Source organism: Grus americana, chromosome 5 (genome assembly GCF_028858705.1).
Source record: "Grus americana isolate bGruAme1 chromosome 5, bGruAme1.mat, whole genome shotgun sequence".
In the NCBI taxonomy this organism is placed as follows: domain Eukaryota; kingdom Metazoa; phylum Chordata; class Aves; order Gruiformes; family Gruidae; genus Grus; species Grus americana.
In genome coordinates this window covers 70,630,050-70,702,138 of record NC_072856.1, presented here as the reverse complement: position 1 = coordinate 70,702,138, position 72,089 = coordinate 70,630,050, and positions in this window count along the sequence as shown.

The following is a 72,089-nucleotide window of genomic DNA, read 5'->3' as shown; positions in this document are numbered from 1 at the left end:
GAAGATCCTCTTTTAGCATTTTGGCAGGCGGGGAAGAGGCTCTTCATGAGCGGCGGCTGAACCGGGCTCTGTGCAGGGCTCGTTGCCTCGTTAGGATAACCGTGCTCGACGATGAGCAGCCCTGCACGGGGGGCTGATGGCTCCCCATCCTCCGGGCAGGGCTCTGCACAATTAATTAGGGCTCTGCACAATTAAGCTTCTGCAGTGGTCTTCACCCAAAACCGCTGCTCGGCTCATGGCACCACGTTTGCACAGGCTGAGCCACGCTGGATCTTTGCTTGTTGCCTCTGGCCTGCGTGTTTATTCTATAAATAATCTGAACCGAGCTAAATAACTCACTAGAGGAAACGTATAAAATCCCTTTTCAGTTCAAGATACCATCATCACTTTCTAAAAAAAAATCTTTTATTGTAAGTCACAGTCCATTAAATATTATCAATTTTCTGATTAAATATTGTTTGGATAAACAGAATTATCAAACACCAAAGTATTTCTCAAGCGAGTTAAGTGAAAACACTGCTAACACTTCTGGGTTTTAGCTGCTGTAAGGATAATCAGGAGGACAGCTATTTTTAGCCTTAGACATTTTAGTAATTTGAAGGGATTGTCCCCGGGTAGCAGCTGTAAGAACATGCCGTGAGGGTCTCCCGTGATGCGACGCTGTTCCCCGCGGCCGTACGTCCGCCCCTGCCTAGTCTGGCCCCGGGCTCCAGGGCCGAGAGCCCCACGGCCCAGGGCTTTTCTCTGCTGGCTGCATTGCTGGCCGGGGGCAGGACCCGTTTCTGGCTACTTCTGCCACATCCACAGAGCGGCTTGGGGATCGCCCGCTGCCCTGCCCCAGGCGCTGCCGTGGGGGGCTCCTCACGGGCACCCGTGGGATCCGGGCGGGCTGGAGGCAGGGACGGCCCCGGAAGGTGCTTGCCCTGGTGCTGCAGGCCAGCAGCCCAGCAGCATGCCGTGAGGGTTTCGTGTTCCCATTTCTGTTAGTTTGCATTGAAAAAAGGTGATATTTTTGCATTGGCCTGGACAAGCACCTCTGGAGCTGATGTGTGGAGATGGGTGGGCAACAGGAGGCTGGGATGAAAAGAAGATAATATCAGGAAACAGCCAGGGGAGATTTTTGTCCAGGCTTTTTATTTTATGAGGCTTTAGTTTAGGCTACTAATGCTCCTTCCGGCCTCATAAATTCATGGGAATAAACCAGAAATATTGGTTCAGCATGGTGCTTAGGGCCAAACACTCTCCCCTGGGTATGGCATCCATCCATCCATCCATCCCTCCCTCCCTCCCTCTCTCTCTCCCTCCCTTCAGGCTGGGCTGGACCCCTCCAAGCATTTCTCCCTGACATGGTCTGTGAAGGAAACCCCCTCCCTGAGCGCAGCACCCTGAGCGGCTGGGACGCAGGGGTGCAGGGAGAGCAGTGCGTGTCCCACATGCCAACACGGGCGGGCACCTCTCCTCGACACACGTCCCTCGGAGGCACGTCGATGAAGCCAGGGGAGGAGATGTAGCTGCTGGTGTGAAGTCTGGAGCCAGGCTGGGAGGAGGATGCCCCGGGGCACCAAAGCACCGTGATAAGACAGAGGTCTCCTGGGCTGCCCTTTTGGGGTTGCTGGAGCTAGACATGGCGGTAGAGAGGACAGGGATGTGTTTGGGGACTAAGAGCATCCTCTCTCACTGGTGTACGCAGGCGGGGCACTGATTGCTGCCATCCCTCCGGCCCTTCCCCAGCCCCTGCACCCTGCGCGTGCTGGCAGGAGCAGAGGAGGCTGGAGGCTCTGTCCCCTTCATCTTGGCATTCTCCCTTCCCCACGACCCACCTCTGCCAGGCCTGACGGAGGTTTTGTCCTTGTGGCAAACACATTTTTGCAGCATCAGTAAAGCAGGTAAACAGCCAGGATCCCTTTTTGGCCTCTCTGGCCTCACGTGCTCTGCAGAGCCCCCCGCCGAGGGCTGTCTGGGTCCCACCAGCCGGTTGGGGTGAGCACACGATGCTGCACGAGCTGGGCACGGGCAGAGCCCCTGGGCACGTCCCAGGACAGAGCCTCTGCCTGAGCTGCCACTGAGCGGCTTGGGAGGACACGTCGTCTGCTACTATCCCTCTACTCCACCGGATTGTAGCACTTTCCTGTGCACGCCCTACGCCCAGCGCAGCTCGTTCCCCAGGTGTTGCTTCTGTGGGTCCTTTGCCCAGGAAGGGGGTCGCACCCGGCAGCTCGAGCACGATGAGGGTCCTTCCAGCCCCTCTCGGGAAGCTGTGGCAGCGCTCCTGGCCGAGCGCTCTGATTTTGGGGGGATTTTCCAAGGGGGAACCAAACTCACCTGAAGAGTGAACCCGAGGCAGGGACACCATCTGCAAAATTCTGTCTCGAGCTGAAATTCAGCAGGATTTTTCAATTGCTTTTTCAACAGCTCCTACACTCCCTTGAGATTAAGCAATTATGCCAGGAACCAAGTGTATTTTTTGTACTTTAGAGACTCCGCAGTCCTGATATTCCAAAAGTAAGTGCTGTATTCACTGAACTAGAGCAAATTTTATTCTCAAGTGTATACATCTCTGTAATTTTCCTTTGTAAGATACAATATAAACTACAATATAAATGCACATATATTTTAAAAAACTGCCTGAAAACAGGGCGTGAATAGTTGGCATGCATATATTCCTATGTGCCCTACTAAATTCCCTCCAAATGCAGAGTAAATGGTAATTCTGTAAGTCAAACACTGAGAAGTTCAGGATATAGGTTTTGATAGGATGGATTTAAAGATCCAGTATAATTTTTACCAACACACTTAAGTCTAACCTCCTCATGCGTGATTGCCCTGGTTCTGGCTAGGATAGGGTTACTTTCCCAAGGCGCCAGGACAGGTGAGCCAGGCTGGCCGGGGGCTATTCCATACGTGTGACCTCATGCTCACCACAAAAGGGGGCAGTCGGGGAGGGGTGGGCTCTGTACAGGCTGAGCATCTGGTCCCTTGCTTGTGGGATCAGTAAATTGCTGCCTGTAATCACCCACTGTGAATATCTGTTATCAGCACTGTTGTTGTTGTTCCAATCTCCCTTGTCGTACCAGTAACCTGTCCTTACCCCACCCCACATCCCAGTAACCTGTCCTTACCCCAACCCGCATCCCAGTAACGTGTCCTTATCCCACCCCACATCCCAGTAACCTGTCCTTATCCCAAACCGCATCCCAGTAACCTGTCTTTATCCCACGCCACATCCCAGTAACCTGTCCTTACCCCATCCCACATCCCAGTAGCCTGTACTTATCAAAACCCGCATCCCAGTAACCTGTCCTTACACCACCCCACGTCCCAGTAACCTGTCTTTATCCCACCTCACATCCCAGTAACCTGTCCTTATCCCACCTCACTTCCCAGTAACCTGTCCTTACCCCACCCCACATCCCAGTAACCTGTCCTTATCCCAACCCACATCCCAGTACCCTGTCCTTATCCCAAACCCCACATCCCAGTAACCTGTCCTTACCCCAACCCTCATCCCAGTAACCTGTCCTTATCCCAACCCACGTCCCAGTAAACTGTCCTTATCCCAATCCACATCCCAGTAACCTGTCCTTATCCCACCCCACATCCCAATAACCTGTCCTTATCCCAACCCGCATCCCAGTAAACTGTCCTTATCCCAACCCGCATCCCAGTACCCTGTCCTTATCCCAATCCACATCCCAGTAACCTGTCCTTATCCCAACCCACGTCCCAGTAACCTGTCCTTACACCACCCACATCCCAGTACCCTGTCCTTATCCCAATCCACATCCCAGTAACCTGTCCTTACCCCAACCCACATCCCAGTAACCTGTCCTTATCCCACCCCACATCCCAGTACCCTGTCCTTACCCCAACCCACATCCCAGTAACCTGTCCTTATCCCACCCCACATCCCAGTAACCTGTCCTTATCCCAACCCGCATCCCAGTAACCTGTCCTTACCCCAACCCACGTCCCAGTAACCTGTCCTTACCCCAACCCGCATCCCAGTAACCTGTCCTTATCCCAGCCCACATCCCAGTAACCTGTCCTTATCCCAGCCCACATCCCAGTAACCTTTCCTTATCCCAACCCGCATCCCAGTACCCTGTCCTTATCCCAACCCGCATCCCAGTAACCTGTCCTTACCCCAACCCGCATCCCAGGAACCTGTCCTTACCCCAACCACATCCCAGTAACCTGTCCTTATCCCACCCCACATCCCAGTAACCTGTCCTTATCCCAACCCGCATCCCAGTAACCTGTCCTTACCACACCCACGTCCCAGTAACCTGTCCTTACCCCACCCCATGTCCCAGTAACCTGTCCTTATCCCAACCCGCATCCCAGTACCCTGTCCGTATCCCAACCCGCATCCCAGTAACCTCTCCTTACCCCAACCCTCATCCCAGTAACCTGTCCTTATCCCACCCCACGTCCCAGTAACCTGTCCTTACCCCACCCACATCCCAGTAACCTGTCCTTATCCCACCCCACGTCCCAGTACCCTGTCCTTATCCCACCCCACGTACCAGTAACCTGTCCTTATCCCAACTTGGATCCCAGTACCCTGTCCTTACCCCACCCCACATCCCAGTAACCTGTCCTTATCCCAACCCTCATCCCAGTGACCTGTCCTTATCCCACCCCACGTCCCAGTAACCTGTCCTTACCCCACCCCACATCCCAGTAACCTGTCCTTATCGCAACCCACATCCCAGTACCCTGTCCTTACCCCAACCCACATCCCAGTAACCTGTCCTTATCCCACCCCACATCCCAGTAACCTGTCCTTACCCCAACCCACGTCCCAGTAACCTGTCCTTATCCCAACCCACGTCCCAGTAAACTGTCCTTATCCCAATCCACATCCCAGTAACCTGTCCTTATCCCACCCCACATCCCAATAACCTGTCCTTATCCCAACCCGCATCCCAGTAAACTGTCCTTATCCCAACCCGCATCCCAGTACCCTGTCCTTATCCCAATCCACATCCCAGTAACCTGTCCTTATCCCAACCCACGTCCCAGTAACCTGTCCTTACACCACCCACATCCCAGTACCCTGTCCTTATCCCAATCCACATCCCAGTAACCTGTCCTTACCCCAACCCGCATCCCAGTAACCTGTCCTTATCCCACCCCACATCCCAGTAACCTGTCCTTATCCCAACCCGCATCCCAGTACCCTGTCCTTATCCCACCTCACTTCCCAGTAACCTGTCCTTATCCCAATCCACATCTCAGTAACCTGTCCTTATCCCACCCCACATCCCAGTAACCTGTCCTTACCCCAACCCACATCCCAGTACCCTGTCCTTATCCCACTGCACATCCCAATAACCTGTCCTTACCCCAACCCGCATCCCAGTAACCTGTCCTTACCCCAACCCACATCCCAGTAACCTGTCCTTATCCCACCCCACATCCCAGTACCCTGTCCTTACCCCACCCCACATCCCAGTAACCTGTCCTTACCCCAACCCACGTCCCAGTAACCTGTCCTTATCCCAACCCGCATCCCAGTAACCTGTCCTTACCCCAACCCACGTCCCAGTAACCTGTCCTTACCCCAACCCGCATCCCAGTAACCTGTCCTTATCCCAGCCCACATCCCAGTAACCTGTCCTTATCCCACCCCACATCCCAGTAACCTTTCCTTATCCCAACCCGCATCCCAGTACCCTGTCCTTATCCCAACCCGCATCCCAGTAACCTGTCCTTACCCCAACCCGCATCCCAGGAACCTGTCCTTACCCCAACCACATCCCAGTAACCTGTCCTTACCCCACCCCACATCCCAGTAACCTGTCCTTATCCCACCCCACATCCCAGTAACCTGTCCTTATCCCAACCCGCATCCCAGTAACCTGTCCTTACCCCACCCACGTCCCAGTAACCTGTCCTTACCCCACCCCATGTCCCAGTAACCTGTCCTTATCCCAACCCGCATCCCAGTACCCTGTCCGTATCCCAACCCGCATCCCAGTAACCTCTCCTTACCCCAACCCTCATCCCAGTAACCTGTCCTTATCCCACCCCACGTCCCAGTAACCTGTCCTTACCCCACCCACATCCCAGTAACCTGTCCTTATCCCACCCCACGTCCCAGTACCCTGTCCTTATCCCACCCCACGTACCAGTAACCTGTCCTTATCCCAACTTGGATCCCAGTACCCTGTCCTTACCCCACCCCACATCCCAGTAACCTGTCCTTATCCCAACCCTCATCCCAGTGACCTGTCCTTATCCCACCCCACGTCCCAGTAACCTGTCCTTACCCCACCCCACATCCCAGTAACCTGTCCTTATCGCAACCCACATCCCAGTACCCTGTCCTTACCCCAACCCACATCCCAGTAACCTGTCCTTATCCCACCCCACATCCCAGTAACCTGTCCTTACCCCAACCCACGTCCCAGTAACCTGTCCTTATCCCAACCTGCATCCCAGTAACCTGTCCTTATCCCACCCCACGTCCCAGTAACCTGTCCTTATCCCAACCCGCATCCCAGTAACCTGTCCTTACCCCACCCCACATCCCAGTACCCTGTTTTAACCCCACCCCACATCCCAGTAACCTCTCCTTATCCCACCCCACATCCCAGTGATCTCTACTTATCGCACACCATGTCCCAGTAACCTGTCCTTACCCCACCCCACATCCCAGTAACCTGTCCGTATCCCACCCCTCATCCCAGTAACCTGTCCTTATCCCACCCCATGTCCCAGTAACCTGTCCTTACCCCAACCCGCATCCCAGTAACCTGTCCTTACCCCACCCCCCGTCCCAGTACCCTGTCCTTATCCCAATCCACATCCCAGTAACCTGTCCTTATCCCACCCCACGTCCCAGTAACCTGTCCTTATCCCAGCCCACATCCCAGCAACCTGTCCTTACCCCAACCCACATCCCAGTACCCTGTCCTTATCCCACCCCACATCCCAGTAACCTGTCCTTACCCCAACCCAAATCCCAGTACCCTGTCCTTACCCCAACCTGCATCCCAGTAACCTGTCCTTACCCCACCCCACATCCCAGTAACCTGTCCTTACCCCACCCCACATCCCAGTAACCTGTCCTTATCCCAATCCACATCCCAGTAATCTGTCCTTATCCCACCCCACATCCCAGTAACCTGTCCTTATCCCAACCTGCATCCCAGTAACCTGTCCTTATCCCAACCCGCATCCCAGTAACCTGTCCTTATCCCAACTCACATCCCAGTAACCTGTCCTTACCCCAACCAACATCCAAGTAACCTGTCCTTATCCCAACCCGCATCCCAGTAAACTGTCCTTACCCCAACCCACATCCCAGTACCCTGTCCTTATCCCACCCCACGTCCCAGTAACCTGTCCTTACCCCAACCCACATCCCAGTAACCTGTCATTATCCCACCCCACGTCCCAGTAACCTGTCTTTACCCCAGCCCGCATCCCAGTAACCTGTCCTTATCCCAACCTGCATCCCAGTAACCTGTCCTTATCCCAACCCGCATCCCAATAACCTGTCCTTATCCCAATCCACAACCCAGTAACCTGTCCTTATTGCAACCCGCATCCCAGTAACCTGTCCTTATCCCAACCCTCATCCCAGTAACCTGTCCTTACCCCAACCTGCATCCCAGTAACCTGTCCTTACCCCACCCTATGTCCCAGTAACCTGTCCTTATCCCAACCCACATCCCAGTACCCTGTACTTACCCCAACCCACATCCCAGTAACCTGTCCTTATCCCACCCCACGTCCCAGTAACCTGTCCTTATCCCAACCCACATCCCAGTACCCTGTACTTACCCCAACCCACATCCCAGTACCCTGTCCTTACCCCACCCCACATCCCAGTAACCTGTCCTTATCCCAACCCTCATCCCAGTGACCTGTCCTTATCCCACCCCACGTCCCAGTAACCTGTCCTTACCCCACCCCACATCCCAGTAACCTGTCCTTATCCTAATGCACATCCCAGTAACCTGTCCTTGTCCCACCCCACGTCCCAGTAACCTGTCCTTATCCCACCCCACATCCCAGTGATCTCTACTTATCGCACACCATGTCCCAGTATCCTGTCCTTACCCCAACCCGCATCCCAGTAACCTGTCGGTATCCCACCCCTCATCCCAGTACCCTGGCCTTATCCCACCCCACATCCCAGTAACCTGTCCTTACCCCAACCCACATCCCAGTAACCTCTCCTTATCCCACCCCACATCCCAGTAACCTGTCCTTATCCCAACCCGCATCCCAGTAACCTGTCCTTACACCACCCCACATCCCAGTAACCTGTCGTTATCCAAACCCGCATCCCAGTAACCTGTCTTTACCCCAGCCCGCATCCCAGTAACCTGTCCTTATCCCAACCCGCATCCCAGTAACCTGTCCTTATCCCAACACACATCCCAGTAACCTGTCCTTATCCCAACCCGCATCCCAGTAACCTGTTCTTACCCCACCCCACATCCCAGTAACCTGTCCTTACCCCAACCCGCATCCCAGTAACCTGTCCTTACCCCACCCCACATCCCAGTAACCTGTCCTTACCCCACCCCACATCCCAGTACCCTGTCCTTATCCCACCACACATCCCAGTAACCTGTCCTTACCCCAGCCCGCATCCCAGTAACCTGTCCTTACCCCACCCCACATCCCAGTACCCTGTCCTTATCCCAACCCGCATCCCAGTAACCTGTCCTTATCCCACCCCACGTCCCAGTAACCTGTCTTTACCCCAGCCCGCATCCCATTAACCTGTCCTTATCCCAACCCGCATCCCAATAACCTGTCCTTACCCCACCCCACATCCCAGTACCCTGTCCTTATACCAACCCGCAACCCAGTAACCTGTGCTTACCCCACCCCACATCCCAGTAATATGTCCTTATCCCAACCCACATCCCAGTAACCTGTCCTTACACCACCCCCGCGTCCCACTACCCTGTCCTTATCCCACCCCACATCCCAGTAACCTGTCCTTATGCCAACCCGCATCCCAGTAACCTGTCCTTACACCAACACACATCCCAGTAACCTGTCCTTACCCCAACCCACATCCCAGTAACCTCTCCTTATCCCAACCCGCATCCCAGTAACCTGTCCTTACCCCAACCCATGTCCCAGTAACCTGTCCTTACGCCAACCCACATCCCAGTACACTGTCCTTACCCCAACCTGCATCCCAGTACCCTGTCCTTACCCCACCCCACATCCCAGTAACCTGTCCTTATCCCACCCCACATCCCAGTAACCTGTCCTTATCCAACCCCACGTCCCAGTAACCTGTCCTTATCCCAACCCGCATCCCAGTAACCTGTCCTTACACCAACCCGCATCCCAGTAACCTGTCCATATCCCAACCTGCATCCTAGTAACCTGTCCTTACCCCACCCCACATCCCAGTACCCTGTTTTAACCCCACCCCACATCCCAGTAACCTCTCCTTATCCCACCCCACATCCCAGTGATCTCTGCTTATCCCACCCCATGTCCCAATAACCTGTCCTTACCCCAACCCGCATCCCAGTACCCTGTCGTTATCGCAACCCGCATCCCAGTAACCTGTCCTTACCCCACCCCACATTCCCAGTAACTTGTCCTTATCCCACCCCACATCCCAATAACCTGTCCTTATCCCAACCCGCATCCCAGTAACCTGTCCTTATCCCACCCCACATCCCAGTAGCCTGTCCTTATCCCAGCCCACGTCCCAGCAACCTGTCCTTATCCCACCCCACGTCCCAGTAACCTGTCCTTATCCCAGCCCACATCCCAGTAACCTGTCCTTACCCCAACCTGCATCCCAGTAACCTGTCCTTATCCCAACCCACATCCCAGTAACCTGTCCTTATCCCACTCCACATCCCAGTAACCTGTCCTTACCCCAACCCGCATCCCAGTAACCTGTCCTTACCCCACCCCACATGCCAGTACCCTGTCCTTAACCCAATCCACATCCCAGTAACCTGTCCTTATCCCACCACACATCCCAGTAACCTCTCCTTACCCCAACCCGCATCCCAGTAACCTGTCCTTACCCCACCCCACATCCCAGTAACCTGTCCTTACCCCAACCCGCATCCCAGTAGCCTCTCCTTATGCCACCTCACATCCCAGTACCCTGTTTTAACCCCACCCCACATCCCAGTAACCTGTCCAGATCCCACCCCACATCCCAGTACCCTCTCCTTACCCCACCCCACATCCCAGTAACCTGTCCTTATCCTAACCCGCATCCCAGTAACCTGTCCTTATCCCATCCCACATCCCAGTAACCTGTCCTTATCCCAACCCGCATCCCAGTAACCTGTCCTTATCCCACCTCACTTCCCAGTAACCTGTCCTTACCCCAACCCACATCCCAATAACCTGTCCTTACCCCACCCCACGTCCCAGTAACCAGTCTTTACCCCAGCCCGCATCCCAGTAACCTGTCCTTATCCCAACCCGCATCCCAGTAACCTGTCCTTATCCCAACCCACATCCCAGTACCCTGTCCTTATCCCAACCCGCATCCCAGTAATCTGTCCTTACCCCACCCCCCGTCCCAGTACCCTGTCCTTATCCCATCCCACATCCCAGTAACCTGTCCTTACCCCAACCCGCGTCCCAGTACCCTGTCCTTATCCCAACCCACATCCCAGGAACCTGTTCTTATTCCAACCTGCATCCCAGTAACCTGTCCTTACCCGAACCCTCATCCCAGGACCTGTCCTTACCCCACCCCACGTCCCAGTAACCTGTCCTTACCCCACCCCACATCCCAGTACCCTGTCCTTATCCCAACCTGCATCCCAGTAACCTGTCCTTACCCCAACCCGCATCCCAGTAACTTGTCCATATCCCAATCTGCATCCCAGTACCCTCTCCTTACCCCACCCCACATCCCAGTAATCTGTCCTTATCCCACCCCACATCCCAGTAACCTGTCCTTACCCCACCCCACATCCCAATAACCTGTCCTTACCCCACCCCACGTCCCAGTAACCAGTCTTTACCCCAGCCCGCATCCCAGTAACCTGTCTTTATCCCAACCCGCATCCCAGTAACCTGTCCTTATCCCAACCCACATCCCAGTACCCTGTCCTTATCCCAACCCGCATCCCAGTAATCTGTCCTTACCCCACCCCCCGTCCCAGTACCCTGTCCTTATCCCAATCCACATCCCAGTAACCTGTCCTTATCCCACCCCACGTCCCAGTAACCTGTCCTTATCCCAGCCTGCATCCCAGTAACCTGTCCTTATCCCAACCCGCATCCCAGTAATCTGTCCTTACCCCAACCCGCATCCCAGTAACCTCTCCTTATCCCACTCCACATCCCAGTAACCTGTCCTTACCCCACCCCAGGTCCCAGTAACCTGTCCTTACCCCACCCCACATCCCAGTACCCTGTCCTTATACCAACCCGCATCCCAGCAACCTGTCCTTATCCCAATCCACGTTCCAGTAACCTGTTTTTAGCCCAGCCCGCATCCCAGTACACTGTCCTTACCCCAACCTGCATCCCAGTAACCTGTCCTTATCCCACCCCACATCCCAGTAACCTGTCCTTATCCCACCCCACATCCCAGTAACCTGTCCTTATCCAACCCCACGTCCCAGTAACCTGTCCTTATCCCAACCCGCATCCCAGGAACCTGTCCTTACACCAACCCGCATCCCAGTAACCTGTCCTTACCCCACCCCACATCCCAGTACCCTGTCGTTATCCCAACCCGCATCCCACTAACCTGTCTTTACACCAGCCCGCATCCCAGTAACCTGTCCTTATCCCAACCCGCATCCCAGTAACCTGTCCTTACACCAGCCCACATCCCAGTAACCTGTCCTTACCCCACCCCACATCCCAGTAACCTGTCCTTACACCACCCCGCATCCCAGTAACCTGTCCTTATCCCACCCCACATCCCAGTAACCTGTCCTTAACCCAATCCGCATCCCAGTAACCTGTCCTTACCCCACCCCACATCCCAGTAACCTGTACTTACCCCAACCCGCATCCCAGTAACCTGTCCTTATCCCACCCCACATCCCAGTAACCTGTCCTTATCCCAACCTGCATCCCAGTAACCTGTCCTTACCCCACCCCACGTCCCAGTAACCTGTCCTTATCCCAACCCGCATCCCAGTACCCTGTCCTTACCCCACCCCACATCCCAGTAACCTGTCCTTATCCCAATCCACATCCCAGTACCCTGTCCTTATCCCACCCCACATCCCAATAACCTGTCCTTATCCCAACCTGCATCCCAGTACCCTGTCCTTACCCCAACCCACGTCCCAGTAACCTGTCCTTACCCCAACCCGCATCCCAGTAACCTGTCCTTATCCCAACCCAAGTCCCAGTAAACTGTCCTTATCCCACCTCACTTCCCAGTAACCTGTCCTTATCCCACCCCACGTCCCAGTAACCTGTCCTTATCCCACCCCACATCCCAATAACCTGTCCTTATCCCAACCCGCATCCCAGTACCCTGTCCTTATCCCACCCCACATCCCAGTAACCTGTCCTTACCCCAACCCGCATCCCAGTAACCTGTCCTTACCCCACCCCACATCCCAGTACCCTGTCCTTATCCCACCCCACATCCCAGTAACCTGTCCTTATCCCACCCCACGTCCCAGTAACCTGTCCTTATCCCAACCCGCATCCCAGTAACCTGTCCTTACACCAACCCGCATCCCAGTAACCTGTCCAAATCCCAACCTGCATCCCAGTAACCTGTCCTTACCCCACCCCACATCCCAGTAACCTGTCCTTATCCCACCCCACGTCCCAGTAACCTGTCCTTACCCCACCCCACATCCCAGTACCCTGTCCTTATCCCAATCCACATCCCAGTAACCACTCCTTATTGCAACCCGCATCCCATTAACGTGTCCTTACCCCAACCCTCATCCCAGTAACCTGTCCTTATCCCACCCCATGTCCCAGTAACCTGTCCTTATCCCAATCCACATCCCAGTAACCTGTCCTTACCCCACCCCACATCCCAGTAACCTGTCCTTATCCCAACCCGCATCCCAGTAACCCGTCCTTATCCCACCCCACATCCCAGTAACCTGTCCTTACCCCAACCCGCGTCCCAGGAACCTGTCCTTACCCCACCCCACATCCCAGTAACCTGTCCTTATCCCAATCCACATCCCAGTAACCTGTCCTTATCCCACCCCACGTCCCAGTAACCTGTCCTTATCCCAGCCCGAATCCCAGTAACCTGTCCTTACCCCAACCTGCATCCCAGTAACCTGTCCTTACCCCAACCCGCATCCCAGTAACCTGTCCTTATCCCAGCCCACATCCCAGTAACCTGTCCTTACCCCACCCCACATTCCATTAACCTGTCCTTATCCCAGCCCACATCCCAGTAACCTGTCCTTACCCCAACCCGCATCCCAGTAACCTGTCCTTACCCCACCCCACATGCCAGTACCCTGTCCTTAACCCAATCCACATCCCAGTAACCTGTCCTTATCCCACCCCACATCCCAGTAACCTGTCCTTACCCCACCCCGCATCCCAGTAGCCTCTCCTTATGCCACCTCACTTCCCAGTACCCTGTTTTAACCCCACCCCACATCCCAGTAACCTGTCCAGATCCCACCCCACATCCCAGTACCCTCTCCTTACCCCACCCCACATCCCAGTAACCTGTCCTTACCCCACCCCACATCCCAGTAACCTGTCCTTATCCCAACCTGCATCCCAGTACCCTGTCCTTATCCCAACCCGCATCCCAGTAACCTGTCCTTACCCCACCCCACATCCCACTAACCTGTCCTTATCCCACCCCACATCCCAGTAACCTGTCCTTATCCCAACCCACATCCCAGGAACCTGTCCTTATCCCAACCTGCATCCCAGTAACCTGTCCTTACCCGAACCCACATCCCAGGACCTGTTCTTTCCCCACCCCACGTCCCAGTAACCTGTCCTTACCCCACCCCACATCCCAGTAACCTGTCCTTATCCCAACCTGCATCCCAGTAACCTGTCCTTATCCCAACCCGCATCCCAGTAACCTGTCCTTACCCCAACCCGCATCCCAGTAACCTGTCCATATCCCAATCTGCATCCCAGTACCCTCTCCTTATCCCACCCCACATCCCAGTAACCTGTCCTTACCCTAACCCGCATCCCAATAACCTGTCCTTACCCCACCCCACGTCCCAGTACCCTGTCCTTATCCCAATCCACATCCCAGTAACCTGTCCTTATCCCAACCCGCATCCCAGTACCCTGTCCTTATCCCAACCTGCATCCCAGTAACCTGTCCTTATCCCAACCCGCATCCCAGTAACCTGTCCTTACCCCAACCCACATCCCAGTAACCTGTCCATATCCCAATCTGCATCCCAGTACCCTCTCCTTACCCCACCCCACATCCCAGTAACCTGTCCTTATCCCACCCCACATCCCAGTAACCTGTCCTTACCCTAACCCGCATCCCAATAACCTGTCCTTACCCCACCCCACGTCCCAGTAACCTGTCCTTATCCCAATCCACATCCCAGTAACCTGTCCTTATCCCACCCCACATCCCAGTAACCTGTCCTTATCCCAACCCACATCCCAGTACCCTGTCCTTATCCCAACCCGCATCCCAGTAACCTGTCCTTACCCCACCCCACGTCCCAGTAACCTGTCCTTACCCCAACCCACATCCCAGTAACCTGTCCTTATCCCAACCCATGTCCCAGTAACCTGTCCTTATCCTAACCCGCATCCCAGTAACCTGTCCTTACCCCAACCCACATCCCAGTACCCTCTCCTTATCCCACCCCACGTCCCAGTAACCTGTCCTTATCCCAGCCCGCATCCCAGTAATCTGTCCTTACCCCAACCCGCATCCCAGTAACCTGTCCTTACCCCACCCCACATCCCTGTAACCTCTCCTTACCCCAACCCGCATCCCAGTAACCTGTCCTTACCCCACCCCACATCCCAGTAACCTGTCCTTACCCCAACCCACATCCCAGTAACCTGTCCTTATCCCAACCCGCATCCCAGTAACCTGTCCTTATCCCAACCCACATCCCAATAACCTGTCCTTACCCCACCCCACGTCCCAGTAACCTGTCCTTACCCCACACCACATCCCAGTACCCTGTCCTTATCCCAACCTGCATCCCAGTAACCTGTCCTTATCCCAACCCGCATCCCAGTAACCTGTCCTTACCCCACCCCACATCCCAGTAGCCTGTCCTTATCCCAATCCACATCCCAGGAACCTGTCCTTATCCCACCCCACGTCCCAGTAACCTGTCCTTATCCCAGCCCGCATCCCAGTACCCTGTCCTTACCCCAACCCACATCCCAGTAACCTGTCGTTATCCCACCCCACATCCCAGTAACCTGTCCTTACCCGAACCCACATCCCAGTAACCTGTCCTTACCCCAACCTTCATCCCAGTAACCTGTCCTTACCCCAACCCACATCCCAGTAACCTGTCCTTATCCCAATCCACATCCCAGTAACCTGTCCTTATCCCAACCCGCATCCCAGTAACCTGTCCTTACCCCACCCCACGTCCCAGTAACCTGTCCTTACCCCAACCCACATCGCAGTAACCTGTCCTTACCCCACCCCACATCCCAGTACCCTGTCCTTATCCCACCACACATCCCAGTAACCTGTCCTTATCCCAATCCACATCCCAGTAAACTGTCCTTATCCCAGCCCACATCCCAGCAACCTGTCCTTACCCCACCCCACATCCCAATAACCTGTCCTTATCCCAACCCACATCCCAGTACCCTGTCCTTACCCCAACCCGCATCCCAGTAACCTGTCCTTATCCCAACCCACATCCCAGTAACCTGTCCTTACCCCAACCCAAATCCCAGTACCCTGTCCTTACCCCAACCTGCATCTCAGTAACCTGTCCTTACCCCACCCCACATCCCAGTAACCTGTCCTTATCCCAGCCCACATCCCAGTAACCTGTCCTTATCCCAACCCGCATCCCAGTAACCTGTCCTTATCCCAACCCACATCCCAGTACCCTGTCCTTACCCCAACCCGCATCCCAGGAACCTGTCCTTACCCCAACCCACATCCCAGTACCCTGTCCTTACCCCAACCTGCATCCCAGTAACCTGTCCTTACCCCAACCCACATCCCAGTACCCTGTCCTTATCCCAACCTGCATCCCAGTAACCTGTCTTTACCCCAGCCTGCATCCCAGTACACTGTCCTTATCCCAACCTGCATCCCAGTAACCTGTCCTTATCCCAACCCGCATCCCAGTAACCTGTCCTTATCCCAACCTGCATCCCAGTAACCTGTCCTTATCCCACCCCACGTCCCAGTAACCTGTCCTTATCCCACCCCACATCACAGTAACCTGTCCTTATCCCACCCCACATCCCAGTAACCTGTCCTTACCCCAACCCGCATCCCAGTACCCTGTCCTTATCCCAACCCACATCCCAGTAACCTGTCCTTATCCCAACCCACATCCCAGTAACCTGTCCTTATCCCTACCCACATCCCAGTAACCTGTCCTTACCCCACCCCACATCCCAGTACCCTCTCCTTATCCCACCCCACATCCCAGTAACCTGTCCTTTTCCCAACTCGCATCCCAGTAACCTGTCCTTATCCCACCCCACATCCCATTACCCTCTCTTTATCCCACCCCACGTCGCAGTGCCCTGTCCTTATCCCAACCCGCATCCCAGTAACCTGTCCTTATCCCACCCCACATCCCAGTAACCTCTCCTTATCCCACCCCGTGTCCCAGTAACCTGTCCTTACCCCAACCCGCATCCCAGTAACCTGTCCTTATCCCACCCCTCATCCCAGTACCCTGGCCTTATCCCACCTCACTTCCCAGTAACCTGTCCTTACCCCATCCCGCATCCCAGTAACCTGTCTATATCCCACCCCACATCCCAGTAACCTGTCCTTACCCCAACCCGCATCCCAGTAACGTGTCCTTACCCTACCCCATGTCCCAGTATCCTGTCCTTATCCCAACCCGCATCCCAGTAACCTGTCCTTATCCCACCCCACATCCCAGTAACCTGTCCTTATCCCAACCCGCATCCCAGTAACCTGTCCTTATCCCAACCCGCATCCCAGTAACCTGTCCTTACCCCAAGTTACGAGGCTTTGCCGTTGTTTTCCCGTTCTCCTCCCCATCCCACGGGGAGGGTTGAGCGGGCGGTGCGTGGTGCTCAGCTGGGGCTGGGGCTGAACCACCTCAATGATGCTCTTCGTTTACTTGCCTTTCTTGACTGGTATCTTGTACTACTTGTAATTTACTCTTTCCAGGGGTTTCTTACTCGGGAGCTGTGCCTCTCAGTTCATGCCATTTCCCCATCAGCTGGTGTCATCATGTCTCCTCTGCATCCCACTGGATCCGTGGCTGTAGCTGTTAGGTAAGTCCCAGATGTCACCCATTAGCCTCCCTGAGCCCTTTCTGAGAGATGCTGATGAGATACCTGCTCTATTGCAGGTCCCCAGATGGTACTCAGCACGCCTGAGAGAAAATCGAAGTACCAGACCAGCTTTGCTTGAATGGGAGGGAGAAAATATGGGAAAGGCTTAAAGACCAGCTGGAGACCTTTTTCTTTTTTTAAAAAAAAAAAGAAAAATAAACCTGGTTGTTGATCCTAGAACTATCCAGGGATTACATTGGTTCTTGCATACCGTTAAATAGCTTTTGGCTGCTCTGGCTCATGCCTGTTTTTTAGGGACGCCTCTGTGATAGCTCTGCCCCAGGTGACCTCTAGCTGCCGATGGCCTGGGGCTGCCCCTGGCTCCCTGGCAGTGTTCAAGGCCAGGTTGGATGGGGCTTTGGGCAAGCTGGGCTAGTGGAGGGTGTCCCTGCCCATGGCAGGGGTGGCACTGGGTGGGCTGGGAGGTCTTTTCCCACCCAAACCAGGCTGGGGTTCTATGGGGCAGGCCCTTGTCCCTGTGCCCAGCAAATGTCTTGCAGCTGCCATCTCCACCCAGGCTGCACCAGTGCTGTACAGGTGCCCCAAAGCCTCCTCAAGGGAGAGCAACTCTGGATTTCCTGAGAGCCAGCCTTGCTGGAGCAGCTCCCTTCCGTGCAGCGCTCGCTGTGCCCAGCAACCCGTGCGTGCATCACCTGGTGTACACGGATTGGTTATGGACTGGAAGAAGAAAAGGGTGGTTTGGGAAAGGCGAACCATTTTGAAAGATCAAGCCTTTCATGACTAAATCAGCCATTTGATCCTCCGTGAAGAATAAAGGCTTATTTTCTGGTCACTGGCTGCTTTGCCATGAGGGAAAAGCAAACAAACAAAACATGAGCTCGTTATTTTCTGATGTGCTTTCAGTGTTAAACAATAGATGGCTTTCAAAGGGGAATAAAACACACGCAGTGATGCATTGCTTATTCCAGTGAGGTCTCTTCTCTCTTAATTTTTTTTTTATTGGGTCCCAAAGTATTGGTTATAAACATTGTTGCCTGAGAAGTGCAACAAAAGAGAGAGAATATGGGACTATGCGAATACGGGGTGTGGGGGGAGGGAAGAAAAAGAGAAATTCTCTTATGTTCTTTTTAGGCTGTGCACTTGTTATCCGTTAATAAGCACAGAAAAATGTGATCATGTTACTTTTCTTGCACTATAGTTAGAAAGGCAATAAGCCAGGTCTGAGTAAAGGATGTGGTTCCCTAAGTGGAATGTGATGAAAAAAGGCTGAATATGAGTGATGCTTAAAGAAGGATTTTCTGGACTCACAAAGTTTCTCTCATTAAGAAACATATTTATGTTTATATGCTTTCATTAATTAATACCAAACATATAACATACAAATAGACATCAGAAAGTAAAAAACCTGTTTGTCCCATTTTATTAACTTAAACTTATGTTTTCAGTATTGCATACTAGGTGTTAAATTTGAGCCTTATTAAAATAAATTGGATGTTAACACAGGCTTCAGTTGAGACAAAATTTCACCTTCTACATACAACACAATTAGTTTGTGGATCTTTTTGTCCTGAATACGTGTAATTATTTTTGAGTATATTTATATTTTTAATTTCCAAACTCTCCCATGGCTTTCAGTTCCATGTTTAATTATGCATTATGTGGAAGAAAAGTTCTACTAATTAAACTGTATTTTTATTTTAAACCTACCATTGACTATTTGTTCAGTGACCCCTAGTTCTTATCACGGGAGAAACAGCGAACAAGTGTTCCCCAGTTATTATTTTTTCATGCCATTCACCTCGGCTGTTTTGCATCAGAAGGCTATGTCAGATTTGGAAATATAGATCTAGTTTATCTGGTTACTGGTGATACCCAACAACAGCAGCGCGACTGACCACAAACACCGATAGATCAAACATGATCCTGCAAATATGCAACAAGCAGTAAAGTTGCTTGAATGTGTGCACCATGATTTTTTTTTAATTTAAAATTTACTATGAAGTGAGCACAAGTCGAGGTTTGGCTCGAGAATCCTTGGTGCGCTATCTGTGTAATATGCACATTTGCACACAATATTGCCACTTTTTGAGTACGTGAATGACGCAAAGAAAAACCTGAGCGGCCAAGGCGCGTGGAGAAAGTGTGAACCAGGGATTCTGCCTGGGACGGTGGGATCACAGCTTTCATCCTTCCCATGCCGCAGCAGCTTTCGGATGGACTTTCTGTGCCCGTTACCAGTTGCTGGGAGAACCAGGTCACCGGTTCTATCGCTCTAAAAGCGTTGTAACTCCTCTGCGTGCCTGGGATAGGGCTCACCGCCACAAACCAGGGATGTTTTAGGGGATCTGGGCGGTGGGATCGCCACTGTGGGACACTTTGTGAGAGGAATCTCCTCCCGTGGTGCAGATCCCACACGGTACCATCCTGCGGGGAGGGCACGGGGCTGCACGCACGGCCATCACTGTCTCCGCGAGGCCAGGGCAATCCCTCCGAAAGCAGCTTTTGGGCAGTACCCGTGTGTTCAACACGCCTCTGCCAGGGCGCCGGGTGAACACGGGCAAAGATGTACGGAGCCACCACCACGGCAATGCCGAAGTGTCCTGTCTCCCAGAATTACATCCTGACTTGCTCGTGTTTTCTTTTCTCAAGGGACAGGCAGGTGCACACTTACTCTATTTCTTGCACCCTCCCGCAGCGACAGCCGGAAGATAAAAGTAAGGTGTGAGCAGAGCCGCGTGCAGGGGGGTGGCAGCCGCTGCGAAGCCCCGGGGGGCAGAGCTCCTCAGCGGGTGGGAGAGGATGCTCCACGTGGGAATGACCGAACCGCTGCCGTAGTGAGCTCGGGGGGTGCCGGTCGTTGTGTTGTCACCCATGGCTGGCTCCTCCCGTCCACCCGCTCACAGCGCCCATGAACATCCCCCGAGCTGCTGAGCGCTCGGAGACACTGCTAAGAGAAACGACCTGCTTAGTTTCATTTGTTGTTTAGCACACAAAGGCACTGTCTGTGGGATATTGCCACCAATAAAATGCTTTTGTCAGAATACCTGAGTGTACATTTCCTGAAATAAGCCATTAATTTATTCTTTTCAGACAAATTTATTTTACTTGCCTTTGGTTTATATATCATGAATTGCAAAAGGAAATGAGATTTAAACCATTTATTTTATTGCAAGTTAGCATTGCAATGATGGCAACTGTAAATGTCGGGAGAAATAGTTGGAGGTGGGGAGGAACCTCACAGTCTTAAACTCCTTCTGCACTGCACCTTGACGGAGACATATGGTGGCACCGACACGCCACTGATGGCTCCGGTAGGGCCCCAGACGTGTTGCACACCTGTCACAGGGAGAACCAGGTGGCTTTGGGGGATTTTGGAAGGCCCTTTGCATGATTTTCTCTCTGCAAGCCAAGCCTGCAGGCAGGTTTTCATCCTGCGATTTGTTGGTTCACGCACTTCTGCAGGTGAGTGTTCCCTGAGCTTACCCCTGCAGCGTCCTACCAGCCCGAGCATCTGACCAGGGGTTTGCAATGGGCACAGGCATAAACCAGGCCATCCACCATTAAACATCCACCAGTTCCTCCTCATTGCGCCTGTTTGTTCTGTTTGCCTTCGAGAAAGATAAAAGTGATAAAATGCAGCTCATCTCCGATACCAAGAGAAACGTCCAGGGTTCTCGGCCCTCCCTCCGTGTTTCTCAGCCGCACCGGTTTATGACCAGCTCTTGACCCCACACCAGCGGATGGCTCATCCCCTTCAAGATGTGGTCACTCACGGGCCAGACCCACACCCAGGCATGGCCAGCACCTCTGGGTGCTACCTTCTCTCTTCTGAGCTTTTTAAAGAGGAGAAGATGCTCTGATGATAGCAACGAGGGAGCCTAAGCGATGTCTCCTCTGGAAGGAAATGCAGACCTTGGGTCGCACTCAGCCCAGGCCAGGTACCGGCTCTGGTCTGCGGCAGCATCTCTGGAGGCCAGGAGGTCACCCCGTCCCCTGGACAGCCCGCGTGGGACATGTGCCACGTGCTGCAGTGCGGATTTCGACTGGCGCTGTTCTACCGTCACGAACCGTATTAATGTTATAGCTGAACAGCTTTGCTTCTTCCAGCGTAGTTCCCAACACAAAGTAGCTGTTCTTCAGTAACAGGACATGTTTTGATTTAGTTTATGTTGCTAGGGCATAGATTTAAGGTATATTGAAAAAGCTGCTTTATTCAATAGCAGTCACTACAGGAAGAGATATAGTGAAATAATTACTGTAGTATAGTTATATGGTAATTATGTTGGTATAATTGATGAACCTTTCCGGTGCAGAAAAACCCTTACTGCTAATAGCAAAAAGAAATTGTAGTTTTCCTGTCTTCAGAAAATGGTTTATGGCCTAGTCAAAATACATAGGCAAGCAGTGTGATGATAGAGAAATTTAGGCCAGAGGGGGAAAGATCTCCACAGCATAATTAATCTTGATCTAGCTAGAGCCCCATGTGAAGGGCAGAGTAAATTCTGGGATATAATTAAGCTTTAGTTCAAAAGCCTAAACTTAAATTGCATTCCCTGCCCTGTTGTACCCCTCTGCACATTTCACTGACAACATAATAAAAGCGTGCGATGCCGATAGCCATCGGATACCAAGTCCATTTACTGCAGAGAGAAACTTTTGTTCCTACAGGGATGCCTGCCTTCTAAAATTCCTATCCCACTTTTCCCTTTCCATCGCAAAGGCAGGGCTGGCTCATACTGTGAGCGCGAAGTGATCCAGGAGTTTTGTGTCCAGGGTTGCATCGAGCAGTTTAGTCTCAGAGCAAGGAGGAGAAGGCGTGTAAGATCAGCAAACCCACAAATACCTGGTCACCGTGCTGGTGGGGAGCAGGGAGGCGGGGGCAGAAGCAAGGGAGACCTTTGAGCCAATTTTTGAAGGGGTAACACGTCTACATATGATTGCCCCCCCGTACCATGCATAGTCACACCACTGCTGTTTATCTACCTGCTCACACACGCTTTAACATCTTGCAGAGATTTGCTGCTGTTCAAGTGAGACAAGGGCTCTGGGAGTGAAATCTCGTTTCCGGCGCTCCAGGAGCACGTCCCTCTTCTGACCTGAAAGGGAGGCAGCAAACTGCTAGCCCAGGGTGCGGCTTCAGGACGTGCTGGCTGACGTGGCCGTGGACAGTCCAAACCTTGGAAGACAATAAAGAAGAAATAAAAATCCTTCCCAAAGGAAGGATCTTGGGTCCTGGATGATGAAGCATTTTTGTCTGGGTTTAAGGCTTCCAAGAGTATCGACAGGGGCTCACAAGTGCTTCATATGCAATGGAGATGCGTCCATGGTTGCTCACCCATGGGAAAGAGCATCTCTGGGCAGGGGACTGAAAACGACTGCTGCCATGTCTCCATTTCACACTCCGCTCACAGTCACAGTCTCTCTTGCTCTCCGCAGGGATACGTTGCCAAGTGCAGTCCAGGGTCTGCCCCCGATGTCCCCCTGCACCAGCACACCCATGTGCCGTTGGGCTGGGACGGCAGGACACGGTGCGACCGGGACAGCAGCTGTCCCATGCTGGTAGGACCACTAAGGACCTATCTTGTGTGCAGGTCTGGTAGCAATTCTGGAACATGATCCAAAATTGAAATTACATTACCCTGCTGCTTTAAACTTGATTTATCTCAAATGACTCAGGCATCCTTGAATATTACCTCCTAATAAATAAAGGCACAATTCTGTTAATACTGCTTGAAGTCAGATTGCATGGCAGCCCAAGGGCATCAAGGTCTTCTGTCTTTTGACTGCCTTCCTGTTGTACATTTTTATACCCAAACCTCACAATTTTGTAATTCCTGTTAAAAGACACCATCAAATCAGATCAGATTCTGCTAATATTGGAATGCAATGTAAAAGAAAAAAAACATTGAGTGTCAAGGTCTGAAGAATCAAAAGGAAGGAAGATTAACCAATTTGTCTTGTTCTTTAAAGCCGTAGTAATTGGGAGGATTATAATCTTATTTTCTTCCATATGTTTGGAAGGATCAATTACACTGACGAATGTGGCCTCATCTCAGCTTGTACCAAAATACGTTGTGGTTACTGGTGACTCGATGAAGCCAGCGAACCTGAGCTGTTGACCATGCCGAGTAGAAAATCCCACATAACGAGACGCTGTACTTTCTGCACATTTACTCACCTTCCATGGGTTGTACGAATTAAAAAAATGTCTGTTTTTCACAAAGCTTCACACCCTGCTCCTAGTGCAGACAGGATGAGATGCTGCTCACCTGGGGACAGGAGCAATTTCAGGGACTTGGAGCAGGGCGATGTGCTCAGCCCGTCCCTCCGAGGCAGGGGTCCTGCGCTAGCTCTGTGTGTCTGGCACGGCTGGAAGGAAAACCAGACGCTTTCAGCAGGAGCCAGTGTCACCGCCCGAGCCCCAAGCGATGCAGCAGCCCTCACGCCTTGTTTCTGAGGGTGCCCACAAGCTGAAGGAGCCACCTCCAGGAAACCAAAGGAGACACATGCAGGTCACATCATCTGATGGTGATTTTTCTGGCATTGAAGTCATATTCTCGGGTGAGGATGATGATGGCAGGATGCTTCACTGAAAAATAAAATATAATTTTTTGTAATCTCAGAAACTATATGGTCCATGTTTGAAATGTGGACTTCCCACTGGCTTCAAAGTTCTAAAATCAATGGAAAGTTCAGGAACATTCTTCTCAGTAATTCCAATTTGCTGTGGTTTTAATAATATAAATGTTTCTGGAGGTTTGCATCATCATTTATTCAAGTTCCATGGAGTGTGCATCACTAATGTGGGGATAAGGAAGAGAATTTCCATTTTCAAAGTAACTTTTCAAAATTAGTTTAAATATTGATGCAATTTCCTAGAAAGCTTTCAAATTAAATCTATTTGTCATGATAGGAAAAGCACTAAGCCAGGAAAAAGGTCAGTGTCATTTTATTACAGATGCAACTTTTCTTTTCCGTATTGCTCCCATACTGAACCAAACCGGCATGTGCAAGGGTGCTAATACTGCCAGGAAAATTAAGCAAATACAATATTAGAAATACCTTTTGCACCATCAATAATATTGTATACATACTGTATATACCTGAATTATTACCATCATTTTAAATACAATTAAAACCATTTATTGTTGAGTTTCTAGAAGCACAATACAAAGCTACAATAATAGATGATCATATATCACGCTGGAGAAATTTTGATAGGAGTTGGTGATTAGAGAAGAATAAATTGTCATTTCTACCTGTAAATGGACAGATAATTTTTTTTTTTATTTTTACTTATGTATGTTGGGTTTTTTTTTTTTAAATAAATGTAGTCAAAACCTTGAGGGTTTGCAGTTTGGTTCCATTCCACAGGTAGCTAGGTGCAATTAGCCAGTTTTTTCCACAGGACTTCTCTCTATTCAATTTCGTGAAGTAAGAAGGGACAATAATTATTTAATGAAATACAAAGGAAAGATTTCAGCCTTATTCATGGTATTTTTTTCCCCTTTTCTCTCTTTTTTGTGTGAATAGGGCTGGCAATTTTACAAGGGGAAATGGGTATACTTCCTTCCCCCTCCCAATGCAACAAGAAGAAATGGAAAACAGCTAAAATATTCTAAGTCAAGAAAAGTATTATTTGTTGCAAGTTTTTCTGTAAGATCTGTGCTCTGAGAAAAATAAAATCTGCTTCCTAAGAATTTTCATTGGAATTTCATTCTAATTTAGCTTTAAGTGTTAAAAGACGCAACCGGAATCTTAAAATCTATTTGAGCTCTCTTAAGTTGTCACCTTGTTTTAGGCAAAAGCTTTCTGCCCCTGCGAAACCTTCGATGGGTCATATTAATTCCTACAAATCCACAATTTTTTATTTTAACAACTGTTTCTAAGGGAACCACTGAAACCAGTTTCCTTCCGATTTCACTGATGGCTTTACTCTTTATAGCAGCGAAGTTCTCAGAACACCGGATACCGAAAAGGAAAGGCGAAGGCACCGCCGTACAAAACCGCGAGCGCTGGGGTCAGGCTGCCGGCGGCTGCAGCCACGCATCCGCGTCCCGGGGCCGAGGGAGCGGGGAGAGGAAAGATGCACTCGTCCTCAGGTGCAAGCCCCTGACTTTCTCCTCTGCAGAAGCCGGCGCGTTGCACACGCAGCCTCTGCCCCTTGGCTTGGTGGACAGCGGGACAGAGCTGTTTCACAGCTGGCTGCAGAGCAGCATCCCCTGCCCGCCGGGACGGGAGAAGAGCCTGTCCCCAGCCCACCGCCTGCTGCAGCTTCTGCAGAGCTCTGGTTGTAGCTGTGATGGTCTAAAGACATGACCGAGCCCGGGATGGAGAGCGGAGGCAGGAGCTTTTATTAGGCAACTGCTCCGGGAGCGCGGGCACAGCAGCTCCTGCTCAGGATTCCTGCTGCCGTTTCAGCGAGCCGCAGAGAGGAAACCCCTCATTTTGGCCTCCTGCCTTGCTTTGGGGGTACATTGGTGGGTATTCTGGCAGTCACTCACACCTATGACCTATCTTCCTGTAATGTAAGAGTCTTTCTGGAGCCCAATAAACTTTTTCCATTTTGAAATCTGCCTTTTCATTCAAAAGCATATTTCAAAACAAAATCAACAAATGTTGCTGAGTTCTGTGGTTTCTTTCCCCACCCCGTTTTTTTTTTCTTTTTTTTTCTTTTTTCTTTTTTCTTTTTTTTAAACATTTATAGTCTTGCTGAAGCCATGGTTCAGGTCCAGTCGTTAGGAAGCCAGCAAAGCTTTACCAGGCTCCTCACACGTACGGACCATGGCCCGACCTTGCTGCTGCAGAGAGACCCTTGACACTTGCCAGTTAGTGATTATGTGCTTCCCTCTCCCTCCACCTTGGCACCCAGCGATGAGGCACACATGCTTTTCCAGATGTCCCAGGAGCCGAGAGCTCCTTTGGCCGATGCACATTTTGAAGGGAACGGCAGGAACCCCGGCTCTCTGCTGGCTGGGGACCTGCAAGCCAAACGTCCACAGCGTAACCCCAGAGCTGGCTTATCTGCCAAAAACCATCTTGGATGGACAGTTGTGCCATTCATCTCTTTATCTAGCTGCTTTTTCTACAGGAAAAAAAAAAAAAAAAAAAGAAGCAGAAAAAAGATGTTCCTTGGAGAGGACGAGGCAGACACTTGTGTTTCTCTGTAAAGTACACGTTTCGGTATTGCCCTGCTATCAGGTTGTGCCGCTGCCGGGGAAGCGCCGACGGAACCGTGTTTATCGCAGAAAGGTCAATACTGCAAAGAGGCAACTGGCTCTTCGCTTCGCCACTCTAGCACAGACAGCTGAGAGTGGCATGACGAGCTAGCTTTTACCATGTTAGGTTTACAAACATAAGTTAAATTTGGCTTGTGTTATAAATAACTGCCTCCATAAGCTTCAGTACAACCCTCTGCTGAGGAAGCAGTGACCACCTGATGCAGCTTTTTATTTTTTTTGTAATACAAAGAATATATATATAAGATTATCAGGAAATAATATTTTCATGATGAGCAATGTGATGTAATAAGCACAGAGACTGCAGGCTCTGCACTCTGACTTGTTTATCTTGTAAGATAATGCTCTGCCAAAGTCTTCCCCGGGTAGCTGCTATGCTAAATGTAGAAGAAAAACACAAATCTTCTTATTATTCATATTAAAAATTGGAAAATCGGAATCATAGAATCATAGAATCACAGAATCACAGACTGGTTTGGGTTGGAAGGGACCTCAAAGATCATCTAGTTCCACCCCCCTGCTGCGGGCAGGGACACTGAAAGTTGCTGGGGGAAAAAAAAAGAAGAGTCCAGTGCAAACTCAAAGTAGTTCTTCTGGTTAATTCAAATATATTTCGGTGGTCTTAATTACAAGCTGCGTTGTTGTCAGGGAGCTGCAACAGTGCAGGCTGCGGTTTCAGTGACTCAGTTTCCAGCGTCAGGACCCCCGAAAGCAGCTTCTACCCCTGCTGCGGTGGGGTGGACGTTCCCCCCCCACCCTGGCCACCCCTCGCTGCAGTCCTGGGGCTGCGGGGGCTCAGGGAGGCTGTACAGGGAGGGGACTGCTGCCCCTGCCTGCCCCTGCCTGCCCCTGCCTGCCCCTGCCTGCCCTCCAGCTCGCTCCTGGGGGCTGAAGGATCTGGGGCTCTGTTGAATTTGGCTTCCTTGATATTTGCAAAGAAAGACAGGATCGCACCCAGAGGACATCAATGCCAGCTCCTCCCCCCCCTCTCTTCCAGCAGCTCCTTGCATCTGTCAGCATAAGCTCACTCATTCCTAAATAATTTTCAGATTTTGTATTAATTTTTTAATCATCTGGATATGAATGATTAATAAATGTTTAACAGCTCATAAAATATTTATCATGTTTCCCTATGGTAGCTGCTCCATCTTCACTTGTTATCACTCCTGGGTATGAAAAATGTCTACAAGGCTGCAGAGTGAAGAAGCAGCCTTGTATCTGCCTCACCAGATACAGCTCTTGCTTCTTTCCAGAACATGCAGTCTTTAATGGGAAAACAGGCGAGGAATCCTGATTAACTCTGAAAACACTGAGGTGCAAAAGTATCTGCGCTGGAATAACTCAGCTGTCCTAAAGCCCTTCTGGCCAGGCATTCAGAGGTGATCCGTTCCAGACAGTGAGAATAAAGCAAGATGTGCAGGGGCCATGTGTACCTGCTCCATGTGAATAACCCTCCTCTGATGGTCATTCTTTTTATGATTTTCAGTGTTTAATTTTGCATTGAATTATCTTAGGAAGTAGCAGCTTTCAGATCATGAGTCATCGTGATTAAATTATGAGGACAATTCCTCCCTGTATTTCTTTTCTCATTTGGGGTTCAGAGGCACTGGAGCAGTTTCTGCCTTTGGTTTCTCACCATGCAATCAACCCCATCCCGTCAACACTGTGTAGGTGTCCTCCATGGCATCAGCAGCATTGCCCTGGACCCGCTCTGAACCAGGGGAGTTTCTCCTAACCTGGCAGCCCAGGCACTGACCACCACTGCCATCTCCCATCTGGACATGCCAGATCTGGCCAAGAGTCCAAACTCCTCCAGAAAGCAGCAAACCTTGACCATCAGGTCTGCTCTGAGTGCCCCAGACCTGCCCCTGCTCTGGGCAGCTGAGCCGAGAACAGCAAGCGTGGTTTATCTCCAAAGCTCTCAGTTGATGGAGTTAGCCTGTTATAACTAAAGAAGAATAAATAAATAAATGAATAAATAAATAAATACATGGGGAAAGGCTTTTGGTGTGATAACTCTTCTTAAAGTACCATCAAATTTTCCTCCTTTAAGATAAGCAGATCCATACCAGAGCCAGGACCAAGCGTGTAGAATAAATATCCAACAGGTGAGGTCTGGTTTGTGTTCCCAGCATGGACTATTTGCCCGTGGGTAGGACTAACATCCTTCACTGTCATCCTCTAAAGCCAGGGTAAAGCCTATTTAAAAGAGCCGCAAATGTAAATCAAAACATTTTAATGTCAAAATGGTTCTGGCAGGGAGAAGCAAAAGGGGTAATCCCCTATAATATCTTAGTATAATAAAATAGTATGTTCAATACTTGGAACAAACTACTGGAAGGTGCTCAGGTGCCTGCTGGGAGAAAAAACCCAGCACAGCACCTTGTGAACCCCTCTGCTAGACCAGGCAGCCTGGTAGCTCTTTCATGCGTGGGATATCCCACCTGCAAGGGTCCTGAGCGACCTCTGCCTGTCTATGGCTTTGTGCACGTGGGCTGGGTTTAGTTTGCGTGACATTAAAATGTGGTAGGTGGGAATTTTACATGTCCACTGGCATTCAGTGCAGCGGTAGCACTGGCAAACTAGTCTAAAATTGCATTGGCATTTCAGCGTGGAGGCTCTTCCTAATTACCATCATCGGATTTTGCTTGATTAAATAACATAACTGTGACTCGTAGTAAGGCTGACCGCAAACACCGTGCAGGTGTGGCAGTTACCGCGATGGACCGCTTCATCTTTTCAGTAGAGAGGCTGGACTCGGACCTGGCGTGAACTGTTTCAAATGTGTGTTAGTTTACTTCAGTAGACCCAGTCTAAGCAAGTACGGCTTTTACTTTAATCATTACACAGGACACCCCAAATATAATCCAAAGATTACCAGGAGTGACTTCTCTTCTAAAATTCCTTTTTCAAGGTTATTCTTATTATGAAAAAAATCTTACTGCAGAACCACTCAAAATTAAAACCCTGAGTATAAAAGTAGCTAGCTCTCCCGGGGTGAATAGCAGGGGGGGTTATTTTCTGGTATTTAAGGTCACTGCCTGTTTAAAGTTCCAGGAGGTAGTTTAAAAAGAAATAATAAAAAAAGATCAAGTAAAACCTTTTCCTCTACATCGGTGTAGTCCCGTATGACACGTGCAGTCAAGGGAGGCAAGACCTCTCCCCTCTCGACTGCAAAGATCAGCCCGAAGCATTGAATGCGCAATTGGCTGCGACTGGTCGGGGCGGCTGCGGCGGCCTCGGGGGCTCCAGGGCTGGGACCTCCACCAGCTCCTCTGCTGCGCATCTGCCGGGGAGGGGAACCCTGCCTCCTGCCCAGCACCCCCAAAACCCGCCTCCCTCTCTGCTCCAAATTCGGGCCTCCCAGGAGAGATGCTCCCTGGGCCCCGGCAGCCCCCCAGCCCCGCAGACATCACCCCCCTGCTTGCACAGCCCCACCTGACTCTTTTGATGGGACATTATCTGAAAAGTGAGGTTTTATGCTTGTTTCACCAGAGAACACGACTCCACCACACTGACCAAGCACCAATAACAGTTCCAGTTGGATCTGCAAAAAATGATTGGAAAACATGTTCTCCAAGTCAAACTCAACTGCATCTTTCTTCCTATTTTTACCAAACGACTGGTGCTTTCTCATTTTAATTGTAATGATTTTTTTTTTTTTTAAGATTAAGGAGATTGCCTATGAAGGATAAGAAGCAATGATAGATATTTATAAATAAATATAAATCTTTATGGGATAAAACTCTGAAGAAACTGACATCGTTCACTGAGTAAAAGCAAATACTCTTCAGAAGAAAAAAATTAGAAATATGTGGTATATTTATTTATAGATAAATGATATTCCTTCAACAACACTACTCCTTTTTTGATTTTTAACATTTCCCTCAGATCAGACATGTTTTTCTGTTTGTCAATACAGTCAGCCAATTCAATTAATATTTATCAAGAGTACATAGATGACAAATGGCTTTGCTTACTGCAGGGATTTGGTTATCTCTGGCAACTCAGAGTAACAATTACTACTGTTAAAAAGAAATAATTGCCCTAAGTGACAATTCAGCACACAATCAAACTGTACATAATTGCATCTAGTACATTGTATTATGTCACATTGTGTCAAAAAAGAAATCTGAATCATAAACTGAAAGGCAAAGTCACTTCTGTGCTTTTGACACAGCAATAAAGCGCGTTTGCTAAATCCAGCAGATATTGAAAATAATTGGGTACAGAAAAAAAAAATAATTCCATTCTGGTGCCACCAGCATCGCTCCAGCCACACCAGCATCCCGGGGCACCGTGTGGTCCGAGCTGAGGGGCCACCCCGCACCAGCGCAGCTGGTAATCAGGTTTTGGTGAAAGATCCCGTGCGCAGAGCCGTGTGCCGCAGGTCTGTCCCGCCGTGCCCCAGCGTGCGGCCACTGCCCGCTTCATGCACCCGCCGTGCCCCGGCGTGCCCGGATCTGCGCTCAGGGGACACCGACGCCCCACCACAAAACCCAGAGCCGCACCTTTAGGGAGGTAAGAAGCGCTAATTCACCGGGCACTTTTTAAAGATGTAGTTTAAAATGAGCCAAAGGTGGATATTTCCCCTCCTCCGGGAGGCTCTTTGTACGCTACAGCCTTACGGAAACCCGTTCCAGCAGCCAGAGCCATTTGTCAGCTAATGAGGGACGTGTCCTCAGACCACCTGCAGAAGGTGGCAGCCCGCTGTGATCTGTGCGCAAACTTTTTTAAGAAAATACCAAGAGTTCATGTCTTTAAAGATGCTTCTACAAATTGCAAAAGATTCAAACTAAGAGCAGCAAAGCGGGAAAAAAAAGAATCTCTGGCTAAATCTTTGGAAGCATTGCTGCCGCTCTGCGCTGGAGCAAAGGTCCCTCTGGCCCTGCGGTGCTGAGAGTGGCCAGAAGGAGTTTTTTTGGGGAAGAAAATGTAGGAATGGAACAAATGCAAAGAAACAACCCCAGGAAAGGCACTCCATGCTGCCGCTCCCTCCAGCTCTGCACTGGGCATCACCTCGCCTCCGGAGCTGCCCCACCGCCCTCCTCTGCCCGCGCTCCTGCCGTCGGCTCTTTGAGCCCTGGCAGCCGTTCAGCGCCCACCTGCGCACGAAGAAACCCCTCGGTTGGGGTCGAACCTCCGCCTTTCCCTTTCCAGACCTGACGGGAGGTCGCTGCCGAGCCCTCAACTGCCTTTTTCACAGCTGGGCCAGCTGTGGCTCGAAGATCCCGTTCCAGGAGGTGATGGAGGGTTCCTGCCAACGGCCCGCGCCAGCTCCTCCCTGCCGCTCACAACCACGCTGCTCCGTGCAGGGCCCCGCTCTGACCCCAGCGGGGGCTCTGCTGAGGGACACCACCGTTACCCGCAGCCTCCCAACACCTTCCCCTCCCGGAGCATTTTTAACGTTCGTTCCGCGTCACCTCCTGAAACGGGGGGAAAAAAGGTACCACCGTTACCCCAATTACATCTATTTGTTTGCTTGGGATTTTCTTATTGCCTACGTCCATTATACTAAAAATAACTATGACGAGCTCATTTAATTTTAGCCTATGAGTGTCTGTATGAATATTTATAAATGCTCCATATTATAAATGCTGAAAAATTCCAGACGCTGAAAAATTCCAGACGCTGAAAAAACGATGGCAGACCCCAGGGGAATAGAATGGTGCTTTTTTTTTTTTTTTTGGTCCTATTTCAAGCCAGTTTCACACATCCTGCATTCCCAATATGAAGTCTAGCACTGAATGCTTAAACTGCTTAAAAGACTTTGTGGTGTTTTGTGCTGGATGAACACAAAGTTCCCTTGCAAGAAAAAGGAAATGTATTATAAAAGCACTTTTTAATAACATACTTATTAAAGTACTTTTCTGTTTACATCTGGCTTTCACGTCCTTTTCTCTTCCCAATACATGAGAAAATACGTATTACCAGCTCCCGCTTGCCAGAACGCAGAGCTCCACGCCCTGCTCCAGGCCAGCAACCTCTTTTCGCCTGCCCTAAAGCCCAGGCTGCGCCCCGGCACTGCTGGGGACAAGGGTCTTTCGAAGGGCTGCTGCGACGGACGGAGCCCCCCCCGCTGTGTGCTCTGCTGCTGCGGCGCGGGGGTCTCGCAGGGGGCCCAGCACGGCGAGCAGGCTGCGGCACGCGGTGCCCTTCGTTAATGAACCCGAGCTGCGTTCTGAGGGGTTGCTCTCACGAGTCATTAAGTATGGGGTAACGGGGAGCAGAGTGTTTCTAACTGGGAGAGAGGTTTTTGGGAGGTAGGAATAGCTGGCTGGGTGTGCACAGGCGGATCTCTCGTTCCGTACCTTTCCTGTACCTGCGGACTGGGCACACGCAGCAGAGGAAGGTGCCTGAAATCTTGCTTAGGACGAAAAGGTGGAAAATCTTGTCTCAGGGGAAATTTCCCCTGCTCCTTCTAGTGAGGGGGTATTTTAAGCCTTGAAGCATGAAGAGGTGCCCAAAGAGCCGGTTCAGGGCTTTCTCAGAGATCGTGGTCTTACCGGGACACGCCTGGCTTCTGCAGGTAACACCATCTCAGCCCATCTCCCTGCGTCACAGATCCTTTGTTTTCCTCTTGAAAAACATCTCGGCAGAGAGGAGAGATGTGTAACTCTTCTGTGTTACTCAATCGTTTTTATTCCACCTACTGCAAGGTGCCTTTACGGCGGGTCACCCTATTGAGTGAGGTTTTTTAGCACTTGAGGGTAAGAGCCAGGATATGAAAAACTCTTGAATTAAAGCCTTTTCCTTTATAGGTCACTTGGAAGAAATAAGTTATTAAAAGAAAGAAAGGAAGTGAGCGGCTGCTCCGTGATCCTGGTACCAGAAAGAGAGAGGAACGTGACAGCAGGAGGAGGTCCTGGGCAGAGTCCTGGTGTCACTCTCCATCTGCCCGGTGGAGGATGTGAGGAGAGCACGGGGGAGAGATGCAGACATCAGATGCTGCTCTTCCCTGTCTCCTCTCTCCTCCCCCAGCTCTGAAGCTGTACCCAAGAGCAGCTGCAAAATAGAGCTGAAAAAGAACTTAAATGAGTCAACCTCAGACGCTAGCAGGAAGGCAGAGAAAAAGACAACTCCGAACGACCCGCTGGCTGCTCTCCTTCATCCCTCCCTCAGCAGAGCGGACCTGGAAGGGGTGGCACCCTCCTCTTCCCACGTCCCCCTCCTTCACCGCCTCTGCTTGCTCATCCTTTCTGCTCTTTCACAACCGAGCTGGCCCTACACAACTTTTTCATCTACCAGAGCCTTGGAGCGCTTGAAGTGCAATTACTGTTGCTCTTAAGAATTCAGGGTTTCTGTACAATCGATATAAGCATTGCAATAGATGACGACCTCTCTCTGGCTTTAGAAATTTTACATCCTTCTCTCTTCTCTGCTTTTCATTATGTCTAATTACCTGATCTATAGTTCCAAACAAGAATCAATGGGGCTGTATTACAACAAATTATTGTTAATTCTCTTTTAAAAAAAGGATCAGAAAGTGCTATTGAATATGACACATCTCATTATATAAAGCAAATTAGCTTTCTATTGGAGCTTGAGAGTTGGTGGCCAATCCATTACCGATGTCTCAGGTTCATATTCCACTAAGGATATAATCTTTTTATTTTCCAAATACTTTAGGGTTTCCCCCCCACTTTCACAGGGAGGCTGTGTATCCTTAGCACCGTACCGTGGCACTGCTCTTTGTAAGACTGCACTCTGGCTGCAGAGTGTGTTGGACATGCAGGGAGATGACCTCTACGGAGCCTCTCCACACAGCATGTGATTGCTCCCATCTGTGGTGTATTCCATCAGATTAGCTGTATATCAGCATATTAAATGTTCTTTTCCTGTAGCACCTACGATTTTGTCTAATTTAATAAGGGATTTGTGTTTCCCTGAGGTACACAGGGAGAAATCTAGGAGCTGTAGCAAATTGCTCTGCCTGGAGAAGTGGGGTCATTAGTGATTTGCTAGTTATGAGTCAATGCCTGCTGGACACTGACCTTCCCCGCTCGGAAAAAATCCCTTGCCTGCCCAGCACTTCTCCCCTCACTTCCATTGCTCCACACTGTATCCTCTCTGGAGCTTTAGTCTGATTGCCCAAAATTAGGTTCCAGTCTAACCTTGCTGAAAAAGTAAGGCTATGAGAAAGTGAGATTAAGTTATGGATTATGAAACACCAAAAATGAGCTAGTTTTAGTTATTCCCTACTGTGGTCATCTTGTATACAATGCAACGTCAACTAAAATTATTGACACAAAATATGTCTTAAGGTCAAGCAGTCACCATCCACAGAGTCCAGAACTGGGTGCACCACAGGCAAATTATTCAGGCGTACTGGAGTCATTCCCTCCGATGATGCCCCCCTACACACACACACACCACACACACCACACACACACACACACAGAGTTTCTAGTAGCAGGGGAAGACCTAACTTTGTATACTTATTCAGGCAAACTCGGAGCTAAAACTGTGGATAGCAAAACTCAAGCTTCCCGACGAAGGACGCCCAACACCAGAGGCAACTTTTGGCAGAAGTGAGTCAGGATGTTCTGGGCCAAAACAGACCCATGGACATCGGGCGCCTCAGGCAGCAGAAAGAGGTTCATGACCCTGACTCTGGGCCATTCTGCATGGTTTCACCCACCTAAAGCTGCTTCTGCTTCCAAACTGCTGTTCACATACCTGTCCTCTCCTCCATGCCAACAAGGGTGTGCCTCAGCCTATGGAGCTGAGACCTCCGCACCTGAAATCTCCCAATATCTCCAAGCACACAAGGAAGAAGACCCTAAACAAGGGATGATGAAGATACCAACAGCAAAACAGCAGTTTGTCTTAGACGAGAGGGAAAAAGCAAATACTGATGTGGTCTGTACTCTGTTATCTAGACAGAACACCTAGATACATTAGATCACGTCCTTTCCCAGTCTGATCTACAAATGGAGAAATCTTTCCTGCCATTGGAAAAAGCGGGTGTGGATGCAAAGCACTGCACAGGGCTGTAATCCTGCAAACCCCTTGGTCTGAGGGCAGGAAAAACCAGAGCATTGAGCGATACACGTGAGTATTTGTGGTATCGAGACTAGAAGCGTAATGTGTCTTCAGCTGTATGGAGGTACCTAAAGAAGTGGGAAAATTTCTTAGGTTTTTAGACTTTAAAAAGCTTGGTGCTGGTGAAGTGAGTTGACTCTGCTTCCCTGCGCCTGAGCCGGACTCACCTCGCACGAGGAGGCACGTTCGGAAGTGCTGCTAGTCGGTCCCTGAGCCCTTGCACAGCTCCAAAGCCTTGAAAACCTGGCCTAAATATGGAATTACTGCAGTGGTCCTGGACTTCATCTCAAGGGTATTATTTTAATTAAGAAAATTCCATTATTTTGTTTTTTCTATTAGACTGTCTTTGCCACCTTCCGTGGTCTTTCTCGGTTTGTCAGTTGTGCACGAAGATCTGACACTGCTGGAGCTTAGCTGAGGGGAAAAACTGAGTGTATGAGCATCCTTTAATCACCCAGCAACTGTAGCAAGAGGGGACAGACAATAATGGAGAAAAGCAATCTCAAAAATAACTGTGCTTTTAATGATTCTATGGAAAGGAAGTGTGATACACAGACCTACTGCTTCATTTAGTATGCACAAGATACATCATGCTGAGCTGCTAATGAGATAGTAATTTGGAGGTTTGGGAAGGACTGGCTATGCTTCATGCCTACAAGAATCAATGAAAACTGATGAGTGAAGTTTTACAAAATTTCACTGTAAAATTATAGAAACCGTTGTGCCCAGATGAAAAGGTCAGATCTGGTGGCAGAGGCTCAATTCCTCATGTAACTCGTAACGGTGAAATGTCTGGATCAGCCTCAATTTTTTTTTTTTTCCTAAAGGTACAGCAAAAAGGCATACTTGTTTTCCATTTCAGAGTTCGAACTTCATAAATATTTTAATTTGCCAAGTGCCTACTGTTTAATGTTTGCATACCAAGAAAATTTGAGTGAACATTGCCTTGCATGAAATGCTCTGAAAACAAACTTTTGCATCTTTGATTGCTTGCCCCACTGTGGAATAAAGCTAGTGTTACCTGATTTGTCCTGTCTGTTGTGAGCAAGCAACGCTTTTGGATTATTTGTATTTTAAAAAAAACCCCACAACACTGAATTGAGTACCTCTGAAGGTAGAAAGTTGTGGTTTTGGCTATTAAAGCAGCAGAATAAAGTAAGTAACTTATGCTGAATAAATCATTGATTATGAGCTGCACATGAGTGCTCCTCAGTGTTGGCTCCCAGGTGAGACAAGTGGGACACGTTTATGTGACTCGACTGTTTAACTTCCAGTCTGACTCTGTCCCAAGGGCTTCCCAAAAATAACTGTTACTGGGCTGAAAAATGAAGATGGGCAGGGACCAAACCCACAGTGCACAGCACTTCCATCTCTGCCACTTACCTCTCTGCGACGAAGTGAAGCTGGAAGCGCCAGCAGTGCTGTGAGGATGAAGTGTGGGTGAACCTTTTCCCACCCGAGCCCCCGTGGACCGAGCCTCCTCTGCCCCGTGCCCCCTTCCAGCAGCGCATCATGCTGTTTAGTGGCAAAAGCAAAGTCAGAAGAGCAGGTCAGTGTGGTTTGATGGACCTTTGCACCCTTGTAGTGCTGGTATGAGCCAAGTCCTGCTGCAAGACAGCCCGGTGCATGAGAGATAATATGCATTTATTTCAGCCTTGGATCAAGTAAGCGCATACATAAAAACTTAGGTCCTTATGGTTTCTGGATTGATGGCGCAGTCTCAAAAACGGAGGCTGTCTCTGGCAAGAGAGAGCAAAAAAGCTGCTGGCAAAAAGGTATTAACTTCACTATGCTGCATTTTATGAGGTAACAAAGAGTGTCTTGGTTCTGTGCCTTGAAAGTAAATAGAACAATATTTCAGTCCTCCTTATTCAGTTGTCCAAATCCACATAACCGATTTTTGCAGACAGGGATTTATGTTCACTTGTCAGCATCTAATAAAGTAGAGCAATTGAGTCTGCCATTTATTTCAGTGCTGTTGCCTTTATTTCAGTATCCTTGCGTACACTGCATGGTGCCTGCCTTCAGGTTTTACTAAGCAATGTGCTCCCTTTGGCGGATCTGCGAGCACGCAGGATTGCTCTGGACCGCGCACGTCCAAGGTGCCAGACTTGAGAGGTGTTTGGAGAGCGTGCCCAGCTGCCAGCGATCCCCCCGGGCATCCCCCTCGCACCAGCCCTCAGGCATCCTGCAGAGCTGAGGACGCAGGAGAAGAAATGCCCTTCCGCCTGCCTGCCCTGGTGCACGCTGATCTGTGCGAACATGTGTGGAAAGGTGCGTCCTACCCGACTGTTAGTCTTCTTCCATCAGCACCGGGTAGTCATATGGGTGCACAGGCTCCTGGTTTGAAACAAGTTTAAATTCATTCCTGTGAGTCTTTCTGCTTCTTTTTCAGCCTAAGAGTTTGTGCTGCTCGGGACATTCCCTGTATTGCTCAGCAGCAGGGTGTCAATTTAATAACCTCCGAGGCAGGGAGGCGTCTCTCTGAAAGGGTCCTAAATTATCACAGCCTGCACCAGAATCCCAGGGCATTTCCATTCTCGCTTGTTTTTTGTTTGTCACCCACCTGGAATTCTGTTTTCAATTGATGCACACTCAAGCAATTGCTCACCCAGACACCTCTGCTCGCTCCAGGTTTCTCGTGTTCACAGCCCTGTTGCATACTCCATGCAGCACACGCCGGGGTCCATACATCAGCGGATGAAAAACGCTGAATGTGCAGTGCTCTTTCCACTGTCGATCCATACCATTTTCTTCTTGAGAACCCCGTATGAAGATGAAACACGATTATCAAATTGCAGATGGGATACTCACATCGACTGACATCCCCTGCCCGTGCACAGGGCTGGATGCAGGGCTGCTGGGGGATCTTCCAGAGCCCCCTGCCTCTGCTGTGGATCAGGAGCGGTGAAAAGAGCTCAGTGAGTAGACCCAAGCACTCAGAAAGCTGCTGGCCCATGTCCTCTCCTGCCCCGCTCTATGCGCTGGCGAGCGATGGGTAATGCCGGCTGTACCTCCACGCCGGGCGTGCAGGGTTTGCCCGCGTGATGAGACTATGCACGGGCAAACCAGGACCCGGGACATAGTTCTCATTACTTTGCCAGCATAATTCAGAAAGAAAAGAGGTTTCTATGCTTCAGTGGCACAGTTTTTAAAGATTTTTTTTTCATGTTTTATTCAGCTAGAATTTGTATTTCAGCTACTAGATCCTTGAGAGGAAATATAAATCGATCCAGACTAACACTGGCCGGTTCATCCTCAGAACTGTCTTTATAAAGAATTACTCTGCAGAGACAGAGCACGGCAACGTTAGCAGAAAAGCTGCCGAAACCCCCCAGGGGTCTTTGCAGTCAGAGTCTGGTTTACAGCTACTTTGCTCTCATCTAATGTTAATGGCACTGCACTAATTTCTGAAGATCCACACCAAAGAGCGAGTGAGAGCGATGCCACTGGCATCCTGATCTCTTGCCGCTGTTCATAAAAGATGAGTTGGTGGGGAAAGGGCTGTTGTGTCCAGTCAGGTTGAGGAAACACGATTTTAAGAATGATTTTACTCCAGATTATTTTCATGAAAAGTTTCAATGGAACTGAAGAATGTTAGTTCACATGCTGGTTTTCTTGAAATACTGCAATTTTATCTATGATGCATTTTTTAGAAAATGCACATTTTTCGTACTTCCAGTATCCTCTCATCCAAATTTCCTGATGGAAATGTTTTGGACTTGTGTTTTTAAAATTGCAAAAAGAAACCAGTGCCAAAATATTGAAACCTTTCTCTATGCACATATTTATTTGTGTTCTTGACGTAAAATATCTTGACAAAAAATGTGTAGCTCGTTCCAGTTGAAATGTATATCCCAAGTGTTTCAGCTTTACATTAACACCTAGGAGAGGAGAAGGATGAAACATTGACTCTTTTGTGGTTTATTTCATGGAGGATGTGTTTGAAATACAAATAAAGAAAAAAATGAACAAAACACTGCTTTTGAATAACAGGTGCTAAAAATGTCCATGGTTAAAATCTCTTTGTGACCCCTTTGCTTCTCCATTATTATTCACCAAGGAAGAGAAAAGAATGACAGGGGTCAACACCTGTGTCTGCAAATTCAATTCTATAAATGAACTAAATATTTCCTGCATTTTAGCTGTTCCAGTAAAATGAAATCTTGAACTCTATTGTATTGACTTTTTTTGGATGCGCTATAAATAAAATTGCATGCTGGAGGAGAACCCGGGGGTTTGGTGTTTATACAAACACAGGGAGATTCTCCTGTGTGTAAAATCGACCGAATTTAAATGAATGGCTGAAGGTCTGTGTCGTTCGCAGTGGAAGGATTACCAGCAGTGCTGGCAGCCTCCTGCAGCAAGGGCTGTGCAGAGCAGAGCCTCGTCTCACCGTCAGCACACGGCCATGGTCATTGAAATTCCTCTTGCTCTTTTCAAAATGGTGTGCAGGGAAACACAGGGCTCCAAAAAAGCCAATAAAGGTGGTAAGGGACATTTATTGCGATAATTTGGTGCTATTAATCATATCATTTTATTTTCTCTTTTGAGATCACAGTTTATTTTTTTACAATGGTAACATGCACGAATATAAATGTTATGTTGATATATACGAATCTTAACATCAAAGAGAAAATTGCATTGAAAAGAATTATGGAAAGGTTAGGGTTTTTCTATGGAAGATGATAAACAGCTTGCAACATCTACCAGTTTTAGCCCAGATTCCCATAAATGAAACAGTTTGGGCAGAGGACCTTATGGACATCCTTACGTCAAGCAGAAGTATCCATCAGCACGGTGGGGGCACCTCTGGGCTGAAGCTGCTGGTGCTCAGCCCCAGGCTTCACAGGGAGGGGACATCCCTTGGGACTGGGTCTAGCCTGGCGCCATGGTCTGAACACTCATTAGCAAGACAGAGCTCGTTACTTTGCTTATGCCATGAGTATTTTGTCTGATTTTCTTCCAAGAGGAGTCTATTCTAGACAATGATGTGAGAGCCTGTAAGAGAAACTACCATGAGACCTAGTGCCGGTACTAACTGCAGAAGGGAACACTGTGATGGTTAAAAAAAATCCAGTTTCTAGGGAATTACAGTATTAACCTTTGCCTATATCTCTTTGGGTTTTTTCCTCCCAATTGTCCCTTATTCTTCAATAGTTTTGTCCTTCTCCTCATGATTATTCCCGATGTGTTCACAGATGTCAATCACATCCTTAGCTCAACCATTTTTTGCTGTGCTAAACAAGTAAAAAACTTTTCGTTGCCCCTTGTAAAATATGTTGTCCATTCTCCTTGTCAGTTTGTACCTGGTTGACATCAGTTTCCATCTGATTTTTTCCTCTGCACAGGTTCATACATTATTCTGGATAAAGTTTCTCCAGTGATTTGTGTAGCAGAATTAGAGGGGAATATGTCCTGGCTGCCAGTTACCACCTTTGCAGAAAACTCTTTTTCTATTTACAGAAGACTTTCCTGTTAACATGAATCTTCTCTCAAACCACTTAGGAACCCAACAGGGCTACCTGGTGAGTGGTAGTTGATACAAATATATTTTAAATCAACAGACTTTGACATACTGGCAGTGTAAGCTCAGCATTTCTGCAGAAGCAGCCCTCCATGAAATGTATGTTGCACTTCAGTGTTCTTCCATCCTGCACCCGCTTTATGATGCTGTGCTGTGCCCTCACTGAGCTGAATTACAGCAGCTCCAGGCAGTTTCCACGTGCAGCCACGCAACAGCTCCTCAGGGTCTGCTTTCGTGTGTTGCCCGTGTTCGGTACCTCTCATGCCAGGCAGCCACGATGTGTTTAACAATGCCAAAAGATTGTTTTTGGTGCTCAGGGGATGGGACAGTGCTGATGTCTGCATCCTACTTTATTCATTTTTACACAGGTCTGCTGAGTATCTGCAGCGAGCACCTGAGTATCTTCCAGTTCCTCCGAGGCCAGCTCAGCAGGATGCTGCAGGAGATCTGGGAGGAGCCGGGATGGAGCACGGTGGCTGCTTCCTTCGGGGGAGATGTGGGAGATGCTCTGGGCATTACTCTTATCATCTGCCTTTGGACATTGCAAGGTTAGTTGCTAAGTCTAAACATCATCTAGGCTCCATCTCTAGTCACCAAGACAGATTCCTCCCAGTTGTCTTCAACACTTATTTTCCTCTGTGGTAACACCCTCAGGGAATGCCTGTCTCGCTCCAGCAAGCTCAGCATGTGTCCAGGTGAGTGAACTGGACAACTAACTTTGAAATGTCTACAATGTAATAAGATTAATTTTCCCTCCTCTCCCCACTCCCCAAAAACCTCCTGTGAATTCTGCAAAGCAGCAGTGCTGACCAGCGGCTGGCAGGGTCCTCCCCAGCTGCCCCAGGCTGGTGGCTGTGCTGCCAGGCGCTTTGCCATCTCGTGGGCAGCTTGTCCATGTTACACGCTGCAAAGTCGGAGTTTTTCTCAGACTGTGTCTTGCATTGGGATTAAGTGCATTCTCAGCAGGTTTGCTGACGACACCGAGCTGTGTGGTGGGTCAACACGCTGGAGGGAAGGGATGCCATCCAGAGGGACCTGGGCAGGCTGGAGAGGTGGGACCATGCCAGCTGCATGGAGTTCAACAAGGCCAAGGGCAAGGTCCTGCACGTGGGTCGGGGCAATCCCAAGCACAACTCCAGGCTGGGCAGAGAATGGATGGAGAGCAGCCCTGAGGAGAAGGACTTGGGCTGTTGGAGGATGAGAAGCTCAATGTGAGCCAGCAATGTGCGCTGGCAGCCCAGAAAGCCACCCATGTCCTGGGCTGCGTGTCCAGCAGCGTGACCAGCAGGTCGAGGGAGGGGATTCTGCCCCTCTGCTCTGCTCTGGGGAGACCCCCCTGCAGTGCTGCGTCCAGCTCGGGGGTCCCCAGCACAAGAAGGACATGGAGCTGTTGGAGAGAGTCCAGAGGAGGCCACGGAGATGACGCAAGGGCTGGAGCACCTCTGCTCTGGAGACCTCAGGCTGAGAGAGTTGGGATATTCAGCCTGGAGAAGAGAAGGCTGCGGGGAGACCTTCGAGCCCCTTCCAGTCCCTGCAGGGGCTCCAGGAAAGCTGGAGAGGGGCTGGTGCCAAGGGCAGGGAGTGACAGGCCAAGGGGAATGGCCTGAAGCTGCAGGAGGGGAGATGGAGATGGGATGTGAGGCAGAAATCCTTCCCTGTGAGGGTGCTGAGGCCCTGGCACAGGGTGCCCAGAGAAGCTGTGGCTGCCCCTGGCTCCCTGGCAGTGTTCAAGGCCAGGTTGGATGGGGCTTTGGGCAAGCTGGGCTAGTGGAGGGTGTCCCTGCCCATGGCAGGGGTGGCACTGGGTGGGCTGGGAGGTCCCTGCCCACCCAAACCAGTCTGGGGTTCCGTGATTGACAAATCAATGTAGTATTAAAATTAAGATTTCTCTGCACTGCACACCAGTATTGTTTTCAGTCAAAATTTCTTTATAATACTGGTTGTGTCTTCAAAATAATTAATTTGGCAGGAAGTTAAAAAAAAGAATAAAATTGAGAGTTTTGAAGGCTGCCTTGCAGTTCTCATTCCTCTGCCTTTATCTCACAAGGAAAGACTGCGCACAGGTGTCAAATGAGAAGGCTGCTCATAATTACACTCCTTAAACACTTAATAACGTTTTCTTAAATTAATATATTCCCCATCTGTGTAGCATTTAAGACATTCAGCTCATAATATTGCCTAGTTTATCAGTGTCAAATGACACATACTCAATCCATTGGAGAATATTATCAACAGATAGAGGCTTAACGTGCATTATTGCTCATTCAGCTAATGAGTGTGATTCGAGCTAGTACTTATAATTAATAACAGAACTAAAATACCAGTTATAGTGGGGATGCTAACTTGACTTTGTGCAGAAAAGCTGTGCAGATATAAAAAGACAGCAACTCCCCCCAAAGCCGAACGAGATGAGGTTCCCTGTGGCTGGGGCGGTGGGCTGGGCGCTGCTGGACAGCCCTGCGAGCAGACGTGCCGTGGGGTGCCAGCATTGCTCCTGCTAAAGCCAGCTCGGGGGGCTCGGGGGGCTCGGGGAGAGGAGAAGGGTTCGGCAGTTGAAGACTTTTCATTACCATTGCTGAAGGAAGGTGGGGAAAGGGATTCAGCAGTGCCGAGATGCTGGGAGGGAGCAACGGGCTCCAGACCCGGATGATCTGGTGGAGGCATCTGCAGCTCCTTCCCGGGTGCAAAGGCTCTGAGCCCAAAGGGACCCCTAGGACCAGCTGCTCCAACCTGCTTTGCTGTGAGCGGTGGCACCGACGCTGAGGTGTAACAGCACAGTCCAGTGCTGTGATGGGCCCGTGGGGGACACGGGGAGCCCCCGGGCAGGCGATGGAGAGTGGGGCAGCCAGGCAGGATGCGGCCACACAGCCCCGTCAGCGCTGCAGCAGTCTACAGGCACCCGAGCGGGCTGACCAGTGCTCCGGATGAATACCTGGTTGTGCCGTGGCTGGTAGCCTTCTGACCTTGAGCAGCGTGCCAGGGACGTGGCCAGCACAGGAGGAAGGACCGTGCCATCTCTGTCCGTGGCAGAACCCAACGCGCTCTCACCCTGGGACTGCCGAGGGTTCAGATCTGTCTGGTTGTGTTGTGATCAGTGAGCGGAGCTGCGTACAGAATAATTGGAGTTTGTTTTGCCATCTCTCCTGCTGCTGGTTTTCTTTAGATCCTCTGTAGAATGGTACCTAAAAGCATTTGTGTCTTAATTATTTATATAATTTTTCGTAATTAAAATACATGCTCATTCTGTTGCAGAATTTCTATTCTAACTAGTGCAATGCCTTGCTAAATAAAAACACGTCATTAAAATGCTTTCCTTTCTCTTCTGCACACTCTGGCCTCATTGTCATTGACTCAATTTTAGAGGAGGTAAAAATGTCAGGAGTTCATCTGGCCACGACCCTCTGCTACGGTACTGGATCAGGCTTCGCGTCTCCAGTCCTTCAGCTAGGATTAATATGTTTCTGACGAGCTGCTGTGCTTGCATGTTCAAGCCAGCTGGGAATAAACTTACTTGATTCTATTTAGTTTCCCCTTTCATTTTTTTGAAATCAGACTTGAAGGGTTTGCAGCTAAAGCGGATCAAGCGAAGTTCTCTGCAGAGCCCGGCCCCTCCGAAGGGATAGCGCATGGCTCCCTGCGTCCTAGCTTTGCTCGTATTAAACATTCTCTCCTCCTTCCCACACACGTTAACATTTAATGGGATCTATATCTCAGTTTACAACATAAATAATCAATTCAACCAGATTTTAAAAGAGAAGAGACAGAGACTAAAAACCAGAGCAGCATCGACCAGACAGTTTCGTGACTCTGTGTACGGATTTGGTCTGAAAACCAGAAAGAGAGAGGTGGATGACAAATCCAAAGTGGAAGAGAAAAACTGGGATACTGTGAGCTTAGCAAAGACCTATGCCACTGGTGACTCAAAGGGGTCACTTACTGTCTGCAACAGAGAAATTAGTTAGGTCCTGCTTTCCCGAGTGACAGTGTACCCCAGTCCTCCAGGACAGGAAATGGGCTTGCTTTTCCCATGGAAACCCAGAGAAAGGGAACGTGTCACCGATGATGTGCGGGGGTGGTCGGCGCGGGTGCATGCGTGAGCCAGGCTGCCACGGAGAACCTGCGGGCTGGAGCCCTGGGCTGTGGGCTGGTGTCAGCCCCGGCCGTGCCTGGGATGCTCACGGAGTCCCACCGGACCAGCCTCTGGTGGCAGGGTCTGGCAGGACGGCTCTGGAAACCTCTCAGGGAACTGGTGGAAGAAGGGGGATTTGATGAGGAACACTCTGGCGTGCTGCTTGAGGGGAGCAAAAGGGATGATGCCCAGGACATGGCAGCTCTTGCTCTGCAGGGATTAACTGTCTGCCTGGAGTATTGCAGACTTTGTGCCTAAACGTACGACTTTCTGTAGAGATGTCTAGTGGAAGCAGAAGCAAATCCACAGGAATACATTAGGTGCAGCTGATCGTGCTCTGGAATCAGGACATAGACAAGATTACATTCAAGGTCCCTCCTACACTATTCCCTATGATTCCATAAGCATACTGCTATTGCCCTGAGTCACGCGAAAATGGTGGCCTGTTTTCTCCTTCTGCATTTATATCTGATGAAAACACATTTCCTGCGGTTCCCCTGGCTGCAATATTAGCCCACGTCTCGTCTAGCGAGAGCGATTATTTCTCAGTGGCAATAACAAGCGGAGAATGCAGCATGCTGTCTTTCCCAAAATGACTGGCAATGTCTCCCCTAAAATCCTAGGGAAGCAGAGAAGACAGACCAAAACTGGCGAAATGAAAGATATACTCCCGTGCGGCAGCGTGCCGAGCGTTCAGCAGCGAGCACTGCGCAGGGCTGGTGTTACTGCTGCTTCCCCCAGCAGCACAGCCTCTGCTCGAGGATGTCCCTGCGCAGGAGATGGGTTGTGCTCGCTGGTCTGTGCAGACAGAGCGGGCGTTATCCCAGGCCGGACTGTGGGTGCGACGCCACCGGGCAGGCGTTACGGCAGCGGCGCTCCCCGGGCAGCCCCAAACCCGTCCCGGCGCAGGAGCCGGTGTGGAGCTCGGAGCTGGGATCCTGCCCAGCGCAGGACAGCGGTAACGCCCAGCGATGTCCAGTGCTGCTCCCAGCGCCGGGGCAAGCCCGGGGCGCATCGCTCAGGCTTTCGCACGCAGCCTGGCAGGCGGGAGCCGGGGGGACGGGCAATTTTAAGACCCAACTCCAAATGAGAGTCAGTCTCCTTCAAAGCACTTTTATGCACGGTGGGCACTGCTGCCTCTGTGCAGTCATGTTGTAACAGTAGATATTCTGGCAGGCAAAACAGACTTCAGGATTTTTATTTTATTTATTTTATTTTTTATTGCTCTCCATTCTGAGGTCTCTTTCCCTGTTATATTGCTTATTCTTGTGAGAAAAATAACTGCAAGGAAGTCTTTCATAGAAATTTGAACAAGATTTTTTGCTTTGTTTTTGTTCCTGGTGTTTTGGGGCTTTTTTTTTTTTTTTTTTTGTACTGTAATTGCAGACTCTTCACTGCTGAGTACAGGCTCTGAGCCAGGCGTTGTTCCTTTCTTCCAGCTGACAGAAATTTTTTGTAGCAACATTTTAGTCCAAGGGGAAAAGTTAAATATAGGCAGGATCAGGAAAATTACCGTGCAGCATGGCGGAGAAAGTGCTGACTTGAGTCTGTTCCTGAGCAAAGACAGCAGTGATTCCATGCGGCACAAGAGCTGGCTGCCTAGGGAAGGAGTCCTCCCAGGCAGAGGTTTCCAGCACATCTGCAGGCAGCGGTTTTGGGGTTCCCCCTCTCCACCCCGCAGGTGCCTGGGGCTGTTGGCAGTCACCGGGTCTGCAGGTCACTGCAGCTGCTTGTGAAACATCTGCAAGTGCAACGACTCCTCCTCTCCTTGCAGCCCGTGGAAGCCGACGCGTCCCTCAAACACCGAAGCGTTGCCCTGAGCGGGCCGTGCGTACCTCCATCACTCCACGACCTTTCTGCTTTCACGGTGACTTTGGAAAATAACCCCCAATCTGTAACGCGTGGTTCAGAGCATGACACCACGGTGCTGACTGTGATGAGGCGAGCGGAGCCCGAGTGTGCCTTTGGCCGCCTGTCCCTGCTGAGCAGACACACGGTGTGCCCCGGAAAACCCTGCCTGGTGAAGAATCAGAGAATCGCTTTGGTTGGAAAAAACCGTTAAGCTCATCAAGTCCAACCATCAACCCAGCACTGCCAAGCCCACCACTAAACCATGTCCATGAGCACCACATCTACACGGCTGTTAAATACCCCCGGGGATGGTGACAGGAAGGTGTCTTCATAGCTTCCTTTTTGATTCAGAAAAACAAATGAACTGTGAACGCATCTGAAATAGGGAAAATAATAGAATATACGAAAGGAAAAATGGAAAGTGCAGCAAAGGCAAGATGAGGACGCCAGGCAGCCTGAGTCTGCTGGTGTGAGTCAGGAGTCACTTAAGTCATGAGGCAAACTACGTGGGATAAAAGAGGCACCACACGAAGCGGGGTCTTGTGGGATGGGATTTCAGCCTTCCCCCCGCCACCGTGCGTGGCCTGAGGCAGCTTCCCCCCACTTCGTGGCAGGTTTCTTAGGTTTGGCCTGGAATCAACTGAGATTATACAATTATAAAGCTCTTGTAATGCCTATTGAAAAAAGTATGCAACAGTCAGTTTATTAATCTGTTTCCAACAGTCTGCAAGCCAATAAAATATTATTGAAGTAAGAGTTAAAAAACAAGAGTGGCTGAAAGAAAATGCAGCAAAATTTTAGAAATGATAGATCCCGCACCCGACAGATTTCTTTGACAGAACAACTCATTTTCTAAGCAAAAGTTCATGGGCTTCAGGAGAACATATGACTAGTTATGTTGAAGAAAACTGAGCCTAGGTGAGTCTGCAGCAAGATAAGGAGGAGATAACAGCAAGTTGAATTGCATGGAAAATTATGGACGTAAGGAGTGGAGTTTCTCCACACTAGGTCTTTGAAAACATCACAATATTTTCATGAGCGATTCTGGCACTAAAAGCAAGCAATTAAGTTAAACTTGCTGATGATGTAAAGCTACGATGCTATTGCCAATAAAGAGTTCGAATATATTAGAATATTATTGAGGCACAGTGCGACTTGAGAAGAGCAGTAACAGATGCAGGGTGCCATCCACCCCCACGGAGCAGAGGGGCCGGCACTGACCATCAATAGCTGGAACGTCTGCCGGAACCTGGAGGCCCCTGGGCAGGAAGAGACGTGGGGACGGCCGGTCCCCGGGAGCAGGAGGTAAGCCAGCTGTGCGTGCAGCCACGGAAGAGCCCACTGCATCAAAGTATTCCCCGGAAAGCTGCCGTGTCGGTGTGCTCGTACGGTGTTTCACAAGGGATGCCTGGGAACCGTGCATGCCTGCTATGTTTTAATACAGAACTGTAAGAATTTATGGAAGTGGCCAGGAAGGTTACGAACTGAGCAATAATGCTGGTCTCCAGTCCTGCTCCATTCCGCTGCGTGTGTTTGTGTAAATCTATTGCAGAGTGTCTTCACTAGCTTCTTTTTATTTGAAATGCAAAGAGTACTTGCAATATCTTTCCTCCCTGGTACAGCCTTTACTGCATAATGAATAGCGTAGTCAGTGATTACCGTTTGAACCCAGTGACTACCAGTCTAACATGGCTTACAAATTTAATTAAAATGGAGGCTTCATGTGGGAATTAATAGAGACTTGTCAGGAATATGCATAACGTCAGTTACTTTAAGTAATGCTTTGCATGCGAGACGGGGCAGATGGTTCACTGTGCTGTTTACTGACAGTGCGAGGTAGTCAGAGGGCTTCTGGTTTATGCATTAACAGAACCAAGGACGTAAATCCCCAGAGGGGCAGTGATCTAGCTGTGTGATTCCCATTTACTGAAACTGATTGTACTGCCTTCTCTTCCCGTGTTTTGAAAGCACACACACAGAGTATCTTCTGTGCTAATCAAGTAGGTCAAATAGCCTTATTTTCTTCTTTCCTCAAAACCTCATTCCTCTACCCAGATATCCTCAACGACATGCCGATGCCTCCTCCAGCCTGACGACTGGTCTTTCTTGCCCCACCAAATCGTTCAGCCCTTGTCCTGGCATGCAAACTTCCCTTCCATCCTACAACCAGCTAAATGTAAACACAAGCTCTGTCTGCTGCTCGTGGCTGCTTCTGCATTTTATCTCTGCAGGTCTCGAAGGACACATGAGAACTTGGCAGAACCTGAAGATGGCTCATGACGAGAAGGTAGACCCTCAAAAGCAACAGGAAAAATGAAAACAAGAAGCAACAACAAAACATTATTCCTATGAGCAGAGTCTGAGAAGCCATGTGGTTTTAAAAGAGGAGAAAAGGAGAATGGGAATATGATAGAAGCGATTAAGACATGTAGGGCTTGAAGAGATGTCAGAGGCCAAAGGCCAATCCATGAAATTCAAATTACATTTTGCACACTCTGCAGTTTGCTGGGGGAAGTTGCTGCTACATTAAATTGCTCAGGCCAAGAAACCAGTATGATTTTAGGGCAAACCAGAGTTTCTATAGTTACTGATAAAGGTTTCTGAAGAACAGCATTCTCATCTACCAGGAATTAAGACAGCCACTAGCAAAAAGCATCTTGAGTGAAACCAAAAGTGTGGTGAAAAGACCACAGCTGACCTTACTTATGACTACATTGCACTTTTCTCTGAAGGAGCTTTTCTTTGCTTTTTCTTCTGCCTCTGTCACCTCCAAGCACATACATTCCCTCTCCTCTGTAACCTCTTCTCAGTACCATTTCCCAGTTTGCAGAGGAGGCAGTGGCACCTATGGGGGTAAAAAAGTTGTAAAAGGAGGGGAAAATGGTGGGATCAGTACATCTCTCTTATCTCACTTCTGTTGCTCTGCACATGTGATGGAACTTTGGGTGACTTGATTTATCTGCTTGTTCTTGACATCAGTGAAGATCAGCAAGAAGCAGGCCACTGCAGGCTGCAGTGACTCTAGTGGGTAGGACATCTGCAGCACTTGATTCTCGTCGACAGCAAGGGACAGATGAATACGGCATGGATACGGCCTAGATACGACGTGGATATGGCGTGGATATGGCGTGGATATAGCATGGGTATGGCAATGCCTGGCTATGGCTGCACAGTGCATCAGGCAGAGATACAAGGTGTCTCAGGTCACCAGCAAGGAGATTTCAGAGGGAGCCATCACAGCGACGAGAGCACCCAAGAGGGACAAGAGGCGTCTGTCCTCTCACCTCCAAGAGGAGCAGTTACAGCCCAGTGCGTGGTGACAGTGCACTGGTATGGAGGACCCAGCATGGACTTCAGGCAAAGCTGTAACTCCATGGGTCAGACCCTCCCCTTGTTGTCCATGTACCTATGGTGAAGTCACTATCTAGAGAGGGCTTGGACTGGACCTCCTCTCAGATGTGTGAAGGACCATTGTGGTGGTCAGGACTCAGAACTGGTGGGGAAGGCTGGTGCCCAGGAAGGCCGGTGTCCAGGAGAGTAGTGATGCTTTGCTACCTCCAAACCTGCAGCGTGCTAGCTGCCACGTGATACTGTCTGGGTTAAACAGTCCGGCAGCTACACCAGGAGTCAATGGAAGTTTCCACCTACCTATGCAAATATGTTGTTCTAATGTAGTTTTAACTTATATGCAAGGGTTGTCCAATCAAGATATTCATGGATAGGTATACCCACTCTTAACTGTCCCTGGGTGAATTTGAACTTCATACTCATGCACATCACATATATATGCTTTGCATCATGTTGTATTGTTTTTTGTGTAAATATTGTATTTAATATTTTTATATAATAAATGCACCTACAAATTCCAATTACCTCTGTCTTCTTTCCCTCAAATTCCTAAATGAGCCAAAGGACGAAATAAAAAATAGGTCAATGAATCACTCATATATCTTTGCAGCAAAAGTGAAAAGATTTTTCAGCTCTCAGGGACTCCTGGAAACTTCTAAGCGTAGTAATGCATGTGCCCCCTTTATTACTTTATTCTTCTACTCTTGAGAAAAATTAACATGTGCAGGGGACAGTTCACTTTAACACTAAATAAAGGTTTTCTTCTATTAGTATTTAGAGGACTTTAAAACACTTGACATGTTGAGGAGGAATAGTCTAGGGACTTCCATTAATTCATTTGACAGGAACTTATTTGAGGAATGTTGCAGTTGTACTTCTACCCTGTGTTGTTTTAAGGAGGCATGTAAGAAAAAAAATAATCAATGGATTTCCCCATTTTTCTACTCCATGCAACAAACTGCCTCTACTGCAAGAGATGCTGGAGGAGCCTCTGGAAGCAGACTGACACCACCCCATCTGTCTCTTGTCCAGCCCTCTGCAGTCTCCGTATGTATAGAGCCTACAGCTGATATTTCAGCCCAGCATTGATTTTTCTCTTCAGACCTGAATAACTGTGACCAAACACACAGCGGACTTTGCTTTAGCTGATCCTACCTCATAAGCTGTTGCTAACACACACCTATGGCACAGGGATTTCTGGGGTCAAAACTCTCTGTCTCCTCAGGCAGAACAGTGCTTAAGGACTTAAATTGCTCTGGAAGGAGTCCACCCCACACCTGATGGGGCAGAGTATCTCACAATAAGCAGGACTATCAGTGTCACCTAACGTAATCATAACTCAAAGACTTCTACTAGAAGATGCTGAGTGCTGACATCAGAGCAAGCCTGGCTATTTTTAGTTGATAGAGCTCTTGAATTTGCATCTTTCACTGCAAACAGCCAGGTCTGTAGACAACTGCATCATGGAGCTGTCTTCTATCTCTAGCCTGGACCTCACCAGGCTCTGTGCTTGTGTCCTCACGGGAACCCGGTTCTCTTCAGCTTTCCTCAGCTGACTCCACACACTGACTCTGTATTTCAAAGCCAGCCCTCCAGTGCCTCTTCTCTTTCCCAGAGGGTGGAGGTCACATTGCCCCATCTGAGCTCAGAGTTGCAGAGGCAAGATGTTCTCATTTACAACTGTCGTCTTTGGCAGGAGGTGCTGCCAGAAGCTGATAAATATGTCACTCACTCTGAAATGATTATTCTTGACCTTTGATCGCCCAGGTAAAAATGCACAGCTTGATAAGGTCAGTGAAGAAGTCTGTTTGCTATTTCATGCCTCAATTTCCTGTTCAACAGCCAAACTACTCTTGAGCTTTCTTTAGAATTGGGTCCCAGTTGTGTCCATGAGGATTCGCCATCTCGCGTGTTTTCTCTTTTCTTAAAATCTCATGTTTTCTCTTTTTTTCTGGTGTTTTAAATCACTGTTCCCTAAAATAATCAGGAAGAGAGTTTGGCAGAGCTTTCAGGCCCCTTTGTCAGGCAAGCCCTCATACCACCCATAGGTGAATGACTCTGCAGCATTTTGTCATCAACTCCTTGACATTTCAACCAAATTGAAGGTAAAATGCCAGCTGGAAAGGCTGACAACCCAACAAATCACATAAAGGCATTCAGAGCGCGGTACAGAAAACAGGCAGGATAAAAACATAGAGTACAGTGTACGTAGTTCCATTTCTTTTCTATTTAAAGCCTAGAAAAGCCCATCTTCATGAACACCCTGGGCGTTGGGGTGGTAATGCTGTATATACCTCACCATTGTTCGAGACTTGCACCAGCCCCTACAAGGCGTTTGCTGTGGCTGCAGAGCCATCTCCCTCCCTGGCTTCCTCCATGCTGAGGGATTTTGCCTGGCCTCTCTCTCCTGAGTTCAACGTCCCAGCCGGTGGGGCCGAAGGCTGTGTGGGTAGGTACAGAGAGGGGTGCACAGCAGCCACAGCAGCGCCGTGAGCATTTTTGAGTTTGGTGCAGCAGGCAGTGCCATCCGCCTCCTTCTTCTGGCTGCGTCATACGGCTGGCAGTCATTTCACACAAAGAAAGAAGGAAAAAATTATGTGCTAAAATATGTGTGGTCTGAGCATTGGTACTTCTTAAGGCTCTCCCTGTTTGCATTACTCGGACATCACACTTCTTATTTTGTCTCAAATTAGTAAGTGAAAAAGACAAATAATATGGTTCTGCAGTATTGCTTCCCTGAACTTGCTGCGTGCTTCTTTGAAGAACATCCTAAAGAACAGAAGATGGGACATTTCCAGACATAATGACAGTTTAAATTTTGGAGTACATAGTTGTCTTTGGCCAGAAAGAAAGAAATGACATCCTTGTCACACCAGTCCCACTGCTGCAGAGCTGTCATACATTCACCTGTGGTTTGTGGCCAAACAAAAAAATAAAAAGATGGATGGATGTGTGGCAAAAAAAGTAAGATTGCTTTTTTTTATGGCTGTCAATGTACCAAGCCAGGTATCTGAGTAGGAAGCAAGACTGGAAACTTTTGTTGAAGAAACAACAAAGAAGAAACAATTATAAAACTGGCTTTACTAAAACCTTGAGGTATGAGGCATGTGGTAGAATATAAAAGCTTTTATTTATGAATTATGTGGAAAGGGATTGAAGAGGATATCATGTACAGAAGAGGGGAGGAGTGGATGGTCCTTTATGTTAAAGACACCTTCACTATTTTCGGTAGAATTGCTAATTACAAGATCCATGAGATAAAGTCAGTGGATATCATCTAGGTCTGACACGACAGACCCTACCTGATAGAACCTGTTAGGACAGATGAGGATTCATTGCTCATCAGAAATTTGTGGTTTCTTTAAAATCACTTACAACCTGATCATGGGTTGTATCATTGGATGCAGGATGGGGCAATACATCCTCATTATAGGACATATTGTCACCTCGCTTCAGTCTAACACAGCCACACAGAAACTCATGGAGTCGGGGATCAGGAATGCAAACAGTGGGTGCAGAGCGGAGGTCTGGGACCCGAACACAGCGGCAGCGAAGCTGGGAAACTCAGGCACAAAAAGGGCAATTTTACAGAGAGGGGATCAGTAAGGAGGAGCAATGTTGTGTCTGTGTCTGCTTTCGAAGGCTGATGAGAATCTTATGAGAGGATAAAAAGTACAAAAAGCTCCTGCCTGGTTGATGAACTACCCCACAGTGAGACATTTAAATGGTTCCTTCTGGTTTGGTTTGTGGGTTTCTTGGGGGTTTGTTGGTTTGGTTTTTTTCAAACACAGAAATGACAACAGCAAGAAGTCATCACTTTCATCAGTAAAAATATCCAGTACTGAGAAGGTTTGATATTTACAGGAAAAGACACTATAAGAAGTAGTGGCAGGGCATCAATATTCACCAAATACAGCCAACTTGTGATTGGGAACAACTGGCCACGAGAACTGTTTATCTGGGAAGAAAATGTGAAGAGAAACACTGAGGAAATGCAGTCTTATCCCCAAACATATGGAAAATCTTTCCTCAGTCTCAGCTGTGTCTGCTTGCTTGCATTTAATTACACCTGCAGTATTATGGTGAGGAATTCACTCGTGAGCTCATACTCGCAGCACTCACAACGTGCTGTGCAAGCTGCTCTCACTCGTAGGAATAGGTGAAACCCTGTTACTTGAGAATTTGCACTTTAGGTATTTATATCCTTAACTCATTAAAATGTAATTGTATTTCAAAAATGCTTTCTCATTGTGAAATCTAACGAGCATGATTGTAATAGTATATATTCTCTTCATTTGGAATATCCACAGCAGCTAATTAGCCTGCTAATGGGATCTTTGGGTTCAGAATCGGTGCCACACGATGATACACTCTGTGAACACCTGCAAATGCATTTTTTAATTTCTCGGAGGCAGCCCGGATCCTGCTTGGCAATGGCCACAGCTGCTGCGGTGCCGACAGCCGGCCGAGAGCCTCTCCGTCCCGCCGAGCTGCGGCCAGAGGCATCTCATGGCGCACAAGCCTATCTGCAGCACCAGCCCTTCCGCTGCTAATTGATAACTGGCATTAAATAAAGTTAATTGGCGTGTGCCCCTCCTCGCTTTATTATTTTGGCATAATTAGGCAATGTAAGCTGTTGCTTTCTCAAAACATGCATGTGCATAGCAACAACCAAAAAAAGGTTTGTATTTTCTTCCTCACAAGAAAATAACTCATTAATGCAAATTTGTTTGGCATCTGAGGTTTAGCTTGCCATAGGCAAAAGAAAGGAGTCAGGTTCAATCCAAGTTTAATTGGTACAAATGCTATTCCAGGACCTCATGAAAACAAGGTGATTCATACATGCTATTAAGCTTTCCAAGTGAACGCAAGCCTAAATTTGTGAAGTACGTACAAAAAGGATGAACAAAGTTTAAAAACAAATAACAGCCTTAGTTATAACAAAACAACCCCAAAGTTATACCGAAATAACCCCGAAGCAATTCTGTTGATTTTGTAAGACAAGTAAGGTCAGGTTTGAGCCCCCCTTTGCTCAGGGCAGAGGCTCCCAGCGCCAGCCGCCCTGCCCAGCCCACGCAGGGCGCCGATGGGGTGGGGTACGGTGGGGCAGGAGAGCTGGGCACTGCTCTGGGTGGGCAGGAGCGGGCTCGCTTCGGGGGGGAAAGAGCATGTCTTCACCTTTAAATGTGGGAAGCGAGGAAGGAGGAACAGAGAGCAAAATGGAAGGAAAAAAAAACCCAAGAAAAAAAAAGATAGAAAAAGGGTGTCAGAGATGGAAAGACAGAAAGTCAAAGAAAGCAAGGAAGAGAAAGGCAACCCAACAGAAGTGATGCAGAAATAGAGGAAAAAGAAAGAGCAAGTAAGAAACATGTGCAACAATGGAAATGGAACTGGATATAAACCAGAAAGAAACAAAAGCTATATAGTGATATAAATCTTTAAGCAAAGCTCACCACTGACCTCAGATAACAAGAAACAGTTCAAGCCAAATAATGGAAAATCAATGGGGGTAAAGGAAGAACCGAGGAGCGAGTCTGCAGAAAGTGTTCCTTGAAATAAAGGAAGCAATAAAGAGCTGAAGTCACCTTCGCTTAGAAATGGGTGTGAAAAATTGAAAGAAATGATAGACGCTTTTTCTTGGCGTGTATCATGCAAAAAGAAAAGGTTTTTTTCCCCCTGTATCAGTAGAGAAGTTTTTCGTTTCTTGGACAAGGGAATTTCTAGAAAACCTCTGTCTCATGTTATTTTTGTAACATGTACATATTGGTTCAAGTGAACAATATAAAAAAAGGTTAAAACTTGATAGAACAAATAAGCACAGTAAAGGATATAGCTCTGGTTAGCTATGGGGGTTGTTAGAAATATAAATACTAAAAATTTTACTACCCAAGTAATCCATATATTTTAAATTTGCCTTCATTTCAACTGATAATAAAACCTGGAGAACAGAATTGTGACAAATCCCACAAAGATGTGATTTGCCATTAAAACAGCTTCTTGCTCAAAAATATTTTATGGGTTACCATTTTTACTACCTACTATGGTCTACAATATTTTTAAACTAAACAACAAGTAATTTGAAAACAAAAAGATTGAAACACTTCTTTCCAAAATCTTGAAAGAAGATGCTTCACCAGCATCCGAACTCTTTTTGCCATCGTGCTTTTGTGTTTTATTTTTCAGAAACCAAAATTTGGTCCAACGGACATTATTTCGCTAAGGCTTTTTATTTCATTTTATTTCCATCTTATCTTTCAAAGGATGGATGTGGATCCTGGGAAAACAGCACAAAGGAATGTGGTTTTTTTTTTCCAACAGCAGGCTCAGGAATTACTTTTTGCAGTCCTTACAGTAAGAAAAGTTCATTATTCTCTCTCTAAACAGAATGTTTTGTCATCGGGGATTGCTTCCACGACAGAAGTTCAGCCTGGGCTTCACTTATTGAGTTCTGTATCATAAATAGCAAGAGACAGCAAAGACGAGACCTGTCTCAGTTGCTTGCTTTTTCTTGTTGTAACGGAGACTTTCTCCAAAAGCAGCGATACGTCTGAAAACAGAGTCCAGGGAGGGGACGAAAAAGCGCCCCAAGGAGTTTTAGGTAAGACGCCGTTCCTGGACTCTTACACCCCATCCCAGAAGTGCGAGAATCGCCTCGCCACCCCCCCCCCCCGCCTGTCCTTCCCCCTGCCCTGGCCAGGACCCCCGTGCCCACCAGCCCGGGGGCAGCTGGTCCCAGCTGGGAGGTGGCGGGCGGTGGGGCAGGCTCTGCTGGAGCCGAAGGCAGCACGCTTCAGGGACCGCAGGCAGGCTGAGAACGTAGTAGGAACGACAAAAGTAATAAAGAGATGAAGAAGGACCAACGAATGTAAAATACGAAATAAAATGTTTTGACAGCTGTATTTTGAGAACGTGAAGACATATTGTGGAAAAATAGAAAACACTTTATAACAAGTCCAGGAAGAAGGTCTTCCTGGTTGTTTCTTTTCTTTTCTTTTTTTTTTTTTTTTAAATCATTACATTATATGCACATTATATGTACAAAGCAAGCAAGCTTAGCAATGTTCAGGAGATAATAAAGTACCACACAGTCTTCATGCTGTGTATGAACAGTATAAACTGGTGTAAGGCCAGAGGAAGTGAGCACGTTTGCGCTGGTTGAGAACTTGTACATGTTTTGAAGTTTGAGTTCCTGTGCTGTTTTCATACTGCTTGAATTCCCCTAAAGTCACAGTAATTATAAATTTGCAAAAAGAAAACTACAGTAAAATCTTTAAATTATGATCAAAGGCATATGGGGTTTCTTTAAGAGTGGCATTACAGAAAACATGGAGTAGGAAATAGTACTGCTCCAAGTCCACGTTTTGGTCAAAGACTGAACCAAAGCTGTAAGAAAGAGTCGGCAGAGATGAGCAGTGCACGGATTGGAAACCGTGTCCGTCATTCGCTGCTGCCGGTACTCCGCAGATGTCTCTCGGTCGGGGGACACTACCTGGCGGATGGCTGTGATCAGCTTTCATCACGAAACGCATGCACACAGCCCCACGAAGAGTCCTGACAGCAGACGACCGGAGACACAAACACCTGGAGCCTTTCGAAGTCACCAGCTACTGAGCTGCGATGGGGTAAGCAAGCAAGCAAAAATAACATAGAAATCCTCCCACAACGGGAGTTATAAAACGGGAATGCGAATCAATGGGGCTCCTAAATGAGCCCATTTGCTCAGACCCGGAGGAGGGCTGATTGGAAAGCAGCTCCCCGTTTCCGGAGCGTTTCTGCAGGACTCGTCCCACGCTCGCAGGCAGCGCGGAGCAGCAGCGGCGGCTGCCCCTTGCACGGCGCCTGGTCTGGGGGACCCGGCGCTCACCGCCGTGGGGTTTCCTCCAGGTCCCACGGACTGAGTGCATGCCCGTGAGTGGAGCTGGGTGTTAATTTTTATTACATTTGCTTCCAAGAATTTAGAAATATATGATAAGAAAGCAATGTAATTCTTTTCTCCATTTTAAAGTACTGTCTCATTGTGAAATATAAATCTCTTATACTGCAAATTAAAACTGAGATAGATGATGTTTGAAAGTTGATTAGTCATAATAAAATCTTCTGAATCCTCAGAGCTGCATTTCCTTGAGATGATAATTTTAAAAACTTCTGAAAGTGTTTTAAACAGATTGAGACTGGAATCTTTTTCAGATGTCACAACTTCTTTGCAATACAGAGAAGAAAGATCTGTCGAGATACCAATAATCATATCAGTGCACGGGCAATGTCTGTGGGCCGCAAAGTGTGAGAGGTAAAACCATCACTGTAACTTGCTCTGCTGTTGGTATTGTGATTATGCACCGACCGTGCTTGCAATTTCATGTACCAGTTGAACGTGACTTTGGGTTGCGCACGTACCAACTCAACAGCTTAGTGCATCCTGTTCCTCGTACTTCGCAGCGCTGCGTTTGTAATCTCTTCTTTTAAATTACAAAAACATTACTCTGGTTCCTTTTTATAGTGACCTTGAAGCTACATCAAAGTCATGCTAATCTATAGCATGGATCTCTAATTTAAATCTTTGTAAGTTTTCTGCAGCACCATTATCAAAGAGTTAATTTGCACTAGGACCTGCCTTCCAGATGTCGAATCGTGGTTAACACTTTGATAAAACTGCCTTTCTCTTCGCCCCACCTCCTCAAGAGATAAGGAAATCAAACAAATTAAAAGCAAAACCCAGGTGCTGTGGATGAAAAGGAGGGAACGGCTTCTGGGTGGGGGTGCCTTACTGCAGGTGGAGGCGAGAGATGTCCCTCCGCTCTCCCGGACTGGCCAGAAGTCTGTCGTCACACGCGGCATCTGCTCCAGGGGCCCTGTCCCAGCCCCCGTCCTCGTGACAGCTGGGTGTTTGGTTTGGTGGGCACCTGGGACCTGATGTGTGCGCGGAAATGTAAAAAAGTCCGATTTTTGTTGTCACAAACCAACATCAGTTCTAAATGGCACTCTCAACAGGTTTGGCACTCTTCCAAGAGAGAAAGGCGAGAGGAGACGTCAGATAACAGGAGCCGGGGCTCTGTAAGTCAAAAGCAGCCTAAGAAATCTTTGGTTGCAGCACTGCCTCTGTTCTGTGGAGAGAAACTGCTGTGCAAAGGGGTAAAATGAAGGCCTTTGACACAATGTTTTAGCAAAACTGTACAGAATTTATCATATTTACATCCTTAATATTACAGAATATTATGTTAAAAGCACAGAAATTCAGCGCTGCAAAGAGGCTTTTGTTCAATAGGAGGAAGAGGTGCAGTCCCATCCTGAAAGCCCTTCCTCCTCGTGGTTTCTTACATGTCTTTCTCCCTGGACAGAGATTAGCTAGGACAACCGCCGATGAATCTTTTCAGGTGAGGGGGTTTTTTTTTCCTATTTTCTTTTGCCTTTCTCCAGCACTGTCTCTGGAGTTGGCCCGGGGGGCCATACCTCCTGCTTCAGCTGGAACATCCCACCACCACAATCATTTTTTTCCCCACCTGCTCCAGCAATGTGCAGCCTGCCAAGTCATTAGTGAATTACTCTGCTTGAGACAGCTACGCCAGGGCATGCAAGACCATTTCCAGGAAAGCTTGTCTAATTTCCAAAACCATCGCAGTTTCTCTAAAAGACATTGCCTGTGCCCAGACATCTGCAAATATTCTTAGTTCAACATGCTTATAACAAACCACCACTGTGAAGTGTGATGCTGAGAAGTTACTACTGAAACAGCTCCAAAAGACAGCAAAACGTTGTTGATGCAAAGCCTGGCCAATCTGAGACATAATTTCTTACTCAACCACCTGGCAGGCAGCTATCTGCATGTAAAAAATGATGAATACATTCACAGTCATTTCCCACTATCCGCAGCATCGGTAGCTAATGCTTTTTTCAGAGCCCAGGTTAGCATCAGGGCTCTTTGCTGCACAGCTATTCTGCTAGCCCAGGACCAGCTGTGACTAACTGGCATTTCCACCAAGCAAGAAAACTTCAGTCACATCCTCTATAATGTCTGCTCTTTATTCAGACTAGATATAAGGAAGAAATTCTTTATGATGAGAGTGGTGAAACACTGGAGCAGGTTGCCCAGAGAGGTGGGAGATGCCCCCTCCCTGGAAAAATTCAACGTCAGGTAGACGGGGCTCTGAGCAACCTGATCTAGTTGAAGATGTCCCTGCTCACTGCAGGGGGGTTGGATTAGTTGACCTTGAAAGGTCCCTTCCAACCCAAACCATTCTGTGATTCTGTGATTCAGCTTTTCTGAAAACATATCAAAAAAGAATCAATGCAACTTTGAACAATGTTGATAAAAAAAAGGTACTTAATTGAGAAACAATTTGCAATGAAGCCACAGCAACAACTGTTCAGCCTGTTCTGAAGTCCTACGCTGCGTGCGTGCGAGCAGATGCAGGTCCGTGCAAGCTTCATTGCCCTTTTTTGAGCAGCCTCCGAATGAAGCAGCCCTAGTCAGAATTGGTATAAATGCACTGATACGATTTTGTGCCTGAGATAACACACTGCGGAGTCCTATGACACCTACATTGTAATAGCACGTACCACCCTGGTGAATAATGCATTGAGCCAGAAGCACCTGCAAATTCTACGTGATAAATTCCTTTTACTCCTAGTGATTTTCCTTTAAAACCCAAAAAGCATACAGACTGCAGATTGTGCTTCAGCCGGGACAGACTTTAAACTAGCTGTCTCTTATTTGGGGACTGATGCATGCTGTGGCTGTCCAATAGCATTACTCTAAAACTGGGAGTAATAAAAATTCTATTTTTCCATAGAATGAGAAAGGGGATTGATCTTCTGTTTTGAAAATATTGATTTATATTATCCCTTTCCCAGTCTTCTGGAATGTGACCAAATTCTCAAACTATGAGATGACTTTGTGAAGCCAGCAATGAAATCCATTCTGCTGACCTTGAATAATTCTGGAGTGATAGAGTCCAGTACTTGAACGCCTGTCAGGCATCTGTCTGTCATTATAGCTCCTCTCTGTAGGACCATTAGTATAACTGCTCATACTTGATATAGCCACAGAGGGAGTCTGTTTCTTAATTTGAAAGATATCTTCCCAGACATATTATGTGTGAGTGCGGGGGAAGCGTTCCTCGTTGTCATGCTTAGCTGGGGATGTAACGGCAATGGATGCCCACCTAGAACTTTCCAAAGCATTAGAAACTGGATGAGGCAGATGGTCAAAAAGTGACCACAGAATCTGAAAGGGGTTGTCAAAAGAACTTCACGTCTTCCTTTTAATGCAAATATTTCAAGTCGAACTTTTATTTACAGGTTTGATGGGAAATTCTGTTTCTTATCTTATTTTGTCTTTACTTCTTGAGTCCCTAATGTAAGCATAAGATGGGTAGCAAAGACAGGAGAAATGGCAGTGCTTGGTTAACGGTTGGACTTGATGATCTTAAAGGTCTTTTCCAACCAAAATGATTCTATGATTCTAGGAATACAGAGAGGAGAAAATAAGAATGTGGAAGAATACAGACACATATCTGAGAAACCTGTGGGGTAGATATTTAGTGTCTCGACATGTCTCATCTGTAAAAAAAAAAGTGCAAATGGTATCTCAACATTATGTAAAGAATGAACCTTGGATGCAGTGATCCTGTGCACATTCGCTGAGCACTGACCAAAGTGTGTGAGAGGTCGTCTCATCTTCTGCATCAGCGCGATGGGAACAGACAGCAATGTGATACTGGGAGAAGTATGATAAAAAGGTATATTTTAGGACATAAAGTGAGCATTTTACAAGTAGCAGAACAGTTATGCATTAGGATGCTATATTTCTGGATTCTTGAAAAGGAGGTTGAATTAATAATTGCAACTGCGAAGTCCTAAGTTTTTGATTAAATACACAGAAATAGTGGGTTTATCTGCACTCCTTCACTTACTCTTCCTGATACTTTCCTTTGATAGAATCTTTAATGTTTTTTCAAGAAGGAACCCTTCCCTTCCCTTCCCTTCCCTTCCCTTCCCTTCCCTTCCCTTCCCTTCCCTTCCCTTCCCTTCCCTTCCCTTCCCTTCCCTTCCCTTCCCTTCCCTTCCCTTCCCTTCCCTTCCCTTCCCTTCCCCCAGACACTACAACTGCTGATTTAACTTTTTGTTTGTTTGTTTGTTGTAAAATCGGTCCCATTAATTACCTTTGCTGCCAAGGCAATGTGGGTCCCGTGGGGCTCTGCCCGTAGCAAACCCCGCTCTGCCCCGGGAGGGGGGCCGCAGCAGAGGACATAAAACCAGCTTTGGAGGATTAACCCTCCGCTTGTTGTGCTCCCTTGAAAATCAGGCTGACGGAAAGTGTCAAGGTTTAGCTCCAGAAACACAATTAGCAGTGAAAACAGGACTTTCAACAAATGGCATTATGATGGATTAAGGAGGGATTACTGCCTTGTATCTAACAGCTCTCGAGAAAATAACTTTAAAAAAAATAAAAAAGCTAAGAAATTAACTTGTTTTCCACTGGAAGTAGATTTGTTTGCCTTCACTGCCATCTGCCAAGTCTTGCCTATTTTATAAACAAGAAAACTTAAACAATAACAGAAATCACTAAGGAAAAACTTGGCTGTGAAACTCATTATTCAGGCCTGGTCATGAACTGGGCTGATGGTCAAGGAGCTGCCAGCATCTGTTACCTTTCATTGGGCTCAACAAACCTCCGCTTTCCAATTTGATCCGGTCCTCTCCTCGGCTCTGCGCAGGGCAGAGCAGTGACCACAGGGGCACGGATGTGGGCGCGGAACCAAAGGCATCCCGGGCTGTCGGAGCCGGACACGGCAGCTACGGGCAGTGCAGAGCAGTGTCCCGCTCCCCGACGCCCGCTCTGCAGAAGAGCGGCTCCTCCTGCCGAGGTCTGCTCCGTGCCCCGTCATCCCACCCCACCCAGGGCTGGGGCACGGGGAGTCGGGCAGGGGGTGACCCTCCTCCCGCCAGCCCTTCGCCTCCTTCAGACTACCTGAGCTCACCGTCCCGGTGGCGCTGGGGTCCACGCGCCATGGCCCAGCCGACTCCGCAGGCTGCGGGGGTGCCTGGCCGGGCTGAGGCGATGGCAGCCTCTCCTTCTGCTCCGGCTCTGCACCACTGCCTCGCACCATCCCAAAGCCTTTACAAACCTCTTCCATATTTGCTTTGCAGCACCCTGTGATGTGCGCGACGTGTGCCTATGGCTTGAACACAGCTGTGGAAAGACGCTGCAGTAAGTTTCATTTTTTCCCCATCTCTCTTTCTCTTCTCCTTGTCTAGTGACTGCTACTCAGTTAAAGCCATCCTGAAACTTGCCGCTCAAGTGCGCTATGTGCTCTAGCATCCCAGGGAGAAAGCATCACATTAGTAAAATCGTATTTAGGATTCAGGATCCCTCTTCAAAACAATCTGTAAAGTTTTTAACAAGGGTAACCAAACCTTTTCTTTTCTCAGTGGGCCACAAAAAAATACCGCTTAAGGTTATTAATTTTCTCATAATATGACTCTCAAATGCTGGATGAAAAAGAATTTATATTCCAGGCAGTGCGTTCATTTTAATTATGTTTACCTTCCCAGTCTTTCTAAATCAGACTTGATTGCATTTAATAAGGGCTTTAAATGTGTCTTAATAATGTTTGGAATTAATACTGGTTTGTGAGTATCTGAGGATGGTAGGTCCCCAGAGACCCTCTGAAATCTTGTTGTGATAAATAATCTAAAGCAACCACCTGTGATAAGAAATATTTTGCATTTTTTTCATCAATTTTCTACGCTGGTAGGTTGTTTTTTTTTTTTTTTTTACTGTGTCCAGATAGGAGAATAGCTCTGGCAGTGGCAGGCAGGAACCGCAGTCACTATATTAAACTGCCTAATAATTTTTTATTTCCTTCTGCCTACCATTCGTGTGTGTCTTTCTTAATAACACTTTCTGTCTGTGAACACATGCGGCAGCGTGTGAGGTACCCGCCAGCACACGTCCCACAGACCATGACTCCAGAAACCCACTGTTCCTTGCTTTCCCGGCTGCTCGGCGAGGCCACAGCCCTGCAACCGCTGCCGCTGCCCGGGGGGGTTCCGCCAGCCTCACCGCCAGCGAGGCACTCGTGGGAAACTGAGGCACCCTGAAACCCAGCGGGATGGTGCGAGCAGGGACAAGGTGATGTCGTCACTCGGGTTTGCAAACCACTTGTGGTTAATCAGGAGTTCGTAGGGGTATCCAGGCTAAAGTAAGATGATTCTGCCCAAAAAGCGTATAGCAGAAATGAAATATAACCAGCGCAGATCGCAGGGCTGGAAGGGAGCCTGGGGATGCACGGCCACCTTCCCCAGGTCGGTGATGCCATGTCAGGCTGCAGTTGCCCCGGTAGTCGCCGAGTTTCAGTACAGAAGTAATGAAGCTGGGGCTGATGAGGAAAAAGTAATTGGTGGCGGGTTGTTTATTTGGGAGGAGTTTGGGTGAAGAAAAGGGTGTGAAGAGCTGGCAAAAATGTGAGTTGAAGAAAGGAGAAAATAGGCAATAGGCGTGAAACTGTGTGGAGAACAAAGATCAGAGGATTTTATGTTGGTGGGGGTGGGGATGACTACAGGCAGTGAGCTGACCTGCAGGACACGGGAGGGGACCCCAGGGACAACCCCCGGGGCTCTCAGAATCCCAAACTGGTGGGGCTGGAAGGGACCTCTGAGACCATCTGGTCCAACCCCCTGCCAAAGCAGGATCACCCAGAGCAGGTCTCACAGGATCACGTCCAGGTGGATTTGGAATCTCCCCAGAGAAGGAGACTCCACAACCTCTCTGGGCAAAAAAAAGACCTCTCCAGCAGGTCTGTGTCCAAAGCCTCACTGTGAGCGGTGGAGTAAGAAGGGATGGGTTTGTCAGGAGTAAACTTGTACCTTACCGCTAAGGGCAGTAGCAAGGAAGGCAAAAGGAGGTAGAACTGGAAGCAAATGGCACTTCTGCACGTGAATTGCAAGATTCCTCTACAGCAACGCAGCCAGGTATCGGCAGTAACACCAATAACAGCGACAGAACTGGAACTCATCGTTGCTGGCAGCCATATAATTGTGCAGTAACATTGCTAAGAAGTTTGCTGATTTCATTAACTAATTAAGGCATTACAAGGTTTTTAAAGGTGCGTTTCTTAACCCATAAAAGGTGTAACCATCTCGCTCAGTCACCTCTCTAGGCTCCAGACTGAAGGGGCAGGCTCAGACTTAGGGAGTAACAGCAAGGTTCGGCTTGCCTCGTGTTGATCACTCTGCCTTTATAGCCAACGGGGACAGAGAGAAATACGTGATTCATCTATAGCTAGAAGTGTCTAAATTAGGTCAGATGAACGGAGCTCCAAAAGTGCCTGTTTGTCCCTGTCGGCTGCGTCGGGATGGCTGCAGCAATAGCTCAGGTGCAGACATCTGAGATTGTGTGACCCACGAAAAGTGGATGGGCTGATGGAGCCCCTTTAGCTGCAAAGTCTGCGTCGTGAGTTGTTCATCCGGTGCCCAGCTCTTTCCCAGGGACAGCTGGAGAAAAGAAAGAAGTCCAAGACATGTGACAGAAAAAGATTTTCCTATAATTTAATAATAATAATAATAATTATAATTATAATAATAGCTTAAATGCTCAAACCACTCAGTTTTCTGCTCTATGCTGATTCAGATCTGCCTCAGATAAGCTACTGTGTGAGGACTTGCCTTCCAAAGGCTGTGCTACCCGGTGATCCATAACCACTACGGAGGCTTATGCAAGTAGCACTACCACTTTTTGCAGGGAAGTTTGCGTATAAGAAGTGCATTGCCATATCTTCATGCAGTCTAAACTAGTTGCAGATACACCTTCATGTAGTAGCAACTAAAACATTAAAACCATTAAGGTAAAAAGAAGGGAGCCAATGTTGTTTCTGACTGTACTTAAGTATAATTTTCTGTGCAATAAATGGAACCTTTTTTGTTGGGATCTGTGCACTGCATGTTAATCCTTTAGTATTATACTATAATCCTACATGGTGATATAAATGAGCCATGTTATATGGAATTAGCGTTAAACTGAAGAGCAACACACTACAACTATAAGAGAGCAGAAAGTTTTCAATAAGAAAGAGCAGCACCGGGGACTCCAGCCACCTCATCACACGCAGTTCTGCTTCAGGCAAAGGCTCCCGTGAGGAACCAGCCGAATCCTGCAGGATTTTTGAATTCCAGAAACTTAGTGCTTTTGCACACACAAAAGTATATATTTGCCTGGGTTTTTTCCTATGTTTTATATATATGTATCTCTGTTACGCTTCTGTTGTAAAGAAAGGCTGAAATTACAAACATGCCCAGCACCCAATAGCCTCTGTTCTGACATCCTTGTAACGCTTGGAAATAAAAATCTCCGTACCTAGTAGGCATCCAGTGGGATGATGCCTTCAGCAAGTCTGACCCTAAGTATCAGATGTGAAAAATCCCTGTCGAAGCTCAGCTGTGAGCTCTTACACACTTCATAGAATCATGGAACCCCAGCCTGGTTTGGGTGGGCAGGGACCTCCCAGCCCACCCAGTGCCACCCCTGCCATGGGCAGGGACACCCTCCACTAGCCCAGGTTGCCCAAAGCCCCATCCAACCTGGCCTTGAACACTGCCAGGGAGCCAGGGGCAGCCACAGCTTCTCTGGGCACCCTGTGCCAGGGCCTCAGCACCCTCACAGGGAAGGATTTCTGCCTCACATCCCATCTCCATCTCCCCTCCTGCAGCTTCAGGCCATTCCCCTTGGCCTGTCACTCCCTGCCCTTGGCACCAGCCCCTCTCCAGCTTTCCTGGAGCCCCTGCAGGGACTGGAAGGGGCTCGAAGGTCTCCCCGGAGCCTTCTCTTCTCCAGGCTGAACAACCCCAACTCTCTCAGCCTGTCTCCATAGCAGAGGCACCGCGCTTGGCTTCTGTGCTTGGCTGCAGAGCCCAGGGACGTACGTCCCAAACGCGGGGAGGCAGAGAGGAGGAACACACCCGTGGTTTGGATGTTCAGATACTACGAAGGTGTCTGGTCTTGTGCAACAAGGCTTGAGCTGCGCTGTGAGTAGCTTTTCAGGCTGTAAACAGGCAGCCACGCTCGCCAGCCTCAGCTCTGTGAAACCCAGGTCTCCATCGCCGGCTAGTCCCAGCTTCCCGGGGAGGAAAGGCAGCCCGGTGCGGTGGCGTGCCCTCACTCGGGGCTCGGCAGAACGCACCTGGCTGGGGGTGCAGGACATGCCACGGCCCCTCTCCCACCCGGCACCTCGCTCCCAGGAGAGCACAAAGTGATCTCAGCTGTGCTGAAAAGGGAATCATCCCCCTTTGATGTCATAGGGGATTTCGGGAATAAATTGGCGTTATTGATGACTGTTAGTCATCTACTTCTGTAACCCTTTAAGAAATAAAGGAACAGGAGATTTATGTCTTTGATGTTAGCTGTGAGGGGAAACCACTTCAAAGCAAGATGAAACGATGCCAGTAAACTCAAGAGGTTCTCAGGTCTCGGAGAGAGCCGCAGCCCCTTGTCACACCACCACTTCAGCCACAAATTACCTTTATTTCTTTGTTTTTAATTTTCTCTCTCACGCAGATATCACTGAGCTCTTTAATACCCTTCTTCTGATCTACTACACAGAAAAGCTCGTGCCGCGTTCTATCTGGCCATTTCATGGTAAATACGAATCCTGCAATCCTGTCCCTGCAGCTCTCGGCCCCGGGCGCCTCTGAGCTCTGGAAACCGAGAAATTTTCAGCCCTAACCAGGGGGTGAATCGGCATTTCTGGCTGCAGGAATCCAGCCCCATATACAGGAACTTGGATTTGGCAAAGTGTCGCAGCCCGCGAAAGGCCCCGACACCCTGTTGTGTCCCGGGGGTGCTGTGCCAGCCTGCTGCAGAGCCCCGAGCACCCTGCTTTGTCGCAGACAGCCCCTGGTCGCCGCGGGCGGTGCGGAGGTGTGGGGGGCAGCACGGGCGGTGCGGAGGGGGGGCGGGGGGCTGCCTCCCCCACCTCTGGTGACTCTCCAGCGGCTGCTTTGGGTGTGAGCCGGACACCTAGGACCCCCGAGGAGCCCCCCGACCCAATTCCAGAACTCTCTGGGATCTCAAACTGCGCAGGTGCAAAACATCTGCACGTCACCGCCCCGAGGGTGGTCCCTGAGGGCAGAACAGGAGAAAGGCAGCACATGGCCACGCTGCGCTCGGCCCACCGCCTGCGGGCCAGGACCAGGACCAGGACCAATGGACCAGGACCAGGACCTGCAGACCAGGATGCTATTCCTGTGACAACATCCCAGGGTGGTGATACCTGTTCTGTCCTCTCTTCTTCTCTTCCTTCTTCTCTTCCTCTCCTTTCCTCTCCAGAAACTTACGCGTTATACAACCGGTGGTTGCCTTTGCCAGACCAGTTTGCCCAGCTGTGGGTTGTACCAGTTGGTGTTTGTGGCCAGGGTTTTACCCGTGACCCGCACAGTTGCCAGCTGTCGATGCCCAGCCCGTGGGTTGTTAATAAAACTCCGTTACGATGTTCCTCTGGGTCATCGCTGTGACTCAGTCCATGCGCAGCACCTTTGGGGGGTGCAGAGATTCTCACAACCTGCCCAGTGGGACCAGACACAAAGCCAAACATAAGGAATTCCTGTTACACAGGCTGGAGATGTAGGATTAAAAGAAAATTCAGGGACTGCAAAGGAAATTTTTATGATCTTCAGCTGTGTGTGGATAACTACATAGCCAACACATCCAGAGCATATCCTTTAGTCTCGTCCTTGTTTCTTTCTGTCCCAAAGGTTTCCAGTCAGCAAAAGTAATTTAAAAAACCCTTTCTAGTTATATTGTAAACTTCCAAAATTCACAAGAATATTATTAAAATAGATATGTCTGAATAGACAAAACTAATTTGCAAAATGAGTAGATTACTGATTTTATGAAATGAAAGTTGCATGTTAAGTTTTAGTGAGAATTCAGAATCATAGAATCACTGAATAATTTGGCTGGAAGGGACGTTTGGGTGTCCACCCCTCCTCAGCACGAGAACAGATGAGATCAGGTTGCTCAGCGCCTTGTCTGGTCTTGGTACAGACTGTTACTCACCCCTCAAAATGGAAAGGAGCAACGTCCCAGTGTTACCGTTTCTTGTCCTGTCTCTAAAACGAGCAAGCCAGCCCCCAGTCCTTCAGTCAGCCGCTCGCTGAGCTGCAGCGATGCCACCTGCCCCATCCATTGCACGGCTACCTGCCATTGCCACCGGCCACCCCTTAATAACTTGCAGAGGCTTATAAATAACCAAAAGGCTGGAAATATCTAAAATGGAATTTCCCCCTCAAAAAGGCAGCAGGCTTCAGCAGTGGGAGGGCAGCTGCGTCTCAGTCCGTGCTGGTAGGAATCTCCCTCCAGCCCCAGTTGTTTCCCAGCGGGCGGCAGCGGGTGCTTTGCTCTTTGCTGCCGGGTCCGGGGTGTTTGCGGGTCCCAGGCTTGCTCGGCCGGGTGGGTGCTCTGTGGCCATGGGCACGGCTCGGCCCCTGCCCGTGGATGCTGCTCAGCTCCTGCCTGGGGCGAGCAGGGGCTGCTGGGGTGCCCTGGCCGTCGCAAGGTAATTCCTAGGAACACAACACGATGTTTACAAGGAAGTTGGTATTTGCTTATAATCTCTGCAGACAAGCAGAGCACAGGCATTGCATTTTTACGGCATTTGATCAGGCAGAGCTGACCTTGGCTTCGCCGGAGCCTTCCTCTCTGTGAGCATCCCCCGCCTGCCCCTGCCCAGCGCCCCATCCCCCGGCCGTTTTGGTCCTGTCTGCCACTGCCGGCGGGTTCACTGGGGGTGGCACCAGGGATACCCCACCTTCCCAGCACCTCTCACGCAGGGGGGCATGGGGTCTGGGGATGCCGCTGACTCCGGAGACAGGCAACGGTAAGCGAGCTGCTCTCCTGCTCTTCCGCAGGACTCCGCCAAAGGCTCCTCTAGCATCTCCCGAGACGTGAGAACATCCCCGAGAGGTGCAAAGCCCCGGAGGCTGCGCGCGGGGCTGCCCAAGCCCAGCAGAGCAGGCACTTGGCTGCGCTAGGTGTGCTGCCAGTGCTCAGAGCCTCCTGCCACCGAGAGGTAACAAAACCCAGTTTGGGGGATACAGTTCTGGCCACACAATTGGTATTTACCGCTGGAAGGGTAAAGTTTTGCTTTTTCATTTTAGTGGCAATCATTACCGCTAAGGTTTTATCTAATCAAAACCAGACCCCAAAGCAGAGGAATTTATTTATGACACTAATTATTTCCGAGACTTATTTTTCAATATGTTGTTATACAAAACATGCCATCTGCTCCTATTATCAAGGTCGGATGAAATACGGCAATTAGAACTTTTTAAATACGTGGGACTGGTTTCTCCGCCACGTTACCCTGCCGCCAGCCTCCTCTCAGCACCTCGCTGCCGTGGCAGGGTGGCAGGGAGCAATCCTGCGGTGCTGCAGCAGCGGTCCCTCCGTTTGCCCCGCACCCAGGCAGCATCAGTGCCGCTCCCGGGGTGTGCTCATGGCCGGGACCACCGCAGAGCGACGTCCTTGCTGGAGGGGCTGAACCGCAGCTACAGGACCTGAGCAGTGTCTTGGTGTAGAGGAGACATTAGACATGGAGAGAAACCTGATGTAAAAGAGGGGGGGTTTGGAACTCCTTTAGCCGGCTCTGTTCAAGTAAGACACACAGAGACATGTTGGTGCTGGAGCGTGTGCAGGGAAGGACGACGGAGCGGTGCAGGGGCTGGAGCACAAGTGTGGTGGGAGCGGCTGAGGGACCCGGGGGTGTTCAGCCTGGAGAACAGGAGGCTGAGGACAGACCTGCTGGCTCTCTCCATCCCCCTGAAAGGAGGGTGTAGCCAGGGGGGGTCGGTCTCTTCTCCCAAGTGACAAGTGACAGGACAAGAGGAACCGGCCTCAAGTTGTGCCAGGGCAGGTTTCGATGGGATAGGAGGGAAAATGTCCTCCCCCAAAGGGCTGTCAGTCCCTGGGACAGGCTGCCCAGGGCAGTGGTGGGGTCCCCATCCCTGGGGGGATTGAACAGCCGTGTAGATGTGGTGCTTGGGGACAGGGGTGAGTGGGGGGCTGGGCGGTGCTGGGGTAACGGTTGGGCTCGATGACCTTAAAGGGCTTTTCCAAGTCTGAGCTTCGGTCTGCAGAATAAAGCTTTTGGAAATTCAATGAAATTTCTCACATCCAGAACATTTGTTTCTTTCTGAATCAGAACTAAACCATATACTTTTAAAATTCCCATTAAATTCACACATTTATGACTTTATATATGTGTGTATAAGAAATGAGACATAATCATATTTTATTGATCAAAAGAATCATACTGATAAATGTCATTTTTTATATTTTTCGATTTTAGCTATTGTGAGTCTGCATAGTATTTATAAATTTGCATCGTTCCTTTCTTACAAAAATAGTTTGATTTCACATATTTTTCCCTAAATAGTTTTGCCTATATTGACATATTCCCAGCAGATGCTTTTTTGATGAAACAGCATTTTCTGAAAGGTTAAATTGGATGCTATCGGAAAATTTTCTGCCAGCATTTCTGATGAGTCACAGTAGTGATGT